Source organism: Myotis lucifugus, unplaced genomic scaffold, assembly GCF_000147115.1.
Source record: "Myotis lucifugus unplaced genomic scaffold, Myoluc2.0 scaffold_1, whole genome shotgun sequence".
NCBI classification, from domain to species: Eukaryota; Metazoa; Chordata; class Mammalia; order Chiroptera; family Vespertilionidae; genus Myotis; species Myotis lucifugus.
In genome coordinates this window covers 16,996,178-17,058,411 of record NW_005871049.1, presented here as the reverse complement: position 1 = coordinate 17,058,411, position 62,234 = coordinate 16,996,178, and the positions used below count along the sequence as shown (strand labels likewise).

General features: G+C 38.4%; 2 protein-coding genes across 4 annotated transcripts; one reads left to right on the top strand and one right to left on the bottom strand.

The window, feature by feature from the left end:
- The first annotated feature begins 1,773 nt into the window (after positions 1-1,773).
- Positions 1,774-25,115, top strand: PRMT9 (protein arginine methyltransferase 9). Of its 3 annotated transcripts, none has more exons than XM_006081760.3 (12): positions 1,774-2,121; positions 4,377-4,525; positions 8,118-8,354; positions 8,865-9,032; positions 12,141-12,243; positions 13,083-13,189; positions 14,974-15,166; positions 16,805-16,988; positions 19,347-20,064; positions 22,259-22,412; positions 24,138-24,260; positions 24,539-25,115. In XM_006081760.3, the coding sequence occupies exons 1-12, from the start codon at positions 1,933-1,935 to the stop codon at positions 24,752-24,754; spliced, it is 2,541 nt and encodes an 846-aa protein (XP_006081822.1). In that variant the 5' UTR covers positions 1,774-1,932; the 3' UTR covers positions 24,755-25,115. The 3 variants fall into 3 exon arrangements, with proteins under 3 accessions (XP_006081822.1, XP_006081823.1, XP_023610688.1); XM_006081761.3 differs by lacking the exon at positions 1,774-2,121 and adding an exon at positions 4,097-4,118; XM_023754920.1 differs by lacking the exons at positions 1,774-2,121; positions 4,377-4,525; positions 8,118-8,354; positions 12,141-12,243 and having other exon boundaries at positions 8,915-9,032.
- Positions 25,116-26,770: 1,655 nt separating this feature from the next.
- On the bottom strand, positions 26,771-45,435 carry TMEM184C (transmembrane protein 184C). The gene is given in 11 exon segments (XM_006081759.3): positions 26,771-27,510; positions 27,738-27,909; positions 28,443-28,542; positions 31,196-31,308; positions 31,460-31,462; positions 33,182-33,284; positions 34,572-34,646; positions 37,467-37,672; positions 38,751-38,787; positions 38,895-39,025; positions 44,725-45,435. Coding segments are annotated over 11 exon segments (1,434 nt in total). The 5' UTR covers positions 44,944-45,435; the 3' UTR covers positions 26,771-27,235.
- Between the last annotated feature and the right edge of the window lie 16,799 nt (positions 45,436-62,234).

The window sequence follows — 62,234 nt, the reverse complement described above, 5'->3', positions numbered from 1 at the left end:
TTGTAGCAATCTTGTGTCCAAAGTAGGAAAGGTAACTTTTGTTAGGCCTTTTTTTTACAAATGACTCTTACGAAAAGGTTATTGAGTGGGCCAAAAAGGACCACACACGGACCAGAACACACTTATTTTATTTTTTTTAGTCCAGTAGCCTCTTCATGTTCTACTACATATCCTATTGGTACTAGAGAGGTTTTAGTTTTTCAGTTGTGTTTGAGATATACTACAGTTAAATCTTCAATTGTTTAGTACAGAAAGTAGCACTTGAGGATGGGAGAGAAATAAAGATGTTAAATAGTTGGGCAAGTCTGCATGTAAAACCTAGGAGTGAGGGGTGTACTTTCCATTAAAATTAAAAAACATCTGACTCCCTACTTTGATCCGGACTCTGCTAGGTGCAAAGTTACAAAATGTTTAAGACTAGATCCTGTCTTTGAGGGACCTTCTGTCTAGGGGACAGGTCACAAATCTAGTGATCTGGCCTCTGAAGCATTGATTAGGATTTACATGGGTAGGTATTCAGAGGAAGGGTGACTCAGGTAATAAGATCAAAAGAGGAGGCAAAGAGACAGGCAAATGATGGTCTTTTGAGCATTAAAGGAGCCGCCAAAATTTTAATTTGATATACAAAATGTTCTTTTTTGTTTGTTTCTTGTTAGGTAAAATATTCACCATTAATGTGTTTGAAACCGCGAACTAAATTGACTTTTTTTTTTTAGCTGTTATTCCTATGCCTGCCCCCCTTTAAAGTTTAGAATCTATCGCTTAGGGGCCACACTATAAGGTAGAAAAACTTTTTCTCATAAAAAGTAATATAGCCGAACCGGTTTGGCTCAGTGGATAGAGCGCCGGCCTGCGGACTGAAGGGTCCCAGGTTCGATTCCGGTGAAGGGCATGCACCTTGGTTGCAGGTGCATCCCCAATAGGGGGCGTGCAGGAGGCAGCTGATGGATCTTTCTCATCGATGTTTCTAACTCTCTATCCCTCCCCCTTCCTCTCTGTAAAAAAACCAATAAAATATGTTTTTTTAAAAAGTAATATAACTACTATACAGCGGTGATACACTGAACAGTGAAATAAATCCTAACCTCGTTTTAAGACAACTGAACAGGCCATTAGGGCACTCGGGGTTTGAGCCAGGCCAACCAATGCCACTAACTGGCTGTGATCCTGGGCAATCACTTCCCAGGCTGCCTCCCTTTCTGTCGTTAAGATAAATATGACCCAAAAGGCCCACCTCACAGGGTTTTGTGAGGGTGACTTAATGCCAGTGAAAGCATTTCCTCTACCACACCTAAGGTGCTTTTGTTATTTCCGGGGTTCTTTCCAGTCTTGCCATTTTGAGATTTGGTGCCTCACAATCCAAAGGCCTAAATAAGGCATCACCACGAAAACCAGACGGTCTTTCCTCACATTCACCCACATCCCTCACGGGTGGGTGCAGCTTCTGTAGAGTGAGGTCTTGCAGCTGAAGTCACCCAGTCCTGAAGGCCAGGGAAGGGGGACGGAAAGCTCTGGTTTCAGGGAGGGGGGACAAAAAAACAAAAAAAGGGAGCAAGCCAAGAAAAGACCATTACAGACAATGCCCCACGCGCACGCGCAGTGGGCGCCCCGCCTCCCCCGCCTACGGGAGGGGGCGGACCGCGACGTGCACACGTCAGGCGCGCTGACGTTCGCGTAGCGTGCGCTGCCCACCAGCGTCCGTAGTTGGTTGGCTGTGCGTCAAGCTCTGCGGAGCCCTTCAGACAGGGAAGGTGGGCGGGGCTTCCGCCTGGCGGGGTTGTGCGCGCTCACCCGCGGCAGAAGCTAACTCTTTTCCAGGTGCTCGCTCTCTCGTTAGGCACATGCACGCGTAGCCATCGATGCAGTTCCGTCCCGTTTACCAAAGCATCTCCCCTTTGGTTACACCAGCTCTGGCTTAGGGAGGTGACTGTCATGTCGAACTCGCGGCCCAGGCCCCGCCGCGGCGCCGGGAGTGGCGCCCGGGCAGCCGGGCGGGACGAGCTGGTGTCGCGGTCCTTGCAGAGCGCCGAGCACTGCATGCGCGCCCAGGACTTCGGCACCGCTTACGCCCACTACCTCCTCGTGCTCAGCCTGGCGCCGGAGCTGAAAGACGACGTGAAGGTGAGGAGAGCCCTTCTTTCTCCCACTTGCTGGCAGGTCCTCTGTTCTCCGAAGAGTAAATACGTACAGACATAAATAAATTGGGAGAAGGGGGCTAAGTTGGTTGCTGTTACTATTTACTGTTCAGCCTGGACTTCTTTTGTTCACACCCACAGCTAGCCCATCAGAAAATCCTGTCCGCTCCACCTTCAAAATAGATCCAGAATCTTACCACTTGTCACCACCTGCTCCTTTGCTACCCTGGTGGAAGCCTGTCATCTGCAGACTTGGAATAGGCTTGCAACTAGGCTCTGTCCTGCGGTTTACCCCTATGAAGCCAGCGACAGGCGTGAGCTTTTCAAAACAGAAGTCATGACATCACTTTTCTAATTCAAAATTTCCTTCTCGCTCAGATTCCCAAGGCTCTATTGCAAATGAGGCCTCTGGTGATCACCTCCCATTTCCTATGTTGAATTCTAGCATGTCCCTGCCTCCGTGCCTACTGTATACAGAAGGAATGTTATGAGTTTCTGTGGTTGGATACATTTTGGAATTAGCCTAAAGTATTCATTTGATGATGCATTCTTTTAGATTCGGTTATCCGATTATTTGTGGCAGTTGTTCTATTGAAATGCGGTACATTTTTCCAAGTTATTTTAGAATTTATATTTGCAGAAGGGATTTAATTTTGCTTCGGTTTTCAGCCTCAAACTACTTTCCTTTATTTCATTCAGGGTTTCTCAACTTCAGTACCACCAACTAAAGTGGGTGGGATAATTCTTTGTTGTGGAGGCCTGTCCAGTGTACTGCAGCATGTTTAACAACAACCCTGACCTCCATCCAATAGATGTCAGTTTGTAGTTCTCATAAATTTAGTGTGAATTTTAGGACCAGCTGGCTTAAAGGAGGGGAAGGTGATATGTTTAGATACAGTTTGCTTTTCTAGGTAGCAATGGAATAATGGGTCATTTCGAGTGCATTTCCTCTATTCTTTGTTCCTTAGTTTCCTCTTGTAAAACTGGGACAATATCTTTTTACTAGATATTTAATGTGTATGAAAAGTACATCTAAAATTCATATTTCAATGCCTGGCATTCAGTAACTAGCTCTGTTTTCTGCAGAACAAAATTGTATTTCTTTGGGCTTTTGCAAAATACCAGTCTCTTTAGTCTTTTTTCCTGTTACTCCCCATACTCACACTTCAGCCACACCAACCTTAACCTATTGATTCCCTAATCCATTTCATATAATCTGTGCTTTTTTCCCCATCAAACCCTAGACTCTTCTTCCTTATATTCTTGGCTCTCTAGTAAACTTCATCAGAATTCAGTTTCAGGTTTTAACTTTTCTGTATAAAATATGTGAAGATGATGTAAAATGTGTTCATGTTAAAGCTGGCATGACTAAAGCCTTCTCTCTTTCCACTGTGTTGCAGTGTGGAGACTGGAGGGAAATGTAATCGGAGGGAGGGTGACAGTCCAGCAAGTGGTTAAAGGGCCAGATTATGTTGTAACACTGGGATTAGAGAGGAGGTGACAGGTGTAAAGACATTGAGAGAGAACAGGCTGGGTTTGAAACTAATTGTATTGGAGTTAAGGTAGCATTATAAGGTGACTAAATGGTTTTTGGTCAGGTGGTACCTTAACCTTATATCCTGTGTGAGAGGAATATGATGGATTCGTGTAGAACATTTTGAATTTTTTTCAAAATTGTATGTTAAAATGCTCTCTACAAGGCCTCTGTGAGGATTGGAACAGGATTTATGTTGTTCATGCTATTCTTTGCACACTGATTGTCCAGGAAATATTTGAGTTGAGCTGAATTTGAGGTGACGAAGGGTGCAATCCCTGGTTGAGATGACTGGTAGGAAGTTATGAAGCTGAGGTTCAGAAGAGCTTGGAGATGGCAGATGTAGCATCTGTCAACACACAGGTGATAGTTAATGCACTGGGGATGGATAAGAAAAGAGAAGAAGGCCAAAGACAAACTCCCAAAACACAGAAGCCCACAAAAAAGAGGTAGGTGGAGAATGTGAAATTGCAGCTAAGAGTGGAGAGAATTTAGAGGTCAAACTGTCTAATTTACTACCATGAAAGTGGTAAAATTTATTCATTTATGTATTTGTTTAGCAAACAGTGCCTTTTAAAGATAAATAAAATTTAAGGTGGTAGTTCAATTATAGTTAAGTTTTACTCTCTGGGGAATCTTCAATATGTGTTGTATTGTCGTTCCTCATTTTTGTTATTGACTAATTTGCTATTTTCTCTTCTGTAAAGGAAACTTTCCAGTATACACTCTTCAGATGGGCTGAAGAGCTTGATGCCCTCAGTAGAACACAAGACTTACTTGGTTGCTATGAGCAAGCCCTGGAACTGTTTCCTGATGATGAAGTGATTTGCAATAGTATGGGGGAGCATCTCTTCAGGTGTGTAGTGATTTCAGATTACTTGTTAAGAATTATTCTGTATCACCTGGATCAGGGATAAATTGTAAAGTAATTTGAACAGGGAAAGTTTAATATAAAGAATTAGTAACTGTAACAGGATAGAGTAAAGAGGGATTAGCTAATAAGCTATAAAGAGAACTCAGAAGAATATAGGAATAGCAGACATAATATGTAATAACAGAGCAGTTTTAATACAATTATCACATAATGTATAATAGCCACTGTCCCTAAGGCTGAGGTGAGTATCAGGGAAGTGTCCCCCCACTAGGCTGAGATCCAGACCTTGCGAAGCGGATGTAACGTGGTTCCCAGATGGCAGAGAAGTCCTGTGGTGCTTTGCCAGGGAACTTGTAAATCTGTTCTCTGGAACTTGCCAAAATTTGCCATTAGAATTTCTGTCTACTCTCCTTAGAAACTTTATAATTAGGACTGATAAAAATACCAGAAATTTTTGTTTTGGATTTGTTTTAATAAATCTGGTTTCACTTCTTGGCTCTGCTCATCTGGTCACATTAAGTTTTATTTTTCTATGAAAAATTCTATATAAGAAATACCTGTGTCAGACTTTATTAGTCAGTAATGTAATTATAGTCTTAGTTTAAATGGCTGGTGGAGTGAAATGAGTACTCTTTTAAGAGACAAATATTTGATAGTTTCTAGTTGTAGAGTATGATAGTAACTAGGAAAATAAGACAGATTGTCAACTGTGGCTTGTTTGTTTACACTGACAGCTAACCTGATTCTGATACATAGATTCCATCTCTACAAATTAGCAGCCAACTCTCCATTTAAATGAAATTTAGTTTAAAAAGATTTTTGAGTAACTCTTCAAATTAGTTAGAAATTTACATTTTAAGTTCAAAGTTTTCTGTAGTTCTTTAGTTTATGCAAGTAGAATTACTTTATAGGACTCAATTATATTTCCAGATTACACACATATAATGATCACAACATAATAGGACTTAAGTTTTAGAATAAACTCAATTTAACAGACAATTTGAGTGCTACACTTTTGGCAGATTTTAACTATTGGTGAACTATTTTTGAAGTGAAAAAAAAAAACTTGGTGTTAATTTGCTTCGGGGGAGATGTAAAACTATGCAACATTTCGAATTTAGACACTGGCAGTTCAGAATTTGTGATAATGTGAATGTGGCTTTTGATGTATAGTTTATCTTTGTTCTTTAGGACAGGGGTTCTTAGCTTTTGTTTCATTCTATTTTTCTTATCAAAACAGTGTATAACTTACTCCCCACCAAAGGAATCACTTTTCCAGGAGAAAAAGATTTCCAAAGTAAATGATAGCTTCCTTTCCTGATATTTGTGGGATAAAATTGGTGTCTGGAGTGTCTCCTTGTGTTAGCCAGTCAGATTTAAGATACATTAAATTGCTAGTCAGGGAAATAATGTTTTTTTCTAGTTAAAAGAAAAAAGGCATTTTTATAGTTTGTTGGTGTTATTGGGACACATGAGTGTTTCCGTAAAAGATGTACTTTGAGTGGATCATCTATTTTTTAGATTAGCATTGCAGTTTAAGAAAACTGAATTATACATTAAGGGTCAAGCCTAAAGGAAATATAAACCCAGGAAATGATTAGATGCAGGCTTGGCATTGATTTAACAGATCGTTCAAATTTTGAAATTTTAAAATATCCATTGCTAAGTTGGTCTCTTGACAAATAATGGTTACTTATGATGTATTTTGCATTGTACTGTATGCTTTGGTGGTTGCAGAATAAGAATAAGACAGCTCTGTCTTCACGATACTTAAATATAACATGAGTGACTTCATTTAATGTAGGGGCGATTGCCTTTTGTTAGAGTGCAGTTTCCTGTTTGGAGTTCCCTTTTCTTGCTTAAATCATACAATGAATAGTCTGATTCTGTGTTGTTTTTTTAAATATATTTTTATTAATTTCAGAGAGGAAGGAAGAGGGAGAGAGAGAGAGAGAAACATCAATGATGAGAGAGAATCATTGATTGGCTGCCTCCTACATGCTCCCCACTGGAGATCGAGCCTGCAGCCTGGGCATGTGCCCTTGACTGGAATCGAACCTGGGACCTTTTAGTCTGCAGGTCGACGCTCTATCCACTGAGCGAAACGGGCTAGGGCTGATTCCGTTTCTTTCAAGTTGATAGAATGCTTCAAGGTGCTTGTGAAGAAATCTGAGTGTAAAAGGGTTCTACTAGCTCAGTTCTCTTCAATATGTGGACCACACACTGGTACTGATCCACAAATTACCAATCAGTGACAGATAAATACAAAAATTGAGAGTAAGCCTTTAGGAATTTAAATCCAAGTATTTAATCAGGGAACTTGCTTGTTGAAAAGAGTTTGGACTAGTTTGAGTGCTGCTGAAATACTAGTCCTGTGCAGTACAACTATCCTATATAATGAAAGCCTAATATGCTAAGTGTCCGGTCATCTAGTCAGCCGGTCAGTCAAAGAGTAATATGCTAATGATATGCTAAGGCCACTCAACTGCTCACTATGACGTGTACTGACAACCAGGGGGCAGACAGTCAACCGGTCAACCAGTCGCTATGACGTGCACTGGCCACCAGGGGGAAGACGTTCTGACCGGTAGGTGAGCTTGCTGCTGGGGTCCGGCCGGACTGAGTGAGACGGGCCAGACACGCCCTGGAGCCCTCCTGCGTCCCTCCCCGGTCCCGATTGTGCACTGGTGGGATCCCTCAGCCTGGCCTGCGCCTTCTCACAATCTGGGACCCCTTGGGAGATGTCAGAGAGCCGGTTTCGGCCCGATCCCACAGGCCAGGCCAAGGGACTCCACTGGTACACAAATTTGTGCACCAGGCCTCTAGTTGGTTTATAAAGGATTAGGTACTTCAAAAGGGGCGGAATTGTCTATCTTCATTAGATAGATAGTTTAAGAAACTGTAATAGTTCTGGATGGTTTGATAGTTTTTTCCCTTTGTCTTCTATTTTTTATTTTATCACATTGAATTCAGTTGTAATTTTTTGGGTGACTTGCCTTTGATTTTTTCCAAAGCATTTAGCTTAGTGTTCTTAGAAACAGTGGCTCTTTTTATTGCAGTCATATTTATTTCTGTAATCTTTAAGTAAAATATGTAATGATGGTAACAAGTACAACCGGTATAAACTGGTCTGGCAGCAAATTCAACTGACTCTTGATGACCATTCAACTCAGTTGCTGTGAGAAATGGTATGTAGGCAGCCCAGAGAGGAGCCTATTAGCCATAGGTTTTAGTACCTTTTTACGGAGAGAATGGCTGTTAGAAAGCACTGGTGTTCTATTAGGTTGGTTAAATGAAGGATGACTTTGAGAGCTTCTACTATACTATGGTACAATAGTAATTTATAGTAAAGCACTTGTTAGGGTCCTGGAATGCATAAATATAATAGGGGTTCAGAAAAGGATTGATGAAGGATTGCAATTCTCACTGAAGACTTCCCAAAGGAGATGACACTTGGGTTGAGTAGGATTTGATGTGCTGGTGAGGGATTCTCAGGCCAGATGAGTGACATGGATGAAGGCACTGTAATTGATAGCCTATAGTTACATTTTTTGTCTGTCATTTTTTACTCTAGAATGGGCTTCAGAGATGAAGCAGCTGGATATTTTCATAAAGCAGTGAAGCTAAACCCTGATTTCAGTGATGCAAAGGAGAACTTTTATCGTGTTGCAAATTGGTTGGTGGAACGTTGGCACTTTATCATGCTTAATGATACCAAAAGGAATACGATTTATAACGCAGCAATCCAAAAGGCAGTTTGTTTGGGATCCAAAAGTGTTCTGGATATTGGAGCAGGAACTGGAATACTAAGGTTTGTTGTACTTGTGTTTTAATTACATATGCATGTATACTAATGTAAATTAAAGATTTTACCAAATATGAAATATTTACCTGTGGAATTTAAAAATAGAGTTTAATTTATTTCTCATAATCTTGTTATGACTATCCATACAACTATTATATTTTTCACTGTAACTTTTGCTATATCAAGAACTGGACTTAACTACTAAGAAAAATTTGGGGTTATTATTGGAATTTAAATTAATGAATTTCAGTAGTATTTTTATATTAATACTCTGGTTGAATCTAGTTAAGTCCATTAGCATTCTTCATGCCTGTTGTGTCTTCTTAATCTGCTGGACTTCATGATTTATTGTATGATTTGTTTCTTGACAAGAATATTCATTTTTTAATGTGGAATGAATAGTGGTTGTGTTAAAAGAATAAAAAGAAAGCCCATGTTTAAGTATCACAATTCCACTAATACTTGGAAAGAGACAGTGGATTATTTCTGTTTGATGGAGCTCTTTTCCCCTTGTAGTATGTTTGCTAAAAGAGCTGGAGCGCACTCGGTGTATGCCTGTGAGTTATCCCAGACCATGTATGAACTTGCCTGTGATGTAGTGGCAGCGAACAAGATGGAAGCAGGAATCAAACTCTTACATATGAAGTCGCTTGACATAGAAGTTCCAAAACACATTCCCGAAAGGTATTATAATGTGAACTAATTTCAGTATTTATAATCCATTATTTTTTAAAAAGTAAGATATTTGCATTTCTGGTTTCTAGTCCAAACAAAAATGCTAAAACCCTTACACTATAAAGTTATGGATATAAGATAGTTTAGCATAAGATGGGTTTTCATAGTAAGGTCATATTCTTTTTGCTGTTCTTATTGTTAATCCTCACCTGAGGATATTTTTTCCATTGCTTTTCAGAGAGTGGAACGGAAGGAGGGCGGGGGAGAGAGAGAGAGAAACATCGATGTGAGAGAGACATATCAATTGGTTGCCTCCTGCACACCTTGACCTGGGGTGGGGAGCCAACCCGCAACCCAGGTACATGCCCTTAACTGGGAATCGAACCTGTGCCCCTTTATTGTGCCATCTAATGCTCTACCCACTGAGAAACACAGGGCAGGGCCATAAGGTCATATATATATATATATATATAGTTTATTGATTTCAGAGAGGAAGGGAGAGGGAGGATAGATAGAAACATCAATGAGAAGAGAATAATTGATTGGCTGCCTCCTGCACAGGGAGATCGAGCCTGCAACCCGGGCATGTGTCCTTGACCGGACTCGAACCTGGGACCCTTCAGTCCGCAGACTGATGCTCCATCCACTGAGCCAAACCAGCTAGGGCAGGTCATATTCTTGATAATAAATATTTAAAGATCTTGAGAAAAATTTGTGGTAAGGAACTTAAAAAATGAACTTGACCTTTAGCAAGTTACTGTACCTTTGTTAATTTTAGTGTTCTAGTTGTAAAAATGGATTAATACCTCCTGTGTAGTCAATACTTTAAAAATTCTACTCTAAAATAATATATGAGTTGATCAACCTTGGTGGACTTATTACATTTTGTGCAAGCGGTGGCTCAGGCGCAGGCTGCGAGTGCGAGCAGGACTGGCGCTGGCAGCAGGTATGAGCGCCGTGCAGGAGCATGGCACGTGGGAGCAAAGAATTTTCAGTAACCACCAGAGACTCACCCCGATAACAGCGACCAGTGCCCTGCCTTGGTCTGGCGCCCCCGCTCACCTGCTCCACTATCCAGCCATGGTCAATGCCTGCTATGTTCTGCACATGCCCCCTGGTGGTCTGTGCATGTCATAGCTACCGATTGTTCCACTGTTCTATTTGCATGTTAGCCTTTTATTATATAGGATTCTTATCATTTGGACTATGATTTTAAAACATCTTCTTTCATATATGTATAATAATGTTTATATTTACATAGTACTTACAAAGAAGTACTATTAGATTGTTGAAGCAGATAATTATACCCATTTTATAGAAAGTGTCCTGAATTGTCTTAGTCTGCTCAGGCCACTGTAACAAAATACTGCAGACTATATGGCTTAAACAACAAACATTTATTTTCTCATAGTTCTGGAGGCCAGAAGTCCATGATCAAAGGGTGCTAGTGAGAGTTCTTTTTCTAGCTTGCAGATGGCTGATGGCTGCTTTCCTGCTGTGTTCCCAAATGGCCTTTTTCTGTGCATGTGAGGAGAGGGAAAGATCATTGGCATCTCTTTCACTTTTATAAGGATACCAGTTCTATCCACCTTTATGATCTCATTTAACCTTAATTCCCTCCTAAAGACTTTCTTTCCAAATACAGTCACATTGTGGGTTAGGACTTACATGAATTTTGGTGGTACACAATTCAGTCCATAGCATGAATCAGAGTTATTTACATTTTACTTCTCTGGCTGGTGTGGCTTGCTTAGTTGTAGCATCGTTCTGTACACCAAAAGGTAGTGGGTTCGATTCCGTCAGGGCACATACCCAGGTTTAGGATTGCATCCCCTGTTGCGGCATGTGTTGGAGGCAACCAGTCGATGTTTCTCTCTCTCTCCTTTCCTCTCTCTAAATAATAATAATAATAATATTACATTTTTCTCACAGATAGTGTTGTAGAAGGATCCAATACAGATTCTATTATTAATTTATTTTGACCTTGAACAAATCTAGAGATTTATGATGTTGGACTAAATGTTTGCAATACCTTCTACTTTGTAAATGTATGTAATTATAAGTACTGAAAATTTGTGTATATATGAAATATTGTGTCTAGGCATTGTGGGGGATACTAAATTTGTTCTTTTTCTTCAAGGCACCTATAATCTAGATAGGAAGATAAGGAATAGTCAGGAAACTTTTTTTTTTTACCTTCTAATTACACTGAATGATACAATAAATTCTAAAGAAGTTTAGAGAAGGGAGAAAAAAATCATTTTGGCGTGTCTTTGGATGAAAATTTCTAGAAAGAAAAAATGAATGAAGATCAGAGCTCTGTGGATTAGACTTTTGGGAAAACTTACAGGTAGTGGGTAAAAAGCAAGAGAAGTAACAGGAGAGGCACAATCAACATGTAAGCGGTAAACATGGATAATGAAGGTAGAGAAGGATTTTGAGAGGCAGGGCTTCTCACCTGCATTGAATATTATTTGTAGATCAAGGAAAATGAAAACTGAGAAAGATTATTTATTTGGATAAGTAGGGGAGTCCTTGATGATGCAGAGTATTTTTATATAGTGTTGTGCATAGAAGTCCAATTTAGTCAGCATTAAGGAGAGGGACTGGTAATGTTAATGGGTATGAGCCGCTCTTAAGGATTTCCAGTGGTTCTCAACCTTCTGGCCCTTTAAATACAGTTCCTCATGTTGTGACCCAACCATAAAATTATTTTCGTTGCTACTGTTATGAATCGTAATGTAAATATCTGATATGCAGGATGGTCTTAGGCGACCCCTGTGAAAGGGTCGTTCGACTGCCAAAGGGGTCTCGACCCACAGGTTGAAAACCGCTGATTTAGGCAATGAAAATAGTCTGAGGAGGCAGCAGAGTCAACTGCAGGTTGTGCCACCCTCCCCCACCCTCAAGAAGTTAGTGGAATACAGAGGAACCTGTGGAACATTAGAGTCAAGTTTTTCAAGTTTCAAGAGTAAATATTAAAAATGAAAAGTGTTAGGAAATTTTACTTGTGGACTGTTTCTATAATATACTCTTCCTTTTTTCTCTCAGCTTTGACATCTTTATATAAAAGCATGATATTTTACTTACATATATTTTTAAAAAATCATTCTGTAGAGTGTCCCTAGTTGTAACAGAAACTGTCGATGCAGGTTTATTTGGAGAAGGAATTGTGGAGAGTTTGATTCATGCATGGGAGCATTTACTTTTGCAGCCAAAGGTAAGCAGCATGAAATTAGGTAAATTTGATATAGAATTCATTATTTTAACAGATATTTATTGAGCCCCTATCACAAAGAAATCTATAAAAAATACACCCCACAAACACTTACTAACATAATGCAGTGTATACTTGTGTGCCCAAATGGGGTATACAGGCAAAAAGGAATTCATAGGAATTGAGATTGTATTGTGAAGGGACTGACTGACTATTGAATTCTTGAGTGAGATTGAGAAAGGAAGAACTTGCAGTCTCACAGCCCTCACTGCTTGAAATTAAGGCAAATTATCGAGAGTTTAGAAATAACTGCCTTGTTATAGTTTGACCCACGCGACTAATTAACTTTTGTAATTACCGAATTATATTTTGCATTAAAATCCTTTACAGTGGCCTACAAATTGTAGATTTGGTTTATATAATACATATTATGAACGAAATGATTTTAACATGTAATAAGAATTCACTACTTACAGAAAGTGGTTTGGATTTAAAATAACTAATTAAAGGTTTAAAAGAAGAGCAGTTTGTTTTTCAAGTAGGTAATGGTGATTTTGGCTTCTCAAGTCAATATTCAGTAGTTTTTTGCCGTATGCATACTCATAACCTTATAACTCCCCCTCCCTCCTTCCCTTCCTGTTTGTATTGTTAAAAAAAATGTATATATAATATATATAAGTACATACGTAGAGCAATGAAAATAAAATAAACTTTGAAGAAAAAAAACATAACCTGCTTATTCTTACCTATTGTTCTTTAGTTTTCTATTAATTTTTAGATGTTGTCATTATATATTTTTGCATAAATGTAACTGAATCTGATGTTTATTGTTCTATTTTTAGACCAAAGGTGAAAATGGTAACTGTGGAAAGTATGGGAAAGTTATACCAGCAAGTGCTGTTATATTTGGCATGGCAGTAGAATGTGCAGAGATAAGAAGACATCATAGGTAAGTGATTATTGAAATAGCAATTACTTAAAAAATTATAATTTAAAGGATTGACTATACTTTAAAGGTTAATGAATATTTATTTGAAAGAGAATTTGTAGTTTTCTGACCTTTAAATTCATGATGTTTATTCAGATCTTAATTTTCTTTTTGAATTTTTTTGAAACTTAGGATTCTAGGATTAAAACCAGCTTCAATTTCCTAGTGGAAAATTAATTTTGATACAACTTATATCCTTTTTCTATGTGATAGATTCACATAGGAAAATATTAAGTTCACTGATTTTAGATGAAAGTAAAGTAAAAATTTCCAACATGAAAATAATTTACTTTATTTCTCTCATTCGTTCTTAATAACTTTATTAATAGTAAATGTTTTGTGATTGAGGTGAATGAAATTTAAGGATCTTTCTACCCATGAGATGCTAAGATTTACTTATCAACTATGATATAAAGGTTTTTTTAGTTAAAGAAGTTTCTTGTTTACATGTTCTTGAGCATCGTGAATGTTTTATTTTGCTAAAATGTTGATTTGTATTTTCTGAGGACTTTGTAAGGAGGCCCCCCTTCCAATTACTTATTAGTAGTAAATGTAACATACAAATATTTTAGGAAATACTGATGGGTAAAAGAATAATCATCCTGCCCTTGGCCCATGTGACTCAGTTGGTTGGGTGTCATCCTGTGCACCTAAAGGTTGCCAGTTCAATTTCTGGTCAGGGCACATGCCTGGGTTGGGGCTCAATCCCTGGAGAGGGTGTGCAGGAAGCAGCCAATTGATGTTTCTCACAGTGATGTTTCTCTCTCTTCCTTCCTCTCCATTCCCCTTGCTCTAAAAATCAGTTGGAAAAAAATCCTAAAGAAAAAAATCATCCAGATAACTGCTGTCCATCTTTATTATATATTCTTCCTTATACTTTTCTATGCATATTACAGGTGATATGTAAAAAATATGTAGTGATTGGTAGGGCACAGTGCACTGACCACATAGATAGTGGCCTTAATCAGAACATTGGCTGAATTAGAGTATACTGGTTGAATGTTAGCTCTGTGTAAGTAAATGTGTGTGTGTGTGTAAATTATATTTTGTTTTCAAAGTATCAGTAAATATATTTGCTTTTTCTTTGTGTATTGTCCATTTGGTTATGCTCTTTTGTGAAGTGTCTAAGTCTTTTGTCAATTTCAGTTTTTCTTTTATTAATTTGTAGGAATTTAAAAATATATTTTGGATAGGAGCCCTTCGTTGAATAGATGTATTACAAATTTTTCCTACTTAATGGCTTGACTATTTCCTATCTTACTGGGTACCTTTTTTTTTTTAATCGTCACCCGAGGATATTTTTTTCATTGATATTTTAGAGGGAATGGATGGGGAGGGGAGGGGGAGAGAGAGAGAAACATTGATGTGAGAGAGACACATCTATCGGTTGCCTCCTGCATGCGTCCCCTGACAGTGGTCAGGTATCGAACCTGCAACAAGGTATGTGCTCTTGACCCGGAATTGAACCCATGACCCTTCAGTCCATAGGCCAACACTCTAACCACTGAGAAGCTAGGGTTGGGTATCATTTGATGGGCAGAAGTTCTTAATTGTAATGAGACCTATTATCTGTTTTCCTTTATAGTTAGTGATTATGTATATAATTATGTTTAGGAAAACTTTGTCTCTGAAGTTTTATTTTATTTTTATGTTTATTTTTGATGGATCCAATACTAGATGATGCTACTTGATTCTAAAAAAGAACCTCATCTTTTTTTCCCCTCTCTTATCTCCTCTTTCACCAGGGTGGGCATTAAGGACATTGCTGGGATCTGTTTGCCAACAAATGTGAAATTTCAGAGTCCAACTTATTCTTCTGTAGATACCGAAGAAACAGTTGAACCTTATACGACTGAAAAGATGAGTCGAATTCCTGGTGGATATTTGGCTTTGACAGAGTGCTTTGAAATTATGACAGTAGATTTCAATAATATTCAGGTAATAAAAAAAAGTTCAATTACTGTTTTTGAGCATTAAACTTTATCTGTTGTTTAAAATAATTAATACATAGGACAGTCTTATTTTAGTTTCCATGGGATTCCATTTAAAGAAAATGATTAAACGGTAACCAGAATTCCCTCCTGAAATTATTCACTTTAAAAAAAAGAGAAAAGAAATCCCTAACATTGTTGGGAATGTCTAATGTGCCAGGTGTTTTCACATGTGTTCTTAGGTCGCTCAGGCAAGAATCTTGTAATATGGTTGTACTTATCTGTGTGCTATACAGATGAAAGAACTGTTGCTTACATTAACGTTCCCCAAATTACGCAGCATGTGAATGTAGGGGCAGGAGTTCTATCCTAGATGTTTCTGATTTTTCTTAGTGTTTTGCTGCCATTTCAAATTAACAGTTGACTCCTCCAAATGAATAGTAATCCACATCTCTGGATTGTATGATTTTTAGGGTGACTAGCCATCTCGGTTTGCCCAGGAGTAAGAGGTCCCTGAGATATGGGACTTTTACTTTTAAAACTGGGATAGTCTTGTGTAAACCAGGACAAGTTGATCACCCCAGAGTCTCTTTGTGTGTGTTGCTGAGTGGTGGAAGGAAGTGAATATACAAAGAAAGTGTCCAAAGGAATCGAGAAAAGTAACAAAATCCTTCTGAAGCTCTTTAATTAAGGTTAAATGTTCAAGTATATACATTTCTTTAGATGAAACCTGTCTGGGGACAGAAGACTTTGTGAGGGTCATTTTAGCCTAAGATTTTTATAATTTAATAAAAGCTTTCTCCTATTGTTACCAGCTTTTTCTTGAGGTGATCTAGAGCTAAATGAACATTTTGGGATTGCTTACTAAGGCTGAGCTTCAAGAACATTTTTTTCCTGATATCACATAGAGAACAAGGTGATTACAGCTGCTAAGTACCCCGAAGCTATCCTTTTTTTAGTTCAAGCTTTTCTTATTTTAATTTTTCTTTGACGCAATAAAAAATACATCTTATTAAGTCTTTAATTTTGAAAGTAATATCTGCCTGTTTAATACTTTCAAATAATACAAAAGAATAGAAAGGAAAAAGAAAAAGTGTCTTTTAAAAGAAAAATCTGAAGTCCTTCTTTTCCCAGGTTACTGGTTTCAAATGCATCTTTTCAGACTTGCTTTTCTATTCTACACACACACACACACACACACTCTCTCTCTCTCTCTCACACACTTTTTAAAAAACAAAACAATCTCTATTGCTTTGCCACTCACTGCCTTCATTCGGCAATAAGGGAGGGGCAAAAGTAGGTTTGTAGTTCTTCGTATGGAAAGTAATAATAATAAGTAATAATATCAGAATGAACTCAGTGTTTCATGTACTCATACCTGTAAACCTACTTTGCCCCACCCTGTTTAGCATGGACTTCTTTCTATGTCAGTAATATGTATCTGCTTCCCTGTATTTAATAGCTGCATGTATTCCACTGTGATACATCAGAGCTGCCCATCAGTGTGCCCTAAGTGGTTTCAGGAGTGCCAAGATATCAATTCCCCAGGGCCTATGGCTGGACTGAGTACTTGGAGAAATGGAAAGTGATACGATATTGGGATATGCAAATATTAAGTGTATAAAATCCTTTTATATTTTTGTAGGAATTAAAAAGTCTTGCAACTAGAAAACCTGATAAAATTGGTGTTCCTGTTATTAAAGAAGGCATCCTAGATGCCATTGTGGTTTGGTTTGTACTCCAGCTTGATGATGAACATAGTTTGTGCACAAGTCCTAGTGAGGAATCATGTTGGGAACAAGCTGTCTACCCTGTACATGACCTTGCAGGTATTACCTTGTCTAATTTTTTTTTCTGTTCGTTTTCTTACACTTGTTGTTTTAATCCTCTAAGCATTTGAGGCATTGTCAAAAAAATCACTTTGAAGTTTCTAGTCAAGGGAGACTGATGACAGCTCTGAGAATTTTCTTTTTCTATTTTAAAAGTAGCTTTAAATAATATATATGTAGGTTGATAAGAGAAACTAAAACACAACTCTCCTGCATACTATTAAAAAATATCTGTCATTGCCCTACCTGGTTTAGCTCAATGGATAGAGCATCAGTCTGCGGATTGAAGGATCCCGGGTTTGATTCCGGTCACGGGCACATGCCCGGGTTGCTCGATCCCCAGTAGGGGGTGTGCAGGAGGTAGCCTGTCAATGATTCTTTCTCATGTTTGATATTTCTCTCTCTCTCTCCTTCACTCTTCCTCTCTGAAATCAATAAAATATGTATTTTTAAAAAAATCTATCATTAAATCATTTCTCCAGCAGTAGATAAGAGCAATGCTAGCCCATTTTTAATAAAACAGAAAAGTACTACTTTTTTTAAAAAATATATTTTTATTGATTTTTTACAGAGAGGAAGTCAGAAACATCGATGAGAGAGAAACATCGATCAGCTGCCTTCTGCATGCCCCCTACTGGGGATGTGCCCGCAACCAAGGTACATGCCCTTGACCGGAATCGAACCTGGGACCCGTCGGTCCGTAGGCCGTAGACCGATGTTCTATCCACGGAGCCAAACTGGTCAGGGCAAAAAGTATTACTTTTAATGCAGGAGTTCTTACCGCTTACAGAACCTGATGGCATCTGTGGAGCCCCCTGTCCTAGAAAGGCACACACTCATATAAGTACACAAGTTTGCAGTTTTAGAGAGTTCATGAATCCATGGACTTCTCTAAGGAAATTCTATATTAAAGATATTTTTTGTATAGAAAATTTTTTGGACCAGCAATTTGATGGGTTTCAGTATATTTCACAGCAATTGTGCATAGAAAAATTTTACTTTTTAAAGTGGCTACTTGTTTCTCCTAATCAAGGATCTGATTTGGCACAGTCATTAAGTCATGAAGTCAGTGCAGGGTTGTGGCTAGTATGGTGTTTTTAGACTCAGTTGTGTAGATTTGGATTCAGGTCTCGGCTCTGCTACTTTCTGACTCCTTGGCTGTCCTTGCTGGTTATTTTTCAGAGCTTCTGTTAAGAGATGTGTAAAAATGGGATGCTGCTGCCTCCCTTGCAGGATTGTAGTAGGGATTAATAGAGATGATGGATGTAAAATGCTTACCATAGTGATTGGCACTTATAAGTGATATTTTCTATTGGTGTTTATTTACTTTAAGCCTCTTACAGTAACTTAGACAGATGGTCTTTTTGTTTTTAATCTTTCTTGGTAAAGGACGTTTTAAATGTTTAAACACAAGAATAATAATTTGTATTTTCAACTGGCTTTAGTGCTGATAAGAGATTGCAATTGTACATTCACATTTTAAAGTTTTATTAAGTGTGAAAGCTAATGGAAAAGAGCATGACAGTTTATTGTAGGACTTATTCTTTTCTTATATTTTCAAATATGCCAGATAGTTGAGAGATATTACTGATATGGTTCCAGTGAATACTGCTTTTGTTCTTTAAAAAAAAATATATTTTATTGATTTTTTACAGAGAGGAAGGGAGAGGGATAGAGAGTTAGAAACATCGATAAGAGAGAAACATCGATCAGTTGCCTCCTGCACACTCCAACTGGGTATATGCCCGCAACCAAGGTACATGCCCTTGACTGGAATCGAACCTGGGACCCTTGAGTTTGCAGGCTGACGCTCTAGCCACTGAGCCAAACTGATTAGGGCTGCTTTTGTTCCTTTAGAAATTACTTTTAAAGAAAAGAATGATGGCCCTTTAAGCTAACATAAGGTTTCATATTAATCCCTTAATTTCATCTCTCTTTGTTATTGTCAGCTTCATTGCCAAAGAAAATTGAGAGTTCCCTGTAGCCCTTCCCACCTCCAGTTTGGGGACACAAAGGATATCTAATGATTGTAGGGAAAGCACTAAATACTGATAGTTAAGGTCCAATAATGTAACTCTTGAATCTCTGTATTAGACTGAGTTAATTGAATCTTTAACTTCAGTATTTCCCTTTGTAAAGCTGAAGAGATTTTCCTATTTCTTTTTTTTGTATGTGTTGTAGGAAATTAATAGATTGATTCACTTAAATCTAATAAATTAATATATATAATCCTCCCTGTAGTGATTTAAAAAATGGGGAGGGTTGGTGGAATGGGAGGACAGACATGTTTATGTGATCATAAGGCTTATAAACACTCGTATTCATCAATTATAATTATTTTCTTTCTTTCTTATGAAGACTACTGGATAAAGCCTGGGGACCATGTAATGATGGAAGTGTCTTGTCAGGATTGCTACCTAAGGATCCAGAGTATCAGTGTCTTCAGTTCGGAACATGAAATGGATGTTGGACACAGTTCTACCAAGAATAAAGACTTGCTCTCTTTAGGAAATGAGGCTGACCTCTGTAGTGCCCTGGCTAACCTTCAGACCAGTAAACCAGATGCTGTGGAGCAGACATGTGTACTGGAATCCACAGAAATTGCTTTGCTTAATAACATTCCATATCATGAAGCCTTTAAAATGGCAATGAGGAAAGTGCTGTCTTCACTGACCCCAGAGAAGCTGTGCCAGGCCGTGGATGCCCACTGCCAGGACAGTGAGATGAGCTGTGGAAGTGGACAGAATGATTCTGAACAGAGTGCCTCGGAGCCTTTCTATGTGCTAGATGTGTCTGAAGGCTTCTCTGTTCTGCCTATAATCGCGGGCACACTGGGGCAGGTTAAACCTTACAGTTCTGTGGAGAAAGACCAGCATCGCATCACTCTGGACCTCATATCTGAAGCCAATCACTTTCCTAAGGAAACACTTGAGTTTTGGTTGAGACATGTGGAAGATGAATCTGCTGTGTTGCAAAGGCCCAAATCAGACAAGTTGTGGAGTATAATTATATTGGATGTCATTGAGCCATCTGGGCTCATACAACAGGAAATAATGGAAAAAGCTGCAATATCCAGGTAAAACACAAAATATAACTGTTGGGGTTTTTTTGAACTTAAAATTCATGTGAATTCTTTAAGTTCTTTAATGGTATAACTACAAATGATTCATGATTTTGTATCTTCCTAAAGCATTGCTTTTCAGGACCTGTGATTTCATACCTTTCTCTTTGTGTGCATGTAATTACTGATTTTTCCCTTCAAAGGACCCCTTCCACCATAGATGTGAAGAGTGAACCTGCTTTGGGATTGGACTGCCTATATAATAGTATAATATGGGAAATAAGTAGAGATCTATAAAAATATTCAGGGTAACTAAGAAAAAATTAAATTTTAGCTTGCTAATTTCATAGAATGGTACCCTCTTGTGGCTATTTGGGGTTAAAATTTTATCGAGTTTAGTAAAGGCATAGATAGGAATTTTGTTAAGGGCTGTATAATTTTTTTTTAAGCTGTATAATTTTGTTACGAGGTCTATAATTTTACCAATTGTGGAAATTCAGTTTTGCTGGAGGTAATTCCAGCAGGTCATAAAGGCAAGAAGTTCATCAAAGGTTGATGGAACTTGAGGCTTCAGCAGGGCTGAATCATATTACCTGCTGCTGGAATAGCTGAAAGCATTTCCCCAAACCTGAAAATCTGCATATATTATTGCCTGCTGCCAGGCAGCTGAGGGCAGTTCCCCCAATCTGATAATCTTACTATTTACCAAACTTTACCTTTGATATATATATCTGCTTTGCTATAGGGAAAAATCCTATCTAATAATAGACAAACATGGTAATTGATTGTACTTTCGCTCTGCCTCCCATTGGCTAATCAGCGTGATATGCAAATTAACTGCCAACAAAGATGGCGGCTAATTTGCATACTGCAGGCAGGGCAGGACAGCGCCATCCCGCCTGCCCTGCCGCCATCTGGGCCTGCTATCTGTGACCTGGGGCGGCGGGTGTCCATGTGCGACCCGACCCAGGGCGGCTGGGCCGTGCAGCAGCGATTGGCCAGCCCGCCCGGCCACCATCCGGGCATCCTGTGTGCGACCCGCCCGGGGCGTCCCGTGTGCGACCCGACCCGGGGTGGCGCCCCAATCCCCGATCGGTCCTGCCGTGTGCGCAACCCTTGGCGATGCCCCAACCCCCGATTGGCCCTGCCGTGTGTGCGACTCGGGGAGGCAGGGCAGGCACCGAGGGATCGGGCTTGCCATCTGCCACCCGGGGAGCGGGCCTAAGCCAGCAGGTGGTTATCTCCCGAGGGGTTCCAGACTGTGATAGGGCACAAGTGGGGCTGAGGGACACCCCCCTCCCTCCTCCCCCGCCAGCGCATAAATTTTTGTGCACCGGGCCTCTAGTGTGTTAATAAAAAGCTAGGAGTCCAGAGACTTGAAGAACTTAGTTACTAAAGCTAAGCCTTGCCTGGCTCCCCCAAAAAATGCCTTTCAAATTTATATTTCAGCCGTAGCCGGTTTGGCTCAGTGGATAGAGCGTCGGCCCACTGAAGGGTCCCAGGTTGGATTCCGGTCAAGGGCATGTACCTTGGTTGCGGGCACATCCCCAGTAGGAGGTGTGCAGGAGGCAGCTGATCGATGTTTCTCTCTCATCGATGTTTCTGACTCTCTATCTCTCTCCCTTTCTCTCTGTAAAATCAATAAAATATATTTTAAAAAAATTTATATTTCATGTCTAGTTTATTAATTTACTCGCAGCCCCTTCTCCAGATTCCTGAACCTTTCTAGATGCTGAGAACGACCCTGGCACAGTTTCTACCTGACTACTTAAAATGCTAAATACTTAATAGGAAAGGAATAACAAATATGAGTAAAGCATTGGGGTCAGGGTAGAGTCCATTTTTAGGGTAATGTGTTGTGGGACTTACTACAATTTAAATGATCATGTCCTCATATTTACTGAGATTATCCTGATTTAGGAGCATGGCTTGTTTCCATTATTCTGGTGCCATTGCATTAAGGAATCATCTCTAACTTTCCTTGCTGATACTGTGCTCATCAGATTACCTGTATATGATTTGGCCTTTAGGGAGAGCTACTACGGAGCAGCCTGCTTGCCTATTGTAAACTTTTCCATCAGCTTTTTATCTAGAAAAGTCCATTAGACTACTTATAATTTGTAGCTCACTAATTCATCTTGATTTAGTTGTTGGTATTGATAAAATGTGGGGCGTCAAGATTTTTTTTTAAACACTTCTCTTTCTCTAGGTGCTTGCTACAATCTGGAGGCAAGATCTTTCCTCAGTATGTGCTGATGTTTGGGTTGCTCGTGGAATCACAGACACTGGTAGAAGAGAATGCTGTTCAAGGAACAGCACGAACTCTTGGATTAAATATAGCACCTTTTATTAACCAGTTCCAGGTAAGTGCCTAGAAGAGAAATTCAACCATGTGGCTGTTATCCACAGTCTACCTTCTCTCTCTCTCATCTTCTATAGTCACTACTGGCCCAGTGCATGAAACTTGTGCACATTAAAAGGGAATTAATTAGAGGAAATATTTTAATAGTGCTATTTGCCCTTTCTCTATAATAGAAGTGTCAGAGATGAGAGAAAATTAGTAAAATGTATATGAAAATCTCCCTCCTGTCAGTCTGGGACGCGCCGCGGGACCCAGAGTCAAGTCCTCGCCCACCTGCATGCGCCTTGAAATGGTGTGAGACCCAGACCCGGCTGGGCCCACCCCTGTCAAGCCCCACAGGGCGAGGGGCGAGGCCTGGTGCTGGGGCGGGGGGGCGCGGCCTCAGGTCCCCTGGCCCAGGCGCGAGGGTGCGACAACCATTTGCATATTAGCTCTTTATTATATAGGATTATGTTTAGCTGGATTAGGATCCTTATCAGTTTCCTAGAGCAAAGGAACTTACTATGGATAAAAATCAACCTAAGGAAGGAAGAATGCCTTCAAGGATGTCCAGGGAGAGGTTGATGTATCTGTGTCTCTAATATTTTATTCAGACAGGATTTCAGAGAGGAGGGGAACAGGAGAGAGAGAGATAGAAACATCAAAGATGAGAGTGAATCATTGATCGGCTGCCTTCTGCACGCCCCCTACTGGGGATTGAGCCTACAACCCTGGTATGTGCCCTGACCTGACCGGAAATCGAACCAGGACCTCCTGGTTCATAGGTTGACAATCACAGAGCCACACCGGCCAGGCAGGAAGGCACTTTTTGTTTCCTTTTTATTTCAAGTGAGGAGGGTAAAGTGATGGGACACTTTATACCAGTTAGTTGTCAATTTTAACTCTATAGTCATGTGCCCCATATGATGTTCAGTCACCTAAGGACCACATATCCAACAGTGGTCCTATAGGATTGTCATGGAGCTCAAAAATTTCTGTTGCTAGTGCCATCATAGCCATGGTAATGTCATAGAGCAACACATTATTCATGTGTTTGTGGTCATGCTGGTGTAAACAAACCTACTGCACTACCAGCCACATGAAAGCATCGCACAATTACAGTAGTGAGCTGTACCATCTAGGTTTGTGTAAGTGCACTCTGTGATATTTGCCTAATGATGAATTTCTCAGAACATATCTCCTGGTTAAGCAGTGCATGACTACTTTCAGAGCTACTGGTAATTGGAACCCAACTCCAGATCAATCTGATGTGTGGCCTGAATGGTCAGATTTCAAAGCCTCCCTAGGTGGTTTTAATTTGTAGCCAAAGTTGAGAATCACTGCCTTAAAGAAATTATTTTATTTTCAAACAAAATCCACTATTAAGTTGTTTGGTTGAATTTGACGTATTTTCTCAAATTCAATAGTTCATGTTATACTATTAGCTTATTCATCTTTCACACGTAAGATATCCTTGGTTTAAAAATTTTGAGCTGTTTGGCTTAAGTAAAAATTTAATCTGTTTCCATCGAAGCAAAGTATCCATAGATAATTGAATCCATGGTTTAAACAAATGATTTAACCTGCCTAAACTGTAAAACTGGAATCATGAAATTCCTTATACCTTAAGATGATCTAAGAATTGAGCTAAATGAAAAAAGCATTGTATTGTACTGAGCCAAGTACAAAGTAATCAGTTGGCCATAAAAAGAATTGAACAAAAGTGAACAATTTGTACTTTGTTTAGGTACCTATTCGTGCATTTTTGGACCTGTCCTCACTGCCTTGTATACCTTTAAGCAAGCCAGTGGAACTCCTAAGACTGGATTTAATGACTCCATATTTGAACACCTCTAACAGAGAAGTAAAGGTAACTTAAAATAATTACTCTTGTCATACACAGAATAATTATCTTAAACTAGGTAACACTTTATGTACATAAAACTGTTTTAGCCACTTTCTTTGAAAATTTAGTTTATTTCTTTACTGAACAATATCCAAAAATGGGCTTGGGTAAATATTAGAGTAAAATAGGTCACTAATTAAATATATTTATGAAATTTGGATCTAAAATTTGACTAACAAGGCAAAGACTTATTCAGGTCTATTTGTTCTGATGAAATTCTCACGATTTCTTAATTTTCCTAGGTACACATTTGTAAATCTGGACAAGTGACCGCCATTCCATTTTGGTATCATATGCACCTTGATGATGAGATTAGGTTAGATACGTCCAGTGAAGTGTCCCACTGGAAACAAGCTGCAGTTGTTTTAGATAATCCCATCCAGGTGGAAATGGGGGAGGAACTCGTGCTCCATGTCCAGCACCACAAAAGCAACGTCAGCATCACAGTGAAGCATTGAAGAGCAGTTTTCTGGTGAAAACCTGTTTACATAGAGCAAATACACAACTTTTCTGGTCTGAATAGTGTGACTGTAATCATAAAGTGGGGGATGTAAAGACTTAATTGCTTGTATTGATCAAATTTTTTAAAAAATTGACCTTAATACATTTAAATACATTTAATAAAATGTATTTAAAAGATACATTATGTAGTAGTATTATTACAAAAATATTTGCTACAGACTTCCTTTCTGAAAAAGACTGTCATTAGTTTTTACATTAGGAAACTTGGTCTTTATTGCTTAGTTTTACTCACTATAGATTAAATTTTACTAAACACTTTTACTTATGTGCTAAAGCTATAAAGGATTTTGAATCATCTTCATTGTCATGTTTTATTTATTTTTTTTATTGATTTCATAGAGGAAAGGAGAGGGAGAGAGATAGAAACAATCATGATTAGAATCATTGATTGGCTGCCTCCTGCACGCCCCCTACTGGTGATTGAGCCTGCAACCCGGGAATGTGCCCTTGGCCAGAATCGAACCTGGAACCCTTTAGTCTGCAGGCCGACACTCTATCCACTGAGCAAAACCAGCCAAGGCTTCATTTTCATGTTTTAGAAAGTAAAGCAAAACTTTTAATATTTAGGTATCTTGGCTTTTTTCCTTAAGTCTTAACTTATAATTGGAAACATCAAAAAGTTGGCTTCCACTGAAGACTGAAGGCTATGGTTACTTGTAAATTATAAGCTTGCTTCTTTTAAATACTGGGTGTACTTCTGAAATAACATCTCCTACTGGGGATGTGCCCGCAACCCAGGTACATGCCCTTGACCGGAATTGAACCTGGGACCTTTCAGTCCACAGGCTGACGCTCTATCCACTGAGCCAAACCGGTTTCGGCCCTTAAGTCTTAACTTATAATTGGAAACATCAAAAAGTTGGCTTCCACTGAAGACTGAAGGCTATGGTTACTTGTAAATTATAAGCTTGCTTCTTTTAAATACTGGGTGTACTTCTGAAATAACTTCTTAGATTTTGTGATTTGGGAATGCAAAAAGAATTTAAACTCTAAGCTAAATGTAATTAAGAGTAAAAGAGGAAAGAAAGGAAATCTTAAGGAGGCAGCATTTTTCCTGGTCTGCTTTGGCAAAGAAAAAATGAAAACGATAAATTCAAGAAAGAATTAAACCTAAACCAGTATTTTTCAAAGTTTTGATTTGGATGCATAGTAAATATATAATTGAACTAATTTTTAAAGACTTGAAATAGATTAATAAGATGATCATGTTGTGTATATACTATGTGCTATTTGTAACTAAGCCTCAAAGAAAATAAGATGTACCTTCTTTTCACATTGCCTATTCTCATTACCTCTAATAATATACTACCTGGCTTTACTTTCAATAGAAATGTTTAGTTTATAGTAGTGGACACAATAAAGGCTTTGTATGTAATTACTGTGAACCAGTATATATGTGAATATGTGTGTGTATAAGTATGTAAAGTCAGGGTTTTGACAAATACTCTTGCTACTTGCAACATACTACTATGGCACTTTCTATATTTCATTTTTGGTATAAAATGTTAAATACGACCCAGAAACTCCATCCTAAGTAATAAGATTCATAGCACCTCCATGTCTTCTGACTGTGGTTTATAGGTTTACATTAGCTGACACCTTCAATAACGCTGAGGAAAAGTAGACTCCTTTTCTACTACAAGTTTCTTACTTATTCTTCCTGTCTTCAATCCAGTTTATTTTCTTCATCTCAAAGTCACAGATAACATTAATCTATTAGCGTTATTGCAAATGATTTTTAGATAGTAGTTGTTTTAAGATTAATAAGATTAGGTCTGAGCTATTTATCCTAATAGGAATATAAGAACTAGGTATCTTTCATTGTAGGCATATAATTTTTAACCCTTAATTTTTCTGGACTTATTTTATGCTATGCCTCTCTAATCAAGACCTTTTTGTTAAAACATTAATGATTTCTGTTTAAAGAATGAGAGACATAAAGTTGCAGAAAATAAATGATAAATTATTATTTATTGAAAGACATCCAGTTGAGAAATATATGGCACATGATTATGATTACGTTCCACTAATTCATATTTCTGAATTTTACTTTCTGCTAATTCCAGAGCATTATTTTCATGCAGCAGTGGTAGGAAGCATTGATTATTATTATTTTTTTATGCCCATCCTCTTGATAAAGCATGTAACATCAAGAACTTTTAGTATAGTCATTTTCTACCATTTGAGTATGCGATACTCTAATGTGAAGAAATCTTAAGAGTCTTAAGTCTAGGATATTTAGACTGGTTATTTGTGACATACAAAATTTAGTTATATAAAACCAGTAGTACCTGGCTTCCACCTATCTTTGTGTTGAAATTTTCCCATCATTTATGGCTTGTCCCAAGCACAAAATCCTGAGCAATGTGATACCAGGTATTGAAGTAACAGTAGTGCAGTTTGTGTTCACACACTGTTCAGGAGACCACGGGTTTATCTGAAGGTTTATCTGAAGGTTCTCTTTCTTCTGTAGTATCATTACATATTTCATCAGATATATCAGCTATAGTAGGGGTAGTCTGGGGAGTCAAAGTACGTCCAAACCCTTGATAGTGACCCACGGGGGAAGGTGGCACAGAAGAGGCAACAGAAATTGCATCTTGTGATGATGATGATAACAAGCTTGTATGTTCATTCTGATCTTGATCCTCGGGGAAAAATTTTTTCCTAGGATGTCCCATGACTGTCCTTCCTTTAAGGTAATATAAAGGTTTCCAAATTAGCCAAAAAGTAAGTATTCGTATTTTACCTTTATAAACTTATATGCTAAAAATAAGCTCCCTTCCCCCCTCCTTATTTGAAGAGCCTTATTGTGGTACTGCTTTAAACAAAGTCTTTTAATCTCTTAGACGGTAAATAGCTACTAAATTGCCCTTACAAAAATTACCTATTTGGATAAATTCAATGACTGGTACTTACCAACATGCCTTACTTGTTCAGAAATATCATCCCTAATGTCTGAAACATCCCACATAGCAAGAAAGGAGTCAAAGCATGAGCCCTCTTCTGCTTCTTGGACATATGGTTTATATGAGAAAGTGTAGTGATGAGCAATAGCAGCCAGGAACATCTCAATACAAATAATAAAGTCCTACAACAAAAAAATCAGTCATTTTTAAGTCTAGTTTTGTAGGTAAAGGGAAAACACTATATCTGCCTTTTAAAAAAACACTTATTCCTTTTCAAAAGTACTTAAGTATCAATAGCTGGGGTTTTCCTAAGTATAATCATTTTCCACTTTCCAAAGTAATTATTTTTCACCTCAAAAAACCCCCACAAAAAACGCCACACAAAACCGCCAAAAATTTAAATCTATTTTGCGTTAACTTAGTCAAGTATTTCTTAGCAAAGTACATAGAATGCTCAACCCATTGCTCAAGAACTAAGAGAAGAAGTGCAGAAAGATAAACTGACTAGGAATAACAAAATCTAGGTTGTATTCCTGGCTCTACTACAAATTAGTAATTAATGACCAATTTCTCTAGGTTCCTCCATTTCACCAGTAAAGTGAGGATAACAGTAGTCCCATAGCCTGCACATTGTCAGGTTTAAGATAAAATGTTTTATATAAACATGCTTAACAAATAGTCAAGTTATACTGAATTTAGAGAGAGCACTACTTACCTGGAGGCCTGTAGCCACAGCTTCTACAGTTCGCCATTCCCATGTGTGCTTTTCAGAAATAACGCCAACTTTTACCAACAAAGCAATAACTACAGCTTGCCTATATGTTAGGAAAAGGTAAATGCCAAATCTATATCAAGCATAAAATGAGCAATTGTTTTAAAAATATGCCATTTTAAAAAGTTAAACCCCAGCACAACCAGTGGACCATCACTACCACCACCACACCCTGCCTTCATAGCATATTCTTGAAGACACTGTGTGTCTATATTAAATATACTTACTTGCTTTACAAATTTACTCTTCTAGTAGAGTTTCATCACATGAATTTGGATTATGTATTCTTGGAACTTCACTACTTGGTTTATGTCTTTTTGTTTTGAAAGTGTGTGAACTTAAGTTAGATTTAAGTTCTTCCTATACATAGATAATAAATGCCTAACACACTGTACAATAGGCACTTAAAATGAAAAGGTAGCTCTGGCTGGTGTGCTCAGTGGTTCGAGTATCAGCCTGCGCATCAAAAATGGTCACAGGCTCATTCCCCAGCTTCGGTCATCCGGGTGCCTGTGGGAGGCAAGCAGTTGATGTGTCTCTCTCACATTGATATTTCTCTCTCCCTCCCTTCCACTCTCTCTAAAAAGCAATGGAAAAAATATCCTCGCGAGGATTAACAAAAAATAAAAATACAATGAAATAAAGGGTAGATACTTAAATGTTATTTATACATGTGTTCATTATTCAAATTATTTTAAAACACATTTGAAACCAGTCTTGTTTGAAGTACTGGAATTAGAGACACTTAGAAGGGGTCTAATTCTAACACAGGGAGTCATACTGAGCATTTCAAACAAATCTCCGATGTGACCCTAGGCTAAATTTCATCAGCTAATAATGAGACAGACACACTTTCATAGTTCTACAGATAAGAATATTCACTCAATGTTGCTTGTAATGGTGAAAAAATTAGGAATAACCTAAATGCCAATAGGAGATTGGTTAAAAAGTTACATCCACACAACAGAATACTGAGCAAAACCAAAAACCTAAACAAAATTATATTTTACTTTACTGGCAAAGAATTATATCCACAATATACTGAACATAATAAATTCTTTAAGTTTTTGTAGTATGGAACTTTCTATGGAGTTTTAATAACACAATGTTAATCATTCTGGGTGGTGGGATTAAGAATTTTTTCTTTTTCCACTTTTATTTGTATGTTGTTAAATTTGATGTGTTTCTGGGCCTCTTATCATCCACCCTATAACTAAATTGGGACCATGTACAATTTTAACTGTTTTTTCTTGTTGTTAATTCTCACCCGAGGATATTTTTTCCATTGATTTTTAGAGAGTGGAAGGGAGGGAGGGAGGGAGGGAGGGGGAGAGAGGACGAGGAAGAAGAGAAACAGAGAAATATCGATATGAGAGAGACACGTTGACTGGTTGCCTCCACATGAGCGCTGACCAGGGTTAAGTATCAAACCTGCAACCAGGTAAGTGCCCTTGACTGGAATCAACCTGTGACCCTTGGTGCTCTGGCTGATGCTCTAAACCAGTGGTTCCCAACCTTTTTTTGGCCATGCCCCACCTAAGCATCTCTAAAATCCTGATGCCCCCCTGTGACATATAATTCTTATTATTCAAAAAGTGAACTCCTATTCACGTGGAAGAAGCCTAAAAGGCCATTAACTTGGTCTAAACAGTCTTCCAAAGAATATAGCATCCATCCAAGAGAAAAATAAAAGAACGAAAGGACAGTTGAAGTACTGAGGAAGAAATCACTAAGAAATTGTTTAAAAAAATCATAATAATATGAAGTGATATGAAAAAATAGCACATAAAGTTTCAAAACATAATAGAGAACTGAAATGCATAACTATGTCACTATATTTATATACTGTATTTGAGGCCCCTTGAACCATAAGAACTGCAAAAAATTCACTGTTAATAACTCATTCTCGAATTGCCCCCCTTAAAATTCAAATTGCCCCCCTGTGGGGCATGTGCCCCATGTTGGGAACCACTGCTCTAACCACTGAACCCACTGGCCAGGATTGCCTTTAAAAATATTTTTATTTTTTCACTTGATTTTTTTCTTTTTTATTTAGGTATCCTTATCCCCCTATTGCCCCCACCCCCCACTCATGCCCTCACCTACTAATGAATATTTTCTCACATTATTAAATATTCTATTTTACTGCAAACTGCAAAGTATTCTCTTATGTGAAAACACCATGTTTATTTTAATGATTTTTTACTTTAATGATTCCTCTAGTGTTGAGACATTTAGGTTGTTTCAAAGTATTTTTTAAAATGTTTATTATTAATTTTTGGAGAGAGGAAGGGAGAGGGATAGAGAGCTAGAAACATCGATAACATCAATGAGAGAGACACATGGATCAGCTGCTTCCTGCACACCCCCTCCACCCCCACTGGGGATGGAGCCCGCAACCTGACATGTACTCTGGTTGGTAATCGAACCAGTGACTTCTTGGTTCCTGGGTTGATGCTCAACCACTGAACCCACACTGGCCGGGCTCAAATTATTTTCTTCTTGTAAATGTCACAGTGGCCATCTGGTTATTTCCTTACGAAAAACCAAGAAGGGCTAAAAGGATGAACTTTTTAAAAGGTAATTAGAGACATTTTAATTCATCTTCTATATTAAAACTATTTTAAAAACCCTCCCTAGTCAACAGTTTTATTGTCCTTAGGAAATGAGAACAATGAAGATAAAGTAACACTTACCAAAAAGAAACAAAAACCACCAGCTTTACACAAAGGAACTTGCCAACAGGCTGGATTGGACTCAGTTCTTCCTTCAGTACTTTATAAAACAGCAGCAGACAGTACATGGCAAACTGGAAACAATCAAGATTAACAATTAAACTTCTTCATTAAGAATAACTAAATAAGGGGTTAGAAATATTAAAGTTATAAAGCTAAGACCTGGTACAGAGTTATATTTCAGGCAAATTTGTCTAGGCTTTATTATGGTATTTTTAGATTAACAAGCTTTTATAGTTTACTGTGGATGAATATATATGATATGAAATTTCTCAGAAGAGATGTAAAACATTTCCCCTGAAAATGGTTTTAATTGTTCACTTATTGGGGCCCAGAAACAATGAACAAATGACGGCCATGCAGAGAAGAAATTAAAACATTATCTGCTTAGTAATGGCTTTTGTACACAAATTATCATTAATTTTATAAGGGTTGAGCCATTCATTATAAGTCACATTAAAAAAAGTACTTTTCAATAAAACTGTAACCATGATATCTGAAAGTAAGGAATCAGGGAAACAATTTTTCTCGAGGGCAGTATGTTAATCTAGCTTTATTTACTTTTATATAATAAATGCTCAAGACTTAACTATTTTAAAAAATTAGTTGTAATGATCTAATGTAGTGTTGCATAGCAATAAACATTTTTCTAAAAATTTACTTTTTCCATTAAAATAAAATGTTCACTTAAGATATTTAGAATATCAAAACAGTAACATATTAAATTGCTCACAGACCCATCATCCAACTAAAATGGTTTTTAACAGGCATCATCAACTAAAAACAAAATTTTGTTGCCTGATTATTTCCCCCCCTTAACCTTACTTTCCATAGGTTTCATAAAAATTATTTTTAATAACTGCCAAATATTTTGGGCCAGTGGAAGGATCAAAGTACATTTCCCCAGTCCCCCCCCCTGGGTTTAGGATTGTTTTCAGCCTTTCACTATTACAAACAAGGGCAGGGTCCCGGATCCGAGAGGGCACAGCCAGGCTGAGGGACACCCCCCCCCCGGGCCCCCCCCCCCCCCCCCCCGTGCACAAATTTTGTGCACCGGGCCTATATATATATATATATATATATATATATATATATATATATATATATATATAATGACAATCAAAGCATAAGTACTTCTGACCATTACTTGAGGATGCATTCCCAGAAATGGAATTACTGGTCCCAAAGAATATAAACATGTGAGAAAACTTTAAATACACAGGCATTTGGTTAAAAAAAATATTTTTTAAATTTTTATTTATTTTTAGAGAGAGAAAATTGACTTGTTTTAAATCTATCCATGCACTTATCAGTTGATGCTTGTATGTGCCCTGACTGGGGATTGAACCTGCAACCTGTATTGGGATGATGCTCTAACCAACGGAGCTACAGAGCCAAGGCCTGGGCATTTTTATTCTAAACCTCTAAAACCACACATGCATGCCACATAATCTAAATTACTATTTTGCTGAAAGTATTAAAAGATTTTAAATAAAGTGTACATTAAGTTGAAAGAATCAGATAGTTAATATTTGAGCATTTCAGTATCTAGAACATAATTTTTTTAAACTTGGCATTCTCAATTTGCCTTTAATTCCAAATATATGAGAGAATCTTACTGAATATGCCTAGATACTTTTTTTTAAGGGAGGGCATTGTGCTTTTATTTATGATATATCCATAAATTGTGCAATAAGGACCCAGAACCAAATGAACAAACACAATAAGCAGGTCAAGATATGTCACCAAATAATTAACAAAGATATAATACCTTTATATATGTATAAAGATATAAATTACAGCTTCTTGAAATTCTTCCTATAAATCTAACTTCAAGATAAAAAAGTAACAATTAAGCTTTATTCCAGAGAAACTTTCCCTAAGAATCTAGAGTATAACCAAGTAAGTCCAAGCATTTGAAAAACTAAAGTTGCCTTCATCATATACACCAAGCATATTGTTTATTATAACCAAGTAAGTCCAAGCATTTGAAAAACTAAAGTTGCCTTCATCATATACACCAAGCAGCTGTCAGTTTATTTAAAAGATCCTATAGATAAAATTAACTAATAAATACAGCATGGACAGCAATACTTAAATTTAGAAGTCAGTTTATTTAAAAGACCCTATAGATAATTACTTGATTTTGGTCATAGAGGTGGTTCAAAAAATAAAAACATTTTTTCTAGAAATGTTATATGATTGTACCTCCAACTTGAAGTAAATCCAAAGTAAGACACAAACATTGATCTGGAAAGGTTAGTTATATATAGATTCAAAAAAATTATGCTGCCTTATTTTCAAAAGCTTGATTGTTCTAAAATGCAGGTCTATAAGTACAACTAATGTTTCACCCAAATTGTCTTGGAGGTAAATTTTTTTTTAAAGAATAGTTTATTGATTTTTAGAGAAGGGAAAAGAGAGAAACATCAATATGAGAGTGTAACGTGGATGAGCTGTCTCCTGCATGCCCCACTGGTGATTGAGCCCACAACCTGGGCATCTGCCCTGTTCAGGAATCGAACTAGCAACCTTTTTGGAGCATGAGATGATGTCCAACCAACTGAGCCACACAGGCCAGGGCCTGGAGGTAAATTTTATGAAGACCCACATCTAAGTATTAACTTATATTATTACCTAGTTTCTAAACTGCAGAAAATAAAGCATACCTTCATAAATAAGTGAATTAGTCTTAACTCTAAGGTAAATATCACTAAAAATTGCTAGCTCAAAGGCAGAATAAAGAATTGAACATTTCTCTCCCTTGTCTTCCCTTTCTTCCTCTGTAACCATGCAGAATGTTAGTTATGACTAGCAGATAAAATATGTAATCTACCTGCTTTAAATTATTTGATGTTTTTAAATTTTTAGGGAATAACTGTTACTAGGTAGCTTAATTTTACCTCAAGTGCTAAGCCTCGACAGAATTATTTAAAAATATGATTTCTACCTTGGAATATAGTGTTCATATTCTAACTTAACTACTGAGAAAATAAAAGCATGCAATGAATCTAAAGTAGCATACTTTAACTTCATGTAATAGATGTTTCTGTAAAGCTATGTGAACTAGTATTTAAAAAAGAAAGTATTTTTTAAATGATTTCTGGAAAGCTCTAGAGAGAATGTTAGAAGAATTCTGTGGCAAATCTTTGCCTATAAATGGTCACCTTATTTCATATAGTCGGGTTTCTATATACTGTGTTTTTTAAATAAGACTACACCAGTGTTATAAACAAGTAAATTAATGTTCTTTATATGTTTTTCTACTCAGTTGTTCCACATAAGAGCATGAGGATTTGGAAAAAAATAAACGATAATAGAAGCTCTATGTACTTACAAAGCAATGATGGTGGTGAATGGTCTGACAACTGTATACTGCAAAACACCCAGTTTGCACCTAAACAGCAAGACTCTGCCAAAAAAAAAGAACTTAGCATTTTCAACTACTCATTTAAATAGTACCAGATTTTCTGCAAAGTTCCCAAATTAAAGTCACTTTGACAAATGATGCCATATTTATATTTAATTCTTTTAACTTAGTCATTCTAAATGGCGACTGGGGAAGAATGTGGGTGGCAGCAAACAAATTATTTAAATACTATTTTTAAAATTATTTGACAACTACATCTTCTGCAGGACCCCCTTCCTGTGTATAGTGTCAAATTAGTGAATAGTGCTGCACAGATCAAAAGAAAAAAAGTGGGTCCCTGTGTGTTTCTGGAAGGAAAACTGACTAACAAATGAATTGTGTGTGTGCATGCGTATGTGAAAGCATGCACACACGCAAGTTAGGAAGTATCATTTACATTTTAGGATTCAGTTTCAAGTTTGGTAGTTAAGTGGCATTCCAGAGACTATCACTGACTAGATACTCTGAAAGGACAAAATAAAAATCCTGTATAAACAACAGTTTTTATTCTATTGCTGGGCTCACTCAATATAGAGGAAATTTCACAAGCAGTAACAAACAAAAACAAAAAAGTCCCAAAACACAACTACCAAAAAAAGGCTCTCCACCTGAGAGCCTTGTGTAAGTCTTAAAAGACCAAGCAGATCTGAGAACAAATGCTTATTTAGCACTCCTATCAGGAAAACTGGTTCTCACTGTCATGTATTATGAATCCCCTAACTTAAGAATTACATCTAGGATGAGAATATTGTGAGTCTGGTATGCAGACCTTCAGATGCTGTGTTACTAGGTCTGAATAATTATTGGGGTTCTGTGTGCTGAGGTGGTTCACTCCCACGTACAAGTAAGCGTGCTCCCTGTGGTGGTGTGTCTAGGAATTGAACTTGGGCTGTTGCAAGATCTCTTGATGAGCATCCTTTGGCTGCACGTGGTGTGCTTCCTGTCCCGTAAGCTTTACAAAGCTTAAGTTGGAGCTGGTTAAACCTATAGTATTCTATGAGCTGATTGCACACCGAACCTGAGACCATTAAGGGTGACTACACAGATGGATTAAATAGCCAATTAGATACCACTGAAAGCTGTGGAGAATTAAAGAACTAGGAGATTTATCTGAAAGAATTGCTGAGACAGACAATGTGAATGACAGTTACAAAGAACGAAATAGAATCAATTGTAACATATAATCAGAGTTACAAAAGACAGTAGAGGAAAGGCAAAATCAGAAGAGATTACGGCTTAGAACTTTTCAGAACTGATGAAAAACATGAATCTACATGATTGAGGCACACTGTAAATTAAGCAGGACTGAAAACAAAACCAAAAAAACCTAGATACTTCATAAACTGCAAAATATCAAAGACAGATAAGGTCTTAAATGCAGTTGGGAGACAGGTCACCTATAATGAAAAGACAATTAGTTTGACAGTAGAGGGTTAACAGTAAAAACCGAAGCCAGAATTAGGTGGAATAAACTCTTCAAAATGCTCGGAGAAAATTCCTGTCAACGTTAAGAACTAAATCCAGCAAAATTATCTTTCAAGAATTACATCCAGCAAAACTATCTTTCAAGAATGAGGGCAAAATAAAGATACTTTGGATAAGTATAAAACTAAAGGAATTCTTAAAATACTTTTAAGGAAGTGATTCTAGAGACAGATGAACTGAGATGCAAGGAATGAATGTAGAACTTAAAGTAAAATGTATAGTTTTAAATGCATGTTAAAGGAAGAAAGGCTGTAAATTAAAAAGCTAAGGCTCTAATATGTTAGGAAAAGAACAAAGTAAACCAAAAGAAATGAAAAAGGAAAAAAACAGAGCAGAAATAATGGAATAGAAAACAAATACATTCTAGAGAGACTCAAAACAAAACAAAACAAAAAATCAGTCCTTGAGACAAGTAGGGAAACTTCTGGCAAGATGTTTCAAGAAAAAGATAAAGATACTAATAACATTAGAAATGGAAAAGGAGTCATCACAATAAATCCAAGAGAGATGAAGTTATAAACTAATGTAGCCCATATATTTTAAAACTTTATTCTGCCCAATTCCTAAAAAGTATAACACACACACACACACACACACACACACACACACACACACACACACACGATTCCAGAAACAATAGGAAGCCTGACTAGTTCTATAATGTCTTCCCACAATGAAAAGTCCAGGCCTAATCTTTCAAGGTATAGTTCACAATCTCTTCTTGTAACAGACAAATAAAAGGCAGTAATTCTTATTCAGGCAGTATAACCTGGATATCAAAACCAAACAGGGAAGGTATAAGAAAGGAAACTAGTAGTCCAATTTTACTTATGTAAAAATTCTAAACAAAATATTAGCAAACCAAATCTTGTAGAAAAACAGATGATACATCATAACCACTTTAAATTTGTCCTTGAAAGCAAGGTTTTGATTTTAGAAAATTCACTACATTAATAGGTTAAAGGTGAAAAACCAAGATCATTTCACTAGATATAGAAAAAGCGTATGATTTTGTCATTAACTAGCTATATCATCTTGAGTAAATTAATTTCTGCAGACCCTGGTTTCCAATTGTAAAAGGGTGTTAATGAAATGATTTTTAAGGTTTACACCCACAATATTTTAAGTTTTCTATTTATAATGAATAATGTAAAAGAAACTAACTTATGTGTGGATTATAAAAATGTGTTGTTTTAGTCTTCAAACTTGACTATGAACTACTCAAGGTTAGGGACTCAGATTTTTTTGTCCTGCTCATAGTACTTAACACAGCTTTGCAGAGAACTGGCAGCTTAAATAAAACCAAAACATAAAAGAAATAAAACAAAGCATACTTACTCTCCCATAGTCCATGGTGGACAGCAACATAAAGGAGGGAAATGTTTCTGTTGATCTTTGGCTTCAAGGATTAATACCAGATTCGGATACCGGTTAGTTAAATAATTGGTAAGGAATCCCATAAAGTTGTAAATGACATAAGCTTCATAACATTCTCTGCAGGTATCCACATATATTGCAATGCTGGGATATTTCAAAGCTACCCACTATAAAAAAGCACAGATGTTAACACTTGGAGTGCGGGAAACGAGTTAAGTCGGCTCGCGTGAATTGCGCGTACTCCGCGGGAGCCGTCTTTAACTCGGTTCATATAGATTTGCGGTGGAGTGCGGGAAACGTGTAAACTCGGGCCGATTGTAACTGCGTATTACCAAATATTTGTTTGTAATCCACCCTTTTGGTGGATGGAACAAAACCAAAAGACAGAGCCATCTTATATTTTGGCGGGAAATTCACCCCACACCGGAGTGTTAAAAATAGTCGCGGCTAAGATAAAATGAATCACCACTCCAATTCATGGTATTTTGAACTTGCCACATACCAGACAATCTGTGAGGTGAATTTCTAAAAGCAGTAAACATTTTGGATATTGGTAAATGAAATGTCCATGTTTGGGGGTAAATAATGAATACAACGAAGCTAAATTACATTCACTTGAGTTTTTAAATAAAATCTGAAATGTTTCTTGACATAATCATAGAAAATGCTGTGAAAAACATTTCCTTTATACTGAATAAATTAAAGCAGTCACCTGTAACAAGTGTGGTAGGATCCATTGGGAAGGTTTTTTTGTTGTTGAAATGAAAGATTTAGTAAGTAAAAAGGATGATGATATCAATTTAAACATTGTATTCTTTTAGGGCTAAGAGCTATTAATCTGAAATTTTAAAAGATCAAGCAAAGAAAACAGCTATAGTTTTTTTTTTTTTTTAAATAAGAGAACATTTATTTAGAAAATCATCATAGAGGTAGGAGTGAGTGGTAGAAGAAATGGGCTCAGGAGAGAATGGACCTGGGTGCAGGAGGAAGAAGAGGGGAAGGGGAAAGGCGAGGGGCATGCTCAGGGGAGATCACTAACAGCTATAGATTTTAAAAAATGTTAAAGGTCTGCCTTCTCTATTGTCATACTTTACCTTCTTTATCAACATTGAAAACAAGTGAACCTTTTCACTTTTCTTCTTAATTTGATTCTTAGTGTCAAATACTTTCATTAATTTAAGCATTCTGCAAGTATAGTTAGTATCTTCAAAAAGTCCTTAATGAGATAAAATGAAACATACTTACACTATCTAAACTGTATATGGGTACCATCCAAAGAATCCTATTTGGAGAGCAAAACATAAATTAAAAACATTTTACATTATATTTATGAAGTAAGTCAGTCAATACAACACTAATACAGTAGATTCAAAATATGTTAAGATTTACCTTATTATTGGTTTCTGTAGTTCAGGTTGTGTATAATGCACTAAATGTTGCAATATCCCCCATAGTGATATAGGTACAGTCAACAACAAAAATATTCCAGCAATAAACCAAGCCTTGGTGTGTATTCCAACCTTAAGAAGCAGAAGAACACGCTGGTATAAATTCTCTGATATTAAAAGTAAAGAGCTAAATATTTTTATTTTTTAAATTTCCATTTGATTATTAATGGGGCTTAATATTTTCCAAATGACTAGTAGCCATTTTTTTATTTATTCTTTTTTTTTTTTTAAATATATTTTATTGATTTTTTTACAGAGAGGAAGGGAGAGAGATAGAGCATTTTTCCTCATGGGGCCTTTTGTAATAGTGTTGTGTACATTAACAATGTTAACATCATGTCATTTTCCCTCAGCTGACGTACATGCCCTTGACCGGAATCGAACCCGGGACCTTTCAGTCCGCAGGCTGACGCTCTATCCACTGAGCCAAACCGGTTTTGGCTATTTATTCTTTAATAAGCAGCCTATTCTTACTTTTGTAGAGGGAGGGAGCAGAGTTTTCCTCATGGGATTGAGCATTTTTCCTCATGGGGCCTTTTGTAATAGTGTTGTGTACATTAACAATGTTAACATCATGTCATTTTCCCTCGGCTGACTTGGCCTTTAGAGTTGATTATTGTGTTTGGAGATATACAGAATTTTCAAATTTTCTACACAAACTCAAATCTAAAAATCTTTATATGGTTTATTCCTTTGCTTTTATATCTAGAAAGTTAAAAACCTACCTACATTTTCTGCAAATTCTGTTACACAACATGTTAGTAGAACATTTACTGAATGCTGACTATATCAGATACTTTAACATGCATTAAGTCTTTTAACCCTCCTATTTGATAAATAATGCAACAACTACTGTTCAAGTAAACTGTGTTAATATATGCTATCCCTTTTATACATAACAATATCAACTCAGGATATTACACTTAAAAAAGCTCTAAACTTGTATGCATGCATATAAGCATAACCAATGGATACAGACACCGGGGGATGAGGGCATGAGTGGGGGATGGGGGACAATGGGGCGATAAGGACACGTTTGTAATATCTTAATCAATAAAGGGAAAAAAATAAAACAATAAAAGCTCTAATTTCTCTTTTAGGTCAATATCTGATCAATATTCTATCCTGTAAAAGCTTAATTTCTAAAAATATACTTTGAATTATCTCATCCTAGGTAGAGTTGCAATAAGGCACATACTTTTTGATAAAAAACAAATTTATTTGAACCTCTGTTATATCTGAGGTGCCCTTGAGAATAAATTTTATACTAACTTGGACTCTTGCCTTAAAGAGTGTGAATTCTTTTAATTAAAAAAAAAAAGCAAATGCTAACTTTTTAAAGGAAAAAAGGTAGGCATTTATTTTTGGTACTTGAGGGATTTGAGCAGTTAATTAAAATAGAACTGAAGTCCACAACTTCTAGTTTTACAGTTTTGAACGGTAAAAGGTGGTCAAAGATTAAAGAAGCAGAAAACAAAAGAATACTGACAAATATATTTTTATAACAACAAATTCCTACATTAAACTGTATGGAGAACTTGAAAAGCAAATATGAAAGCCTTGCTGAATGCTGGAGATTACTCAAAGCAGTAAGTGAAAGGCCAACGTGTGGAATTGAAGATTCTGAAAGGAATGTCTGAGCAATCATATTCCAGGGATTTCTGCTTGACTAAATGTCATTTAAAAGTGAGTATTCATTTTAGTGATGACCTAAAGTAATAATATAGATCTTTTCTATTATAAGGTGATCACTAGGAATTTTAATGCCCACAGTTGTCTTGCCACGTAATTTTAATGCCCACAGTTGTCTTTATGATTGCCTTAGTGCCAAAAAGTAGAACTTGGTAGTAGACTTAAGAGAAAAATGATGTGTCTATGACTAATAAAGGCAAAGTGTGCTGTAAGGGAAAAAGTTCTTTTTTAAACGATAAGAAAAGGAGTGACTAGATAACGAGTCATTTCAGTATCATGATGCCAAATTTAAAATATCTCGCATCATGGAGTTAGTACCATTTTTACATCGGCAGTGGTAGTTGAGTTTCATCTGTACACATTAATGCCATTCATTTGAATCACTGGTTTTACAGTTGTTTTGATTTTTGAACTATATGAAAAGCCATATGTATAAATTTAAATTCTTTGATGCATATTTAAGCAATATAATAAAATAAGTCACCTCTAGGTATCTGTAGAAGTTAATATAATTATTACATTGATTTTAATTTAATTTACATTTATCTCTGAATTATGCACACTTGAGACACACTGACATAGGGATACCATTAACATTATTACATTTCTGAGCCATGAGTAGGGTTTCCTGGCTCACAAAACAAGGGGGAGATAAGCAGCAGAGATTTCCCCCCCCCCGCCCCCCCCACTAAGGTAACTTGAAGAAAGTAGAGAGGAAAGAAAAGACCATTAAAGATGAGCATCCAGGAGTGAGATAATTGTCCCTCAGTGGAATGCTTTCACAGCAGAGTACAGAGGAATAGGAGAGCATTTTCCCCAATCCTCCTGAGGGGAGGAGAGAAGCACTAACATAGAGGGTAGCTACTTGGGGCATGAAGACCAGAGGGCAGAGCAAAATGACTGCAGAGGATCGTGACATTTGTGCATTTAATTTACTTCACTTCAATTATACATACTTGGCCAAGTAAGAGAGTGAAAGAAATAGCTTAAATAGTGTAGATGGTCATCTTGCCATTCCAAAAAATGTGTGCGCCCCACCATGGCCATGTGACCAGCTTTAGGAACCTCCTGTTTTCTACAATCTCAGTTCCCATCCACTTCAGTGAGCACTGTGATTCTAGTGTTTAAAAGACATGTGTTTTCATACAAAACTGTCTCTAAATATCAACTACTTTATCTAAGGCTCAGGCAGATGCTACAACTTTGCCTTAGGTGTTCAATTGAGAACCTAATCCCAACTGAGATGCTATTACAGAAGAAAAAGAATTGCTGCCCTAACCGGTTTGGCTCAGTGGATAGAGCGTCAGCTGCGGACTGAAGGGTCCCAGGTTCGATTCCAGCCAAGGGCATGTACCTTGGTTGCGGGCACATCCCCAGTGGGGGGGTGTGCAGGAGGCAGCTGATTGATGCTTCTCTCTTATTGATGTTTCTAACTCTCTATCCCTCTCCCTTCCTCTCTGTAAAAAATCAATAAAATATATTAAAAAAAAAAAAAAAAGAATTGCTGCTCCAATGCAAGAATAGTGATGCTATTTTAAAAACTGTGGTAATTAGGGCTTATTGAGCACCTACTATGTGCTGAGCAGAGTGTTAAGTGTTTTGGATACACAAACTCATTTAGTGAATAATGATGAAGAGAATGATAAGGGTAATTAATATAAGTAGAGCACTTTACCACAATGTCACGTTAGCCACTTGTCTCAGTTTTCATTTCTATAGAATGAAGATAATACCAATGCTTCCAGGATATTAAGAATGTTAAATAAAATTATATCCAAATATTGGGAACATGCTATAGCTAAGTGTTTAGAACCTTAAAAACCAAAACAACAAGGGGAAAGAAAACAACAACCCTGCTCTCCTAATCCCACACTCCTATCTTCTATGCCATTCATTTCTTAGGTCCCCTTGGGAGTCAAAATACTCAAAACAAAAATGAACAAAAACTTGTTTTCCTATCTTGATTCCACTTCTTTACCCCACCACATTCATTTTTCAAACAACTCTCTCTAGTTTCAGCCATTACATTTCCATTGAACCATTATTAGGGTCACTATAAAATGGCAATTTCTATCTTGTGAAGTCAGTGGATGGCTCAACACCACCAGAAACACACCTTTCCTGGCACTGCACTTCCCCTCTGGCTGCTACTCCTTTTTTGTTAGGTTCCCATTCTTCTACTTGACCTCTAACTCTTGGTGCTAGGTCCTTGGCCTTTTCTTCTTCCTTACAATGACATTCATCTTTATGGCTTTAAACACCATCTCTGTTCTGAAAACTCCCTTTAGTGCAATGGCCTTAAGGAGGGTGCATGCCCCTCATGATTGAGCAAGGCTTTCGTGAAAACTCGGGAACTGAGGAAAGTCACAGGGATGGAGTGAGGTTGGTGTCAGGTCATGTTGGGCCTTAATGGCCATAGTTAGGGATATTGACTTTTGATCTGGGACTAGCAGTGACTGGAAAACTTTGAAAAGAGGACACACTTTAATGTTTTAATTCAATACTTTTGCTGGTGTGTTGAGAATAGTCCAGGCAAAACATGATAAGAATTCATCTCAGGGTGTTAGCAGTGGAGACTGCAGATTAAAATTTTCCTTAAAAGCTGGCACTTAAAAAACTAGTTGAAACCAACAACTGAGAAGTCTTAAAATATGTTGCTACTATGCATATCATTAACCATAACAGTATGCCCTATACCATACTCCAAACAAATACTTCAAAGTAAAAAATCCCCATTGGTATTAAGATGTCTTTGGTAAACAAATTATGGAAAAAATCTAAATATCCAACAAATAGGAAATATTTAATGTGGTTGAATAGGATATTAACATTATAAATAACTATATGGACTATGCCAGTATGGGAAAAGAAACAAAAAATAATTTAGTGAACATGCAGAAAACAAATGTATATTAAATACATTTTGTTTACTTATGTAAAAATCATTTCCACAATTAAAGGCCTAAAATTGAAGGTATGAAGAAGTACAAGTTGGGTTGCAGCCTTGATCCCTGGCCCTGGTCAAGTGTGCAGGAGGCAACCAATCGATGTGTCTCTTTCTCTGTCTCTCCCCTTCCCTTCCACTCTCTCGCAAAATCAATGGAAAAATATCCTCGGGTGAGGATTAAAACAATAACAACAACAACAAAAGTATAAGTTAGCAATTACAAAATAGTCATGGGAATATAAGGTACAGCATATGGAATATAGTCAATAATATTGTAATAATTATGTACGGTGTCAGATGGGTGCAAGCTTATTGAGATGATCACTTTATAAGTTATATAAACATCTAACCACTATGCTGTACACCTGAAACTAATATAATACTGAATGTCAACTGCAGTTGAAAAATAAAATTAAAACAAACAAACATGTAAACAAAAGCCCTCAAACAGCCATGGTCTTGTCATAGGTCTTGTAGAATAGGTGTTTCTAACTAAAAGTACTTTCTGGTTATTTTTAACTTAGAATTTAAAGTTCATTATACAATTTCTATAAAGTACATATCTTAGTTAAGTATTTACCTTGGGTTCTTCCAGCTTGTAGTACTTTACTGATGTCATAATAAGAATATGACATCAAAAAATAAACAAGGGACTTTTTGCAAAACCTTTGTTGGTTAAGAGTTAATTTCTAAAGTAAAAACAAACAACAAAGTTAAACCAACTAGAATCTTTTAATTCAGGAAGCTAATTAAATGCTAATAAAAGTCAATACATGGTTTTCAAGGTAGTTTATATGATCAAGAGTCCAACATCTGAACAGATTAGATTTAAGGAATAGAATTCCCTTACTTTCAAGGAATTGATGAATACTTGCAGAACAAAACAGTGCTCTTTTACGCAGCTACCTTACTACATCCTAACTATGTTCTCGACCAGGTCCTGCCTCCACCTGTGTCATGCTTTGAAAAACTATGCACAAGGAAACAGACAGGCTTATATCCTAAAACTGGGCTCATTAACGAGATAAGGTTTTCAGGATATCAAGTCTGGGGCATTCAGGGTAAAAATGGGCAACCTGAGATGGGCAGGAAGGTAGAAGAAAGGGCAGAGCCGAGGGTGCAGTCCCCTTACCTGCAGTTTCTGCAATTCCCACACGCAAAGGGGAACCGCGACCATTATGACCACCAGGTAGATGACCGCCACTAAGGGTCGAATCCATTGTCTCCAGTTCGTCCAGGTACAAGTGCAAGGCATGTCTCCGCATAAATCAGCTCCGAGTAGCAAGGAAAAAGGGCTCGAAGGAGGTTTTGATGGGGAGCCCTGTTCTTTGGCTGTTTTCTCAACTCGCATACTACAGAGAAACTGCTGTTGGGCGCCTTTACCAGCAGCAGGAGCCGCCTCCTCGGCCTGCGCTGTGCTTTCTGCTGCAGCTGCGGCAACGGCGGCCGCTCTGGGTGCTCCCGGGGAGCTGGCCGGGCTGCATTCTTTCCTCCCCGCTCCGCATCTACCCAGTGCCTCCGCGGCGGGAACCCCGGGCGGAGCCGCTGCCCTCACCTGGGGATCGCCCAGAGCTCCGCCTGCACCATGGCCTGGAGGGCTGCGCCGAACCGGACCGGCTTCTAAGGGTCCTGCACACAGCTTGCTTCTGCCTCGTAGCTGCCGGCCCACTCGCTTTTCCCTCGGGCGGCCAAGCTTCCTACCTCCTGGGCTCACAGGGCTCCCTGCGCCCTTTTCTTCGGATAAACAGAAAGGGAGAATCAAACTCTCCAGCCCCACGATTGCCGCACCTGCGCCAAAGGGCCACCCTCCCCAGGCGGAACCCAGGGCCAAACCATGGCTTCAGCCCCAGCGGTCTGAGGTCGGTGATTGGTCGAAAGTACCAAGCTGCGCCCGCCTTATCCGGTTCTCTTTGCACGCTCCGATTGGCCATTTGCTGAGGGGGGCGGGGCTGTAAGGAGGCGTGTCAAGGTCAGAGACTTGGAAGCAGGGAAAGGGGATGGAAGTTGCTAGAATTGACTGAGCTCACTTGAGGAACAGCTACTCCGTCCTTCCGCCGGCTGTATTCCGGCTTTCAGAAAGCCTGGGTAAGAGGCAGTCGTTACCTTAGGCCCGAACCTTCTTCTGCACAAAAGATTTCGGATTCTCGGTGGGAGAGGATGGGGGAGCCCCCTGCAAAAGTCAGAGAGAAAGAATGGGAAACGTCTGCCTCGTTTTCTGTCAGTGGGGTGGGCCGCTCAGGCGTTTCGGGACCCCGCAGAAAGGCCCTTCTAAAGATAGCTTGCTTTTAGAAGCCCTGCAAATACTGAATATCCTTTCTGCATTGGGAACCTGTGTTCAAAGCTCACACCCATTTAAGTTTCAAAAGGTTGACATTCCAAACTGACACATTTTATGTTCTTCGGGCTTTCTCGATTCGTTTAGAAAGGCCTGTAAGAGCCCATTTACCATTTGCTTGCTCACAAACGCGTCCCCTGTTATAACTGTCATTTTCTGAGGGGCAAGCACTGTACTAAGTTCTTTATTTTCTATCAGTTATTCTGCACAAACATTCCAAAAGGTGGGCAGTTTTCCGCGTTACAGATGGGAATACAGATTCGGGTGGCTGGATACTTTGCCTGAGCTCTCCGAGCTAGTGAGTGTTGGAGCTGGGAGTTTAGCATGGGCGGGTCTGAGAGCACCTGCCAGCTGAGAATTTCTGAACAAGAAGCTCTCCTGTAGTGAGTACACCCAACCTAGGGTTCCCACAGGCAGTGAGGGAATGCTAACTTCCCTGGTGTCATTTGTGCTGGCCAACATTTGTTGCTTGGTTCCTGCATCCCTCTTCTAGATCTAACATCTGCATATTACAATCTGGTGTATGGTAATACAAACTGTTTGAGAAATAGGCCTTTTGTTTGTTCTTCCTAAGCTAACCTCTACGAAATGGGAATTGTATTTTTAAAAATTTCCTGATCTTCACATTAAGGCATATTCCCCTGCTAAATTGCAGAAAATATAAGAATAAAGAATAGAAAAGTAACCTTTACTCTATAACTAAGTATAACGACTATTTACTTTTTTGATACACAATATAGTCTTCCTTGCATATACTGCACATGTGGACTGTCTCTGTGCTTTCAGCCACAGTCATTGCCACCTATATTCTTTCTCAGAGGTAAACTTTTTTTGCCAAATTTGTGAAATCTTCCTTGATTCCCCTCCCCCATATCCTATAGCACTCATAAAAAAAATAAATAATATATTATTGATTTCAGAGAGGAAGCGAGAGGGAGGAGAGATAAAAACATCAATGATGAGAGAGAATCATTGATTGGCTGCCTCCAGCATGCCCCACATGCCCTCCACTGGGGGTCAAGCCTGAAACCTGGGCATATGCCCTGACCAGGAATCAACGGTGACCTCCTGGTTGCTAGGAGGACGCTCAACCACTGAGCTACCATAGCTGGGCTATAGTACTCTTTTCTGACCAGTCAAATGTTGTAATTTTTTTACTTATTTATCTGTCTTTTTAGACTGAATTCCTATGAGCAAGCTACAGTTCTTGAACTGTTAGAATAAAGCAAGAGAGGAAAGAGCCAGAATGTCAGATGCACAAGTTGTTCCCATACCCGTTTGTGAACTGGGGTTCATCTATGATGAAGTTTCTGCAGATCAACAGAGAAATGAGAAAAATATATACAGTGAGTTTTTTATTCAGTCAAACTTATTCACTCTTAAGGAGTGTGCTTAATTTGAAATTGTCCATTCCATTTCTTTTCTATGATGAAAATTATACAGTAGTTGTTTTCTAAATGTCCTTACTTTGGAGAATAAAAAGTTGGTAGCTTTATTTGTTCATATTTGTTTGATTATTTCTGAAATTTTTTTTGGCCTATGAAATCCTAAAGTCTAGTAATCACTGAGGTAGGGTATAGCCACTAAATTCAGCAATCACAATGCTTACATGATCCTGATCTATCTGCTCTACTTGTTATAGGTGGTCTCTATTCTTTCTGGATATGACAGCCTAAGCCTGAGGGTGGATCTGAGCTTGATAGTGTTTTGAAAATAAGAAACAGTTGTAACTAGCAGATGGTACTGGGGTCAAAAGCAAGCTATTAGACATTCCTGATGCAATTTATGTAGATAAAATGAAGTTTATATTGATTTGTCATTGTATCACATAAAAATAGGTAGATGGAATTTTGCCATCCATAGAAGATATGTTTCGATTAGTCTGACTTAAAATGAGAAGTTAGTGAAATTCACTTGGAAGGTTCCTGGGAGGTGGGCATTGTTAACCCTTTGGCATGTATCTCCATATCTCTGTATAAGTATGTTTGTGGTGGTTTTAAAATACCCACAAAAAGATAGACTCTTCCCTCAAATCTGTGTGGGCTTCTGACTGATTTGACCAGGAGAATATAGTGAAAGTGATCTGAGCCACTACATGTGACTTAAGAGGCTAGGTCATAAAAGGCCATGAAATTTCACCTTGTCCGTTGGAACTTGCTTTTGGAACTCTCAGCCATCATGTAAGAGGTCTACCTGAGGCTGGTGTGCGGTGAAAAGCCCACAACGTAAGCGAGGCCCCTTGAAGGTACTCTGACAATCACAGCTGACCTCCAGTTTGCCCAGCCCCGGTGCCAGTTATGTGAGTGGAGAAGCAGATTCCAGTTCTCAGGTATTTGAATTACCCTTCAGCCTTTTGAGTCTTCCCAGCTGAGGCCCCAGACTTGTGAGGTGAGCCATTCCTGTTCTGCCTTGTCCTGATTCATGAACCGAAGAATCCATGAACTCAAGAAAGTTAGAAGACAAGACACAAACTGGGAGAGAATATTTGCAAAAGACAAATCTGATGAAGACTGTTATTCAAAATATGCAAAGAACTCTTGCCCTGGCTCAGTTGCTCAGTGGGTTGGAACATTACCCTGTACACCAAAAAGCTTTGGGATTTAATCCCTGGTCAGGGAGTGTACAGGAGGCTACCTTTTGATGTTTTACTCTCACATGGATTTTTTTTCTCTCTCCTTTCCTTGCTCTCTAAAATCAATTGAAAAAACATATCTTCGGGTGAGGATTGAAAAAAGAAAGAAAATGTATATACAAAGAATTCTTAAAACTCAACAATAGTAAGAAGACAAAAACTCAAAAAGAATGGGCCAAAATACCTTAACAGATCTCACCAAGAAGACTTACAAATGTCAAATAAGCATATGAAAAGACGTTCCACATCAAGAATATGCAAATCGAAACAACTAAACATCTATTAGGATGGCCAAAATTCAAAACACTGACACCAAATGCTGATGAGGATGTGGAGCAAAAGGAAATCTCACATATGGCTGGTGGGTATACAAAATGAATGGTACACCCTCTTTGGAAGACAGTTTGGTGGCTTCTTACAAAATAAAACACATTCTTATCATGCGGTCCAGCAGTTGCAGTCCTTACTATTTACCCAAAAGAACTGAAATCTTTTGTTCACATGAAAAGCTATAAACATATTTATAGCAACTTCATTCGTAATTGCCAAAACTTGAAAGCAATGAAGATGTCCTTCTGTAGATCAATGGATTAATAAACAGTGGTACCTTTCAGACAATAGAATATGATTCAGTGCTAAAAAAGAAACGAGCTATCAAGCTATGAAGAGACCAAAAGGGACTTTAAATGCATATTATGAAGTGAAAGAAGCCAATCTGAAAAGGCTATATACTGTATAATTTCAACTATATTCTGGAAAAGGTAATTATGTATGGGGGTACTAGGTATATGGGAATTCTCTATACCTTTCAATTTTGTTGTAAACCTAAAACTGCTCTAAAAAATAAAGTCTTAAAAAAAAGAATCCATGAGCATAATGAAATGATTTTTTTTTACTTCACTGAGTTTAGTTATTTGTTATGCATCTTTTCCAGTGAATAGATAACTGAAACAATGTCTTTTGTCTATTTATAAACTCTCTACTTAATCTGAAAGAGGCTATTGTTTAGAGTGATATTTTTTTTTTTTTTGCCTAAAGCTGAATTTAAGCTTAGATAAGGTGCCTCAGGTTTTGTTTTGTTTTTTTCGTAGATTTGGAGCTAAATTGATAACATGCTGCAGAGCAAGATCTCAAATGCTCCAGGCTTTTCTTTTTATCTTTTTATTTTTTTTTATTGATTATTTTTACAGAGAGGAAGGGAGAGGGATAGAGAGTTAGAAACATCGATGAGAGAGAAACATCGATCAGCGGCCTCCTGCACACCTCCTACTGGGGATGTGCCTGCAACCAAGGTACATGCCCTTGACTGGAATTGAAACTGGGACCTTTCAGTCCGGAGGCCGACGCTCTATCCACTGAGCCAAACTGGTTAGGGCAGGTTTTTCTTTTTAAGGAATATGTTGCCTTCGGAGTCTGAGTTTGTGCTAACCAATCAAAAGAAATATTGAGTGAATTTTAGATTTAATGGTGACAAATGCAGGGAAGAGACATGAGGTCTTTATGCTTGATTTTGTAATGTGTTATTTTCTCTCCTCCTCCAAATGGGAAGGAAATGTTCTACTATACACTAAATGAATGGGGAAGAAAATAAAAATGGTACACACTGTAATATCAAACTTTAAAATCTGAACTTTGAAACTGAGTATTTTTGCCCATTAAGTTTCAGCTTTACCTACATCTTTCAGGCTACATTTAAGCTTCATTGAAAACACCAAGGTTTATTCATCTCTACCATCCTTACACCTTCCTACATTTATAACAGATAAAGGGCTAGATATTTATAGGTACTATCATATCTTTATGTCTGTATGTCTTTACATACATTCAACCTTGTCTTTGTAAAAAATATATTTTTATTGATTTCAGAGAGGAAGCCTCTTTGCTTAAACTGCTAAAATATTTAAATGAACAGGACATTTGCCCTCATCTTCAAAAGTATGTTACTAGAATTACTAGATTAATGACTGTAGGCTCTCTAGTTTCCTCACAAGAAAGGTGATAAAGTATCTTAAGCCACCTGATACTCCTTAGTAGTATATGTTATCCTTCCTCATTCGAGTGAAGAAGACACTGTGAATGGCATAAACAACTTGCATAGTAAATAATAAATTACCTTTTTCTATAAATTATTTCTCACTAGATGAACTTTCCAGTAGCTCTATTCAGTGGGGAACTTTTTTCTGCTGCTTCTTATCTCCATTGATGTTTTATTTTCAGGCTGATTTAAGTGACACTTCTGGAATATCAAGTTACAGGCTAAATGGAATGTAAAAAACCTTAATAACTTTAAATAAAAGATTCAAAACTAGATAATCCAGAAGATTTAGGAGAGAAAGTGTTTCTGGTTAGGAAGAACATTCTGTGCATTAGAAAAAATCTGAGAAAGGGAAAACATTTTTTTTGCTGAGACAAATTCTTTTAGGATTTAAATAGAGGTCAATACGTCATTGGTACATTAGATGCTAGACCAATGATGGCGAACCTTTTGAGCTCGGCGTGCCAGCATTTTGAAAAACCCTAGCTTAACTCTGGTGCCATGTCACATATAGAAATTTTTTGATATTTGCAACCATAGTAAAACAAAGACTTATATTTTTGATATTTATTTTATATATTTAAATGCCATTTAACAAAGACAAATCAACCAAAAAAATGAGTTCGAGTGTCACCTCTGACACGCGTGTCATAGGTTCGCCATCACTGTGCTAGACTATAATGATTCCCTGGTAAGAAGGCTTGACTTACATGAGATAAGAATTCATGGGAGGATTTTATTTTAGTGTGAAAGAATAGTTTTCTTCAAATGTGTGGAGAGCTCTCTGTGGTACTTGAGTTTTACCTCCTTCTTTTCTCAGGCTGTCAGTTGTTCTGTGTAAACCAAGGAGTGCATGTTTTACATGGCTGTATATAGGTAGTATATGAAGGTGGGGTGACAAGTCATTGCTCTCTGGCATTGTGGCATGAGTACACTGTGCATGCATAGTTCTGAATGGAACCTGCCAGGCTTTGTAATCAATGTTTCTATTTATGTACTAGAGGTCTGGTGCACGAAATTCATGCACTCCGGCACGGGGGCCGGGGGGGGGGGGCAGGGGTCACCTCAGCCCAGCCTGCACCCTCTCACAGTTCAGGAGCCCTTGGGGGATGTCTGACTGCTGGCAGTTGGACATCCTTAGTGCTGCTGCAGAGGCGGGAGAGGCTCCCACCACTGCCGCTGTGCTCGCCAGCCATGAGCCTGGCTTCTGGCTGAGTGGTGCTCCCCCTGTGGGAGCGCTCTGACTACCAGGGGGCAGCTCCTGCATTGAGTGTCTGCCCCCTGGTGGTCAGTGCATGTCATAGCGAGCGGTTGAGTGGCCTTAGCATATCATTAGCATATTATGCTTTGATTGGTTGAACAGACAACCGGACACTTAGCATATTAGGCTTTTATTATACAGGCTCTTCTTTACTATGTAGGGGTAGTACTAATCATTTTTTCTCCTGTAATGGAAATCCTATGATTTATGTTTTCCAGTTTTCTCATTTGGGAAAAGAGAAGAAAACAGGAGAGCAGTGTCTTTGTTTTTTCCTTTCCTGCTTACACTCTCCCTTGAACCTTTTCTAAGTCAGAATATAAGAGTCAAGCAATTGTCTTATAACTAGTTTTTTTCATCTTCCCCTGATCTCAGGAACTCCAGCTTTTGTAATCAGTCCCCAGGAAGGAAGACTTAAGTGGACAAAGTACCTTACTTGATGTATTTTCTGTTGCTGCCATAACAAATGACCACAAACTTAGTGGCTTAAATAATGTGTTTTTGTGATCTTAACAGCTCTGGAGGTCAGGAGTCTGACATGGACCTCAAAGAACTAAAACCCAGGAGTTGGCAGGGCAACATTTCTTTCTGAAGGCTCCAGGGAGAATCTCTTTCCTTGCTCATTCGAGTCATTGTCAGTATTCACTTCCTTGAAGTTGTAGGACTATAATCCCTGTCCCTGTTGGCTGTTGGTTGAGGGCTGCCTACAGCTTCTAGAGGACTCCACATTCCTTGCTTCATGGTCTTGTCTTCTTCATCTTCAAAGCCAGCAACAGAGGCCGAAACCGGTGTGGCTCAGTGGATAGAGTGTCAGCCTGCGAACTGAAAGCCAGCAACAGTGATTTAAGTTATGTTCAAGAGTACCTATTTGCCTGGCTGGCGTGGCTCAGTGATTGAGCATCGACCCATGAACCAGGAGGTCACAGTTCAATTCCCGGTCAGGGCATATGCTAGGTCTGGGTTGCAGGCTTGATCCCCAGTGTGGGGCATGTGTAAGGCGACCGATCAATGAGTCTCTCTCATCATTGATGTTTCTCTCTCTCTCTCCCTCTCACTTCATCTCTGAAATCAATTAAAAAAAAAGAGTACCCTTTTTATTTCATCACTAGAGGCCCGGTACACAAAATTCATGCACTTGTTGGGGGGGTCCCTCAGCCTGGCCTTCGCCCTCTCACCATTCAGGAGCCCTCTGAGGATGTCTGACTGATGGCTTAAGCTCGCTCCCCAGAGGGAGCGGGCCTAAGCCGGCAGTCGGACATCCTTAGTGCTGCCGTGGAAGCAGGAGAGGCTCCTGCCACCACTGCTGTGCTCACCAGTCGTGAGCCCAGCTCAGGGCTTCTGGCTGAGCGGCGTTCCTCCTGTGAGAGTGCACTGACCACCAGGGGGTGGTCCTACAGTGGGCATCTGCCCCCTAGTGGTCAGCGTGCATCATAGCAACAGGTCATTCGGTTGATTTGCATATTAGCCTTTTATTATATAGGATACACTTTTAAGGACCCAAGTGATTAGATTAGGACCACTCAGATAATCCAAAATAATCTCATTTCAAGGTTCTTAACCATAATCACATCTGCAAAATCCCTTTGCCATGCAAGATTGGCAAAAAGTTCTGGAATTAGGACAAGGATATCTTTTGGGGTCATTATTCTGCCTATCACACCTGGTGATGTCAAAAATGATCTGACACAGGAACAAACAGTCCTCAACTTTTAACCATTACATTGCTGACAGTTTTGCACAATAAATAATGATATTAGAGCTCCCTTTCCTATGCTAATTCAGACTTTCCTACATGCACTGATAAATAATTTTTTGAGAACAATTCTCTCATAATATATAACTACATAGAATAAGAAGAGGTAAATAGTTAAAGGGGGATATTGAGATGAGGGAAAGTTTTATTTTTCCTTCCAAAGTATAAGAAAACAACAACTGCCTGAGAGCATGTTCAAATGATGATGGAAGGAATCAACAGCAAAGGAGAGGGCAGTGTGGCAGACTGGAAATAATCCTCCCAAAGCTGTTTGTTCTCTCTGCCATAGTGAGAGAGTTTTAGGTAGGCGCATGGCCATCCAACCAGAAATTACATTTCTCAAAGCCTGTTGTCTCTAAGGTTCCGAATAGTGTTAGGTTCCTTAGGTAATGTATTCTCTTCATACTTGGAAGGTAGAATGAGTTACCCAGCCTAACTGTGGTCTTCTAGCAGCATTCAGGGTTTAATGTTAAGAAACTGATGTCAGTGGCAGTCTCTTGAATTGGCTTTCTAAATCCTGGTATTAGCAGTCAGCTCTGCTACCACCTAACCATACCTTCTAGGATAGCCTGGCGGCCACTCTCTTCATCAAGCACCGGGTAAGAGAGCAAGAAGGCATCTCTGCTGTGACTCTCTTCAGATATCCAGGGAAGACAGTTGGAAATGCTACAAAAATGGCATTTTCTGATTATAGTGGGAAAATGGAATTCCAGAAGGGTAGAGGCTAGGCAGGCAAACCTAACTGACAAAGACAACTTTAGATGCAGTTGGTACAATGAATCACAGAGAAGGAATAGTAATATGGGTGTTTTGGCAGCCTAGAGAGGTTCTGCTTTACATAGTAGAAGGCTGGGCAGAAACTAACTAGATACTATTGTTAGGATTAATGGTTTCTTACCAAGTTCCCAGAACTAAGCCAGTGTGTAGACCTAAAGCCCCTCAATGGAGGTGAAGGCTGGGTGCCTCTGGAAAGGAACCCTGCAGTACAGACAGAGAGGTATGCAGTGAACATTCTTCAAAGCTTCCACAAAGTGACCTGGAGCTATTTACGCAGGGGACTGTGAGCCAGGGAAAGGGAAATACCTAGAACTTTGGGAGCTCTAATTTTACACTGGGGCTCAGAGACCCTAAAGACTGTAACAGTCCAACAAAGTAGGAGCTTATGGATGTCAGGAGTTAGATGAAGTCTTGGCCCAGATTCATCTAACAGTGGGTCTAGTGGGACTTCAGCCCCATCCTGTGTTTATTATTCCGGTTCCAGAATATATGGTGGGAATACATACACATATACTTGGTAACTATTAGAGTAACCATTCTGGTTCCCTGTCCTGTGGAGTGAGATAAATTATGAAAGAAAGAACCATCTAGAGTTCTGGAACTCTTCCCACACAAAACACCAATGGTAAGTGGTAAGCAATACTCCTGGAGAGATTGTGGAAATGATCACTGCCATGACAACCTGGAGAGAAGCAGGGATAGTGATCCTACATAAACTGTTTCTGTTTGACCAGAGCAAAAGCCTGAAGGACCTTCAAAAATGAAAGATTATTGCAAACCTAAAAAAGATTGTGATGATATTTGCAGCTACAGTTTTAGATATAGTATATTTACAAGTCATCACCCCACCACCTGATATGCAACTATTGACGTGGGAAATGCATTCTTTTCCATCCCAATCAGTAGGAAAAATCAGAAGCAGTTTGAATTTACATAGCGGAGACAAAGGTACATCTTTACTATATTCTATAAAACATCAATTGGTCCTTTACATTGATTATTGCATTGTTAATTGGACCCATTGAGCAGAAAGTAGAAAATACATATACCAGAAGGTGGGATTCAAAGTCTGTGATAGTTCAGGGTCCTGCCACTTTAGTGACGGTTCAAGGCTTCGTTCATTTGGGGCACAGTAAGAAACCCCTTTTGCAGAGAAACAAATGGTAGTACCTTGCACCAACCACCACAAAGGAAGAGGCACAGTGTATGATGAGACCTTTTGGATTTTAGCGATGGCACATATGACATTTGGGCATACTGTACCATCCCAAGCTGCCAGTTTTAAGTGGGTCCTGGAAGAAGAATGAGCTCTGCAGCAGGTCCAGGCTGGGATGCAGGCTGACATGCCACTTGGGCCTTATGATGTAGCAGATCTGAATCTTGTCTGAGGCTTATCAAGCATGCACAAGGTGAAGGGAAATGGCCACATCTTTTGTTATTATCAAACAACTGTTCTGAATTAACATTAATTGCCAAATTCTTAGTGATTATTGGTCATGTGATTCAGATTGGGTTTTAGCTGGACATATGATTCAACCAAATTACACATGGTCAAATGGGGTGATTTGAGGAGCATTTCATAGAGGGACTGTTCACAAGGGTTTGGATAAAGAGTATGGAAACCACTTGAAGTGGTGCAGTAGCAGGGCAAAGAGAGGAATTAATCACTAGCATATGAAAATAGAGAAGTTGTGTGGAGTGGGTCATCTAAAAAGAGCTATGACCTTGTGTGGAGAGATGACCCAATTAATGGTTTCTGCTCTATCTCATTTATCTCCCTTTCTCTGATCTCCCATTCATGCTACCTTTGGCCAGATCCAACTGGAAGTCAGAGGACAAGGGAGCCTATTGGTATAGTCCAGTCAGTTTTGCCTCTTAGGGTACAGAACACAGCAGAGAGGGCCAGAGGATAGATTTGGGGTGACAAATGGAAGAAATCCAACCCAGCATGACAAAACTGAGAGTATTGAAAATAAAACTTTAGCTAAAAATAATCTGACTCCCCAGTATTTTCATTTCTGGCTAACTTTTTTATTATGAGCTGGAAATTAGATTTTTGAGACATAAATCTGCCTAAATTTATATTATAAAGAGTATTGTGTATTTTTATTACACACCTATATAAATAGTAATGATTTACATTGTTTTTCTTACTAGTGTCCTCAAATTGGCTGATATTTCATCATCATCACTCCTATTTTATCCACAGAGAATATGATCCATTATGATTTTTGAATATATCCTCATTTTTATGTGACCACTGAACTGGCCTGTTGCAGATTTGCCCCAATTATTTCAGCCATCTTCACGTTTGATTCTCATCACTATGGGTCAAATGAACTGTGTGGCCATCTACACTGATTATGAAGGGGCTTGCAGTGATAGGATTAGCAGTGCCATAGCCTGGTCACTTGCACAGAAACATTCTTCTCAAGAATCAGTTTTTCAAAATCAGCAGAAGAGAAGAAGCTGACCCTTATTTTCCTTTTGAATTTTCAACTACACTGTCACCCGAATTTTTCAAAAGTAATATAGTAGGACAGGTGTCCTGAAATAAGTGCCCAGCATCTTTGGATGAGCAAGTGGATGATAATATCCAGATCTGAAGTTCACAGCAGCAGTGGACTGACCATCCTAGTTATCCTCAGGGAGCCCCAAACTGCATGACGTAGTTTCTGAAAGAGGCAAAGCAAGACAAAGTGAGAGCAAATTTTGAAACTGAAGAGTAGCAAAATTTTATGCAAAAATATATAATACCAAAATGAAACTTAGTAGTCCAGTTTTCTTTCTAGTTAGAGTTAATCATTAAAATTTCTAATAATGAGCTATCCTATATAATAAAACGCTAATATGCAAATTGACCAAATGGTGTAATGACCGGCAGAACAACTGGTCGCTATGACACACACTGACCACCAGGGGCAGATGCTCAATGCAGGGTCTGCCCTTTCAGCTCCTGTGTTGAGCAACTGCCCCCTCCCCCCCCAAGAGGGAGGTGACCGGTGGCAGCGATTGGGGGCAGGGCCAGCCAGCAGGCGGCACTAGGCTGCCAGCCAAGGTGGGTGCCAGTGGGTGGTGCCAGGCTGCCAGCCAAGGCGTGTGCCAGTGGGAGACCTCCCCCTCACCCCTGATCACCACGACTGCCGGTCACCCCGCAGATCAGCCCTGATTGTTGGCCAGGCCTAGGGACCCTACCCTATGTATTGGGAACAGTCTCTAGCTTTAAAAATTAAAACCTGGCAAGGCTACTCTAACACTGAAAGAACAGGATGATGCAGCGATGACATGCATGGACTCTGGCTTGCACATTTTGTTGTCAGCCCTGATTCTGACACTTTTAACAGTGTGACGAAGTCAATTACTTAACTTTTCTCTGCTTCAGTTTTTCCACCCATAAGATGGGGAAAATAGTACTACTTCCTCAGAAGGATCATGTTATGTACTACTTTTTATAATCAGGGCAAAAAAATGTGGCCGCCCATACAACAGATCATGTTATGTACTACTTTTTATAATCAGGGCAAAAAAATGTGGCCGCCCATACAACAGCAAGATGCCTTTCACCCGTATGAAAAGTATGGTCACTGGCGCATGCAGCATCCCAGATTGCGAGAGGGATGTCCAACTGCCTGTTTAGGTCTGATCCCCATGGAGATCGGGCCTAACACGACAGTTGGACATCCCCTGAGGGATGTGCACTGGGCCTCTAGTTATCATATATTGCATTAGCTATACCATTGTCATCTTCACTCAAGGCCTTGAAGAATTTCAGTTTTAAGAAGGATCTGTGGTTTCTTAATTATATTAGTTTAAATTTTGTGAGGTTTTGTGTGTGTGTATGTATGTGTGTGTGCACAGTTATAAATTTTTAAGATCTAGCAGGGCTTTGTTGTGATTTATTTCCCCCCAAAGATTGTTTATAAAGCTAGAAACTTTCTTATTATGGAAGCCTACTGATATAAACTTATCTTTTTACTTATAACATTTATATTATTTATTATTAATATACTTATGTATTACATATTTATAATTATAATAGTGAGGCCACATAATCATGTTTCCTGCTGATTTAAAGAAAAATATTTTAAAGCACACAATGTCTAGTAAACCATCATAGGTTCTCATAATTTCACTTGTTTTCAGTTTCTGTTTAGACATGAAATTACCAGGCAGAATTGCTGCGTTTTGGAAGTGATTTTCCTGTAATTGGATGAGGATAAGTGAAATAGTGACTCCAGTATTTGTTCCTAATTCTCTTAACATTGTTTTAATTCACAAAGTTACTGGAGTAAGCACATCCTACTCTAAACGATAAAAATATAGCCAAAGTAAATCCAGTGACTTTGTGGTATTAAGACTGGGGAGTTAACAAAAAAGATTATAACCTATTTGCAGAAAAAAGTCAGTATAAAATCAGAGGTCAAAATGAATATAGCAAAGGTATAAATGTTTGAGTAGAAATTGCAATTTCTTATGTTTTTAGGGGTATTAAGGAAGTCTTGTTCTTTGGTTTACTTTACTGTTTGATTGTGATAGCATTGCAAATCGTGATAATCATTAACCTTCTCAAACTTAGTGTCTGAAAACTTCATAAAAGTCAACCTAAATATTTACTTTGTTAAGACAATTTATGAAACTTTAAAAGGGTCTTCCTGTGTCAAGGGTATATTATTAATGTGAAAATAAAGCCTCACAAAGCTAAATAAATTCTCTTCCATATCTTAAAAAAAAGAAAGAAAGAAAAATATTTTAGTCTCAACTGGCAACTCTTTAAGAAAAGTTTAGGAATGTTACAGCCTCTCTTGGCTGCTTTTTCATCACTTTCTTACTTTTACTTTTGCCCAACAGGAGCCCACTACTCATGCTTCTCAAGCTTTTCCATCGCAGTATTCCTCATGGCAGAGAAGGATGGAGGCTGCTTCCCAGGGATCTGAGATAGCTTCTGAAGGTACAGCAAGGGAGACATTTCTCTCATATTTTATTTGAAGAATTTATTGGAACTTTGCAATTGCTTTTTTATTGTATATTGTATATATATTTCTATTAGGCTTGGTATAGTGCTTTATAATAGCATGTTCAATATATGTTAATTGTTGTTGATAATGGAATCCTGGGAGGAAAAGAAGCAATGAACTTCCAAGCTATTGTTCCACTTTCTATCTGGTAGGTTCTTGAGTCTGCAGTAGCATCAATAGCAATTTACATGATTATACTAAGTGTGGATTTTTGTTTGGATTAAGGTCAACTAAATGTCCTTGAGTGAACACAGATTTTTCTCTTGCTATAAGTAGGAAATTAAAAGTAGCTTTGATCATATTTACTGCAGTGGATGATCAAGGCCATCCAGGGGCAGTATGAAATAGAGAAGGAGCTATCTACCCGGAGTCAGAGCTTTTCTCCTGATGTGTACCTTACGTAGTCAGTTTGTGTCTTTGCTACCTGTGAAACAAGAAAGGGGGTAGTACAGTATGGCATAGTGGTTTTTAAGGACTTAAAAAAACATGGTAAATTTTATTGAAATGTTATGTTGAGGGAAAGCGCACCACGCATTGACAATGAAATGGAGCTACTGGGGTTCCTTGAAACACTGAAAACCCCTGATGTAGAACAAAGAGCACTCTGTAGCCAGACCAATATTACTGCTTAGAAGCTCTAGGGCCTTCAGTAAGATATATCTCTGAGCCTCAATTTTCTTATCTATAAAATGAGAATAAGAATGATAATAACCTCAGAGGATTGACATAAGCATTAAATGAGATAATACAGTTGAAGCTCTTAGCATAGAGCCTGTTATATATAAGTGCTTCCCCATGTGGTGTATACCTAAGAGCTACTTGCTCAAAACTCTACTTTCTTCTGAAGAAGCTGTAAGAAACAAAGCTTGGGAGTTGTCAGCAGTTAGCACAGATTTCCTGCAGTGAAATAGGCCAGTCTATGGAGAGGCAGATAAAAGAGCAAGTAAGTGGAGAGCAACAGGAGAGACAAGACAGCAAGGAGCCTTTTGGTGATTGAGTTCCTGTTTCTGATTGTTCCTGAGACCTAATTTGATTCTTGTCCTCAGTTCAGTGAGAAACCCCAAGATCTTATAATAAATTTCTCTTTTCCTTAGTGAGGTTGCTGGATTATGCCATGATGTCTCAGTTAAACTGGAAATTATGCTTTCCAAAATCTCCTTCCATGATCAGTTCTGGGTTAGAGTTGACCAAAGAGGAACTACCAAGAGAGTAAAGGGAAGCAAAGACCATTTTTCTTGGAAGGGCAATCTTGGTCAGATAGACACAGAAGTACCTGTGGGTCCCACTTTGTTCTTGCTCTCCTCCATACTATCCTGCTCTTCGTTCCAACTAAACTGCTGGCCCTGCTCACCCAAAGCAGATTCAATCCCTCCTCCCCTCTGCCTGGACACTTGGCTGCAGGCCCACAGAGGTGGTAAGCTACACAGAGGGAACATCTTCCGACACATCTCTCTGTGAGCGCCTGTTTCACACTTCCACTGAAGCAGCTGGGTATAGTTGCCTCTCATACTTCCCTGCAAGTTCCAACTTACCACTCATGCCAGTGCGTTTAGGGGACCTAGTTAATGACTTTCTCATGTCCTCTGACCTTCGATTCCTCAGTTGCTCCCACGTTGTGTGAGGTCTAATTCCTATAATAAACCTCTGATTTCCACAATGCTCTAGTCACTGGCTCTGCTTCTCTGATTGAAGCCTCACTGCTACAGATAGTTTGTGTTTCTCTCACTTGCATGCAAACCACATGATACTGATAATTTCTTCTACATCTTTTGCATTTGTTAAATGAAGACACAAAGGGAAATATCAAGGCAACACTTTTTAAAAAAGTATAATGTTTTTGGAACAGGAAAATGATAATTTTTTCACATCATTCTTTTTTAATAAAGAATGGGTTGATTATAACTTATGGACATTTCATAAAATTGTCTAATATGTTGTGAACCTCTTGAGCCAAAGTGAGGAAAACATGTATGAACTTGGTAATAACACTTTGAGAAAGGTACATTAGGAAGACACCGGTCTGGAATGTGGTGTTAGTGATTATGACCTCTCCTTCATCACCATGCATTCAACCAGAAAAGCAGAAACACTGGAAAAGCAGAAACACTGGAACACACACACACACACACACACACACACACACACACACACACACTTGTTACAGAGATTTTACCTTATACAATTGTGGGAGCTGATTGAATAGTCTCCATAAGGCTGTTTGTTGTCTTTGTGTTTGAGGCTGGAGCTCAAAGTCTAATCTTCCTAAGCCTTTGGATACCTTTTTCTACAGTATACCAGGAAAATTCTTCAAAGGGAGACCAACCTCTTTAAGCACAGTTAGAAGAGCTGTTTCTCTTGGCAAAGAAGGCTCAATAGACTTTAGGCATTCTAGGTACCCAACTTCATTGGGATCTGGTCATAAAATCCATTTCAATTTTTTAAGGTCCTAGTCATTTAAGGTATGCCAAGATATCCCTTCCCAAACAAGGAACAAATTATTGCACCTGACCTATACCCATTTTCTATTGCTGGGCAACATACTACCAGAAACTGTTTTACAACAACCCAAATTGATTTTCTCACAATTCTGATAGGTCAGATGGCCAGACTCTCTGCTCAGGTATTAACTGGGCTGAGATCAAGGTGTTGGCTAGGGCTGCGAAGTCACCTGGGCTTAGCTATTTGCTGCTCTTCTCTTTCTGGAAGGCCTTTTAGAGACCCTCCGTTGTCAGTGGCCACATGCAGGAGGGTGTGCTGCTGGATCAAACTTTTAAAAGTTCCTAAAAGTAAATGCAAATGAACTGAGTGTGGGAAGCAGAGATGAGAGAAATAGAGTG

Bases quoted from the DNA above. Each gene is read 5' to 3' on its own strand.
- PRMT9 (XM_006081760.3), top strand. From the start codon at position 1,933: ATGTCGAACTCGCGGCCCAGGCCCCGCCGCGGCGCCGGGAGTGGCGCC. The intron at 4,526-8,117 runs GTGTGTAGTGAT...TTTTTACTCTAG, and splicing joins ATGGGGGAGCATCTCTTCAG to AATGGGCTTCAGAGATGAAG. The intron at 13,190-14,973 runs GTAAGTGATTAT...CTCTTTCACCAG, and splicing joins GAGATAAGAAGACATCATAG to GGTGGGCATTAAGGACATTG.